At 42.5% G+C, this 68,389-nt stretch overlaps 2 protein-coding genes and 1 long non-coding RNA gene across 3 annotated transcripts; all 3 read right to left on the bottom strand.

Moving 5' to 3' along the window:
• Window positions 1-7,655: 7,655 nt before the first annotated feature.
• Window positions 7,656-43,105, bottom strand: LOC120058411 (zinc finger MYM-type protein 2-like). The gene is made up of 23 exons (XM_039007053.1): window positions 42,891-43,105; window positions 29,430-30,305; window positions 28,999-29,287; window positions 28,753-28,915; window positions 25,261-25,479; window positions 22,459-22,615; window positions 21,801-21,916; window positions 21,237-21,362; window positions 20,845-20,995; window positions 17,541-17,713; window positions 17,275-17,440; window positions 17,157-17,191; window positions 16,896-17,028; window positions 16,657-16,778; window positions 16,245-16,392; window positions 15,649-15,786; window positions 13,747-13,847; window positions 13,215-13,377; window positions 12,943-13,097; window positions 12,130-12,244; window positions 11,515-11,760; window positions 11,209-11,347; window positions 7,656-9,313 (listed from the first exon to the last, which is right to left on the bottom strand). The coding sequence occupies exons 2-23, from the start codon at window positions 30,277-30,279 to the stop codon at window positions 9,106-9,108; spliced, it is 4,113 nt and encodes a 1,370-aa protein (XP_038862981.1). The 5' UTR covers window positions 30,280-30,305; window positions 42,891-43,105; the 3' UTR covers window positions 7,656-9,105.
• A 10,136-nt stretch (window positions 43,106-53,241) lies between these two features.
• Window positions 53,242-53,620, bottom strand: LOC120058162. Its single transcript, XR_005477984.1, has 3 exons — window positions 53,599-53,620; window positions 53,388-53,471; window positions 53,242-53,253 (listed from the first exon to the last, which is right to left on the bottom strand). It is a non-coding gene; the product is annotated as an uncharacterized LOC120058162 (long non-coding RNA).
• Window positions 53,621-57,053: 3,433 nt separating this feature from the next.
• On the bottom strand, window positions 57,054-62,296 carry LOC120058410. The gene is made up of 2 exons (XM_039007052.1): window positions 60,234-62,296; window positions 57,054-59,994 (listed from the first exon to the last, which is right to left on the bottom strand). Exons 1-2 carry the CDS (start codon window positions 62,203-62,205, stop codon window positions 58,799-58,801), a joined length of 3,168 nt encoding a protein of 1,055 aa, XP_038862980.1. The 5' UTR covers window positions 62,206-62,296; the 3' UTR covers window positions 57,054-58,798.
• Between the last annotated feature and the right edge of the window lie 6,093 nt (window positions 62,297-68,389).

The following is a 68,389-nucleotide window of genomic DNA, read 5'->3' as shown; positions in this document are numbered from 1 at the left end:
AGAATTCAAGGCACACTAAAGCAGCATGTTTACCACAGCATTCTGAAGCGATACGCCATCCCATCTAGTTTGCGCTTAGTGGGACTATCATTTGTTTTTCAACAGGACAATGACCCCAAACACACCTCCAGGCTGTGTAAGGTCTAATTGACCAAGAACTAGAGTGATGGAGTGCTGCATCAGATAAGCTGACCTCCACAATGACCCGATCTCAACCCAATTGAGATGGTTTGGGATGAGTTGGACCGCAGAGTGAAGGAAAAGCAGCCAACAAGTGCTCAGCATATGTGAGAACTTCAAGACTGTTGGAAAAGCATTCCAGGTGACTACCTCATGAAGCTGGTTGAGAGAATGCCAAGAGTGTACAAAGCTGTCATCAAGGCAAAGGGTGGTTACTTTGAAAAATCTCAAATATAAAATATATTTTGGTTTGTTTAACACTTTTTTGGTTACTACATGATTTCATATGTGTTATTTCATAGTTTTGATGTCTTCACTATTATTCTACAATGTAGAAAATAGTAAAAATAAAGAAAAACTCTTGAATGAGTAGGTGTGTCCAAACTTTTGACTGGTACTGTGTGTGTATATATATATATACACACACACACACAATATCACTTTTTAATCATTGCATCTTCATGTTGAGGGTAACTCACTCTCATACATCACGTGATACTTTATTGGTTTTTTACGTAAAAGGGTTGTTCTTTTTTTTTAAACATAATTAAATCATAATGGAATCTAATTTCTTAACTGTAGTCAGTTTGTGACAACCAAAACAGTTATTTGGTACAAAACAGACAAAGGCAATGATGTTGCAAGTGTCATAATGCCAGGATGAAAAGTGAATTCCCATTAGATTTTTTTGTGTTTCAGTTAACATCTTGATAGAACCTCAACTATTTCTACTACACCTGTTGTAAGCAATGGCATGCACAGTCTTCCGTCTAGTTAGTATAAATGTAATATTTCACCCTGTAGATTACCTGAACCATCTTGAATAACTGAAAAACTATGCAAGTCAATGCACGACATGACCACTCACTTAAAATAGGCCTTTTCATAAAGGACTTAGGCTACATGTGAAACATGATTGGTATGGTACAACACCTGTACCAAAATATATGTATTTCTTATACCTTCAAATTACCATATGTTAATAGTTTATAGTTAGAGAAGGATCTGAAATAAACACAATAACAAACAATGCAAAGTAAAAACCATAATTACAACAGTGGTGAGACGACCAGAGGAGACTATGTAATGCTTTGCTTATAACAGTGTTACTCTTATTGGAACAATCCATTTTCCCCCAATGTATGTTACCTTTTCATTGAAAGTATTTCAATGTACCAAAACACAAAAAAATCTGTGTTATTGCATTTTGGTTCTTAAAGTTTACATTTTAGTAAAAAGATCAAAGATTTGCACATTAAGACAAAACATGCTGTTCTATGAATCATATATCTATGTATAGGAGAGAGAAGTAAAGACACCAGACTGCCAATGTTTATAATCCTTAAAGGAAAATGTCTTAACCGTTAAACACAGCGGCTCTTTGCGTTAAAGACATCGTTTCATAAAATGACATCAAATGTGAATATAGGATACATCTATAAGTTAACTCATGGTCTAAGATGATTGCAGAAAGTTTGGATTTTCAAATATAGAAAAAAGTGGGCTGTGAGTATTTTCTGTGTGCTCACTCAGTGCTTTCACTGTGTTTTCTTCTCACAACATTCATGTGGCTCTGTAGTTAGCTTGTAATACAATGTCACACTAATGTTGAGAGAATGTCAGCTGGGTAGCTGGTCCTTCCTCTCTTCTACACACAGCAATGTGTGTATTGTTTTGAGTTGCCCGCAAGCCCCTCATCCAATAGGTTAACATACAGTAGCTTTCTTCAAACTCTTGATGTGTGTCATGCAGAGCGTTATTTCTCTGGCCAGTCAGTGAGTAGGAACCATCTACTGTATGCTCAGAACAGCAGCCTGTTTCAATTCTGTCTTAAGAGAAGTGCCTTGTGTATGACATTTTGTAAGAACAAGTTGATGTAAATGTTAATTTACCTCAAATGTTTACAAAACTGTTATTAAATAAACTTTTTGTACCATATTTCTGGAGTATGTGGTGGTCAATAAAATTGAGCCAGTGTGTGGACCTTCTGTACTTGAGTATACATTTGCAACACACACACACACACACACACACACACACACACACACACACACACACACACACACACACACACACACACACACACACACACACACACACACACACACACACACACACACACACACACACACACACTTTGGTGCTATAACAGCCTCCACTGCGTGGACTTACTTCCATTCAGCCACAAGAGCATTAGTGAGGTTGGCCACTGATGTTGGGCGATTAGGCCTGGCTCGCAGTCGGCGTTCCAATTTATCACAAAGGTGTTCAGTGAAGTTCTTCCACACTGATCTTGACAAACCATTTCTGTATGGACCTCGCTTTGTGCACGGGGGCATTGTCATTCTGAAACAAGAACTTCCCAAAACTGTTGCCACAAAGTTGGAAGTACAAAATCATCTACAATGTCACTGTATGCTGTAGCCTAGCCCAAACCATGAAAAACAGCCCCAGACCGTTATTCCTCCTCCACCAAACTTTACAGTTGGCATTATGCATTCGGGCAGGTAGCGCCAAACCCAGATTCATCCGTCGGACTGCCAGATGGTGAAGCGTGATTCATCACTCCAGAGAACACATTCCAATGCTTCAGAGTCCAATGGCGGTGAGCTTTACACCACTCCAGCCAACACTTGGCATTGCGCATGGTGATCATAGGCATGTGTGCGGCTGCTCGGCCAAGGAAACCCATTTCATGAAACTCTCGACTAACTGTTCTTGTGCTGACGTTGCTTCCAGAGGCAGTTTGGAACTCGGTAGCGAGTGTTGCAACCGAGGACAGATGATTTTTACATGCTACACGCTTCAGCATTCTGCGGTCCCGTTCTAAGGCCTACCACTTCACGGCTGAGCCGATGTTGCCCCTAGACGTTTCCACTTCACAATAACAGCACTTACAGTTGACCGGGGAAGCTCTAGTCTAGCAGGACAGAAAAATGACTTTTGTATATATAGTGTATATCACGTCTTGGGGAAGCTGGGGTGGATTTTGTACAAGAAGAGCTCGCACTCATTGACCTACTCAACCCTTATACTTATCGCTCCCTCTCTTCACATTCCAAGAGGGGATGTGAGAATGTGATAGTGAGCTGGAAGGGAGGAGTGACACATCCCTCCCCACCGTGCTGACTACCCTGCGTACACACATCCACACGTATAACTAAAGTTAGACCAGCGTGTCAGTCTCACACGTTGGAGACAAACATTTATCACTAACCCATTTAGCACTGTCACACAGACCCAGCAACAATTTACAACACCCTGCTGTACAAGATGCCAGTGAGCCAACTTCCAAACATTAAACGTCCAGGAAAGTTAATATGAGTTTGGCACAGAGGTGGCATATAACAAGTAGGATAAAATCAGAGACAATCAACAGTATTATAGTAAACTGCAACCTAAGAAAACTGAGACACTTTCTCAGGGTCTACGTCAAGGTAGCCAGCTAGCTTATGAATAAGAATTGAAACATCCATGTGGGAACCCCATAAGTGTCAAAAATATCTATATTGGGCACTCACAGGAGTCAGTGTGTGATTTGTAATCTTCCTAAAAGAACAATGACCAGGTTGAGGGGTGTCTAGTGTACTAGAAGGGCTTAGAGTAGCACCTGGATCAGGAGCACCAGAGGCATGAGAATGAGGAAGGAATGACCCTTCAAGCTGTTCCTGGAACTCAGGGGTACAAATGACATGGACACCTGTTTTGTACTTGTGGACATGTTTGAGAGTCGAGAAGAACAGAGGCTAGCAGCAGATGTGACATTTAGGGAGATTGACAATGGAAAAATAAATGTGAGTAGGTCCCGTAGGAGGAGAGAGATGGGGAATATTGAGTGCATAGATCAGGGCCGACCAGACAGGCAGAGGGACAGGCAAGCACAGAGGGACAGGAGATATGTGCGGGGTTACAGGGCCCAGTGGCAAGGACTGTTGGTAGATTGCTGGTATGTTGGCAGGGGGATGCAGTGTGAAGGCTGCTCTGCAGAGCCAGGCAGGGCCGGATTACCGGATGGGGATGCAGGGCCCCCCTGGAGGTCGGGGGCCCCCCAGATAGCAGATGAAAATGTCATAAGCAGCGGCAAAATGTGTAGAATTCCAGGAAATTAGCTTAAAAACTGCAACATTTTCTCTCATCCTCATGGCAAAATGTGAAGAATAGCATGAGATGAGCTGTTTTTTGGGGGGGGACCTGGAGGTATTTGCCCCGGGGTCCCAACTGCAGTTGTCCGGCCCTGCAGCCAGGGCCCAGGGCCTAAAACAGACAGCAGTTATTTATAGCCTTTAATCACCTAACAAATTCACACTGGCCCCAGAGTCCAAATACCTCAGTAAGCCAGTCAGTCAGTACACCCGTTGTTTATTTCACTAGTGCCCTGAATGTTTTTATTGGACGTAGTATAGCCTTCATACAGACATCATCTTCTAATACAAGGCCTCAAAATTCAGTGACAGGGGGTGCGTGGGTATGCATGTGTGCATGTGTGAGAATGAGTGATATACAGTGATGTTAATTAAACCTATAGCAAAGACATTGAAACATTTGGAACAGTGTGGCGGCTGTGGCCAAATAGTACATTCCATTTTTGATTGTCAAATCAGCAAGCTAATTGAAATTTGATTAATGAATCGTATCCACATTGAAATAGAGTGAATTGAAAATGGAATTGACCCTAACCCTGGTATTGAGTACTTCATGTCCTGTGATTTTCCTACAGTGCGGCCAAACAGTGCATCCAACAGGGAGCCTGTGTTTTGACTGTCCATGAGAAGGAGGGGCTTGTCATGAGAAAGTGAGGTATTGGCCGCGTTCCCCTGCTCAGACGTTGCATGCATCAACCAATGTTTGCGTGCCACGTCATTGACTGTGACATCGACTGACAGATTGCTATAACATATGATGTGGTTAGTTTATATGTTAAATACTTATCTAGGCATTGTAAGATCTGCCAGGTGTCAGCAATGCCTGGGCAGAGGAACGCGCCCAAAGCTGACAGCACATCCCAGCAACAGGAATGTGGGGACACGGCGTTGAAAAGAGGGAGGCTAGTCTCAACAGAGACACCTATAGGCAAAGCCAGGGCCCAGTTTTTCAAAAATGATCTATCTGGATTTTGCATATCGGATAGGATTAAATGCATATAAATATAATGAATAGAACGGACAAATCAGTGACTTGAATGGGGACTTCCGTTCTCTTCCTTCGATTTCTATGGATTTAATCCTATCCAATAAGCGAAATCCGAATAGATAACTTTAGAAAAACTCCCTGTTAGAGCGAGAGAGCTGTGTGTGTGTTTGTCAGAGGGTTACACCCACTGCTTCCAGAAGTCCCCCAAATAAAGATAGGTCATCCTAAATGTAACTTAATCCACCCCCAACAACCCTTTGTTGAGAGTCAGCCTTTAATGCCAGCTTCTCAGGGTTACAGGGCTTTGTGATGAAGGTGGACACTGTCCTGTCCATCAAAGATAATGTAGGTATTTGCAGCACCTCTTTGGGCCAATGAGAAGGACAAACTAAACCCTCTATAATTTACACAGGGAGCAAAGAAGGCTGAGAAATCAGCTACTGTCAGATACACCATTATTGAGTATTGACAATGAGAACCAAAAGCTCAACAAGATGTCATGTGTTTAAATGTAATCCTTATCTTTCTCCCTGGGCTTTTTAAAATATTTCTTCACTGGGGTCTGAGCCATGTGTTGGGAGCACAAAACGTTAGAAATGCAGTTGTCATCCATTCCACCCCCCCATGGTCTGGTGCAGGTGTACGCTCTGCACCCCCCTCCCACTCAGTTGTTTTATAATTAAATGGCGACATTAGTTCATATCATGTGATTCGAAAAGAATTCATCACATTAGAGGCCCTAATCACCACCTATAGTCTGCCCGTCGCCTGGGGCGCAGGGTTCACCCACATGACCCTGCTGAGTGCAGCTCTTCCTTTATGCCCCCTGAAAGAACCGGGGATTGAGCCCAAACAAAAAAAAACACTAGGGTGAATTTTTTTTTTACACCCAATCCGCTCTCTCTCAGGGCTGGCTGTGTGCGCGCAGGGCCGTTTCAGCTTTAGATCAATGGGACAAGTTACTGGAGTCTGGCCAACTCTAACCGATAGAAAATAAAGAAAAAAGCTGACACTTCCCAACAAAAAAAAGACAAAACAAAGACAAAACAAAAAAAAGAAATGAGGGGTTTATCATACATTTTTCATAAATGCTCATGATGAAATTGTCTGTCTTTTTTAAACACCTTAAGTTTTATGCTTGACCTTTTAAAAGATATCTAGATACATTTTACACTGATAATGTTGAGGCCTACACTCTTTGAGGCCTACACGCTTTTAAAGTCACACACACAGGGGAAACACTGCAGCATCTTTCAGACACACTGTCGTGGGGCTCAGCATAGCAGCGCTCAGGTGTGGAATGATGGGTATTATTTTAACGCAGTTCTTTGCTGTGATGTTAATAAATCAACAGTTTATGCACCATACGGGCCTCTATGAATGGGTAATTGGCGCATGTGTGCGCTCATGGCAATAGCGCCCCCCATTGGTAACATATATTCAATACCATTGTTCAGAATACTTTTCAAAACAATATGAACACTGAACAGGAATAAGAATAACATGTTTCAGAAATCAATGGACAATTTTGAGTTGAATTTAAATTCACTTCCTGAGTCGACCCCAATCACTTTACATCCAACAATGGATAATTTACCAGAATGTCATCCTCATGATGATACTGTGTGGCAAGACATTAACATTTCTATCCAGTGAGAGAAAATAGGAATGGAATACCAAGCTTTTCATGGAAAGTCCTTACTGAACTTGAAACTTTTCATAACTTTACATCATCGTTTCCTGTCATGTGATGAGTCTCAATAGTCTAACATGGCTTCCACTAACTGGCTCTTCAGGTGTTGCTTTTAGACTATTGAGATGCACCCCCAGAGTTGTCGACATGCAACACCCCTTTATGACTTCTGTCTGCCACCTAACAGATATAGGCCTTCGTCAGTAGCCCGTGTTTGCCTGTCACCTTGGTACCCAGGAAACGGGTTGCCCCCACTACAGGCGAGGGCCCCTGTGTTACGCCACAGACAGAGCCAGTGAGGTCTCACTCACATGGACACATCACACAGCTTCACAACTGTGCACGTAAGAGATATATAAGCAATGTAAAACATCTAAGAAATTAAATTATTTATTTTTATCAATTTGGCAGATCAGCCCACACACTGAATTAACCTGGCAAGAAGTTACACACACTTTCAGTACACACAGGCACATTCACATTAGGCTTTGGAGCCAGCCGGCTAGTCAGAGAACCAATTGTGACTCCTTTCCTTGATAGGCTCCATCCAGACATCCTCCAGCCTTGAAGCGTAGTCCACAGACAGTACATGGAAGGCAAGGTAGGTGCCATTCAAAGAAAATCCTATTCAGAAGTCAACGTAAAAACGAGGTATTTGCATGTCATTTATTGATAGAAAATAATACAAATAAAATTTAAAAGGGTAACAATAAAAAAAAAAACATAAATAAGTTCAGGAGATGCAGAGCTTTCTAGTGTAATTTGGATGCCTGGAGATGGAGTGAATTTGGAAAACGTCACCAGGCATGTTTATAATGTGCTAATCCTGAAAGAGATCTGTCCACCCTAGTTACAACACAAACAGTTTCAGTTGCCATGTTAACAGAATATAACTCATCAGCTGGGAGTAATACAACACCCATTATCAAGTGCTACGTTTACAACTAAATAATCAACATCAAATAGCTTCAATGAGACAAAACAAAATACACAGGGATTAAAACAGACAAAATATGTAGTCTTTAGGCAGTATACCATCTCCTTCATACTTGTACCGGCAACTTGGCCATGTAGATGGGATACAGCTTTTGTCAAATTTGCTAACCCTAACCATTTTCATAACCTTAACCTAATTCTCCTAACCTGCTACGAAAAGTCAATTTTGATAAAAGCTGTCTCCCCTCTAGACAAAACCCTGCAGGTCTTCTGAAGCACCAGACAATACCCCTGCAGACACCCCTACCTCCACCCTCAGAACAAAGAAACGGGAAAGACAGAGACACAGGAGAGCTCCAGGCTGCAGCAGGTTTAATTAATCAACTAATTAATGCTCTTAACGGAGGAGAGAAAAATGGCACACGCATCACAATGGAACACGCATCCCATCCCGGCGTACAAAGAACAAACATACAATAGAACCAAGACCAATCAATCAATCAACCGCAATAAATAAATGTCTTATCTTTAAAAGGCTTCTGGGGGTCAAAGCTGAGGAGGATTCAGTGGGATGGATTCTGGTGGATGTCTGTCTCTTCCCATCCCCTACTTAACTTTCAGAAATATTTACACAGCATAGCAGCCCAATCTGGGCTTAGTAAGTAATGCTACATCACGTGAACGGACTTCCCCTACGGAAGGAAGAGCAGCAGTTCATGGGGAATTTGCTTTTCACACAACACACTCCCAATATCACCCCTAGCTACTTGCAGACTGAGTCCCCTTCCTTGGCCGTTCAGGGAAATGCTTTCCTCCGATCAGCTCTGGGCATGTGCAGCATAGAAATAGAATGATTAGAACAGGCTTGGAACCTCTAACCCTAACAATTTGACTGGTAAACACCACCAGCTCACCCATTAAGCCATTATTGACTTAAATGGGTATGCCCGTTCTATACATTCTATTTCTACGATGTGTAGTTCCTTCTCACCTGACATCCACTGTACGCTCACAGCTGGCCTGAGATCGGTGAGTAATGGTGGAGTAATGGTGTAAAAGATAGAGAATGCAGCAACCCAGTTGTAATGTTGTTGAGGATGGGACTGGATGGAAGAAAAGAGGACCCTAATCCTCCTCTTCTCTGAGATGGAGAGGAAGAGTGGACTCTATTCCACACCTCCCTCCTCCTCCTCTTCTAGATGGCACTCTCTGTAGATGTCTTTGACCAGGAGGAGAGGGGTGAGGATGCTCTCCAGGACACTGCGGTCCAGAGGAGTAGAGGAGAACCACAGGGAGCTGTCACTGTCACTGCTGCAGCCCGATGCCTCTGGCTGCACATAGAACACATCCATACGCTGCCTCAACAACCCCGGGCTGCAGAGAGAGGAATGACCACATTAACCACAAATGAAATTATAGCTTCGGAGCTACATTTGGGCCAATACATTTGTTGCAGGTTGACGTTGATTGGGATGAATCTTGTCCTGGAGGCAGAACTGAGCGATTTCCGCTAGATGGGCCAGCTGCAAAGTCAAAATTCATATAAACAAAAATGTGCTTTTTGGTCTTAATTTAAATCTAAGTTAATTTAACTTCTTATGGCTGCAGGGGCAGTATTGAGTAGCTTGGATGAAAGGTGCACAGAGGTGCCCATAGTAAACTGCCTGCTCCTCAGTCCCAGTTGCTAATATATGCATATTATTATTCGTATTGGATAGAAAACACTCTGAAGTTTCTAAAACTGTTTGAATTATGTCTGTGAGTATAACAGAACTCATATGGCAGGCAAAAACCTGAGAAGTTCCACTTCCTGTTTGAATTTTTTCTGAGGTGGCAGATTTTCAACCAAGCTCTCAATGAAATTACAGCGAGATATGGATGAGTTTTCACTTCCTACGGTTTCCACTAGATGTCAACAGTCAATAGAACTTTGCCTGATGACTCTAATGTGAAGGGGAGCCGAAGGAGACAGGAATGAGTAATCACTGCCACGAGCTGAGCATGCTTTCACCATGCGCCTTCACATGAGGAGGACCTCCGTTCCACCGCTCTTCTGAAGTCAATCTAATTCTCCGGTTGGAACGTTATTCAAGATGTATGTTAACAACATTCTAAAGATTGATTCAGTACATCGTTTGACATGTTTCTACTGACTGTTACGGAACTTTTGGACATTTCGTCACGTTATAGTGGAGACGCTTTGTGACTTTGGAATTGTTTACCAAAAGCGCTAACCAAAGTAGCTAATTGGACATAAATAACGGACATTATCGAACAAATCAAGCATTTATTGTGGACCTGGGATTCCTAGGACTGCATTCTGATGAAGTTCATCAAAGGTAAGGAAACATTTATCATGTATTTTCTGGTTTCTGTTGACCCCAACATGGCGGCTAATTTGGCTATTGTTCTGAGCTCCGTCTCAGATTATTGCATGGTTTGCTTTTTCCATAAAGTGTTTTTGAAATCTGACACAGCGGTTGCATTAAGGAGAGGTATATCTATAATTCCATGTGTTTAACTTGTATTATCATCTACATTTATGATGAGTATTTCTGTTGAAACGATGTGGCTATGCAAAATTACTTGATGTTTTGGAACTAGTGAATGTAACGCGCCAATGTAAACTCCGATTTTTTGTTATAAATATGAACTTTATCAAACAAAACATGCATGTATTGTGTAACATGAAGTCCTATGAGTGTCATCTGATGAAGATAATCAAAGGTTAGTGATTCATTTTATCTCTATTTCTGCTTTTTCTGACTGCTATCTTTCGCTGGAAAAATGGCTGTGCTTATTGTGGTTTTGTGGTGACCTAACATAATCGTTTGTAGTGTTTTCGCTGAAAAGCCTATTTGAAATCGGACACTTTGGTGGGATTAACAACAAGATGACCTTTAAAATGATATAAAACACATGTATGTTTGAGGAATTTTAATTATGAGATTTCTGTTGTTTGAATTTGGCACGTTCACTGGCTGTTGTCATATCGATCCCGGTAGCGGGATGCAGCCATAATAAGTTAAGGTTAGGATTAGCAGTGTGGTTAAGGTTAGGTTTAAATTCAGATTTTATGACTTTGTGGCTGTACCAGTTAGTGACCACTCTGCAGACCTGCCTCCAGAACAAGATTCATGACGAAAAACACTAACCTGCATATTTGCTGTGCAGTGGTCCCTGACAATCAACACATAAATGACCACAATGTAGTAAGGTAAATTGACCACTTGAGAAAGTCGAGGTCATAGAAGAGAAAAGGGACACACCACTTGGAACGGTAGAGCTCGTAGAGTCTACCCTCGTGCTTCTTGACTGGACAGTGGCTGGAGCTTCCTGAGCCGTCATCTGGCTCGTAGGCCGGGTCACTGTCCTCTTTACGTTTCCTCTTCCTGGACCCTGTTTGTACTACTCACAGACACAAACAGACAGGGAGGATTAACAACATGACAGGAGCCCTGGCACAAAAATAGGCACATCTAAAGAAATACTGATAAAAAGATGCACTTGACCACAACAGTGTGTGTGTGTTTTGTGTGGTGTGTGTGTAAGTGTGTCTTAGTGGTCAGACTCACAGGGGTGGTCCTGTGAGGAGATGGAGGGGACTCGGATGCAGACAGTGGTTTCCTGTGTGGCTGGGTCTGTGTGGTCTGGCCCGTAGACGTTACTAAAGGAGAGGCACAGGTGCTGCTCCACGGTGCGCAGGCCAAAGTACTTGGTGTTGAGATAGACCAGGGAGCGCAGCAATGCCGCAGGACTCTGCTCCCCCAGCAGCTTACAGCTCCACAGGCACTGCTCCTCCACACAGCCCCACCGAGCACCTGGGGGCACAGACAGACAGATAGCTGTTAACAACACTGATCATAATACAGTCCCTCTGGACATAACATTAACACAAACACTGATCCACACAAAAGCTGTTACAAATTAATGTGGTTTTAGACTGATCATGTCTACAGTGTCCTCATATCATAAATATAGTGCAATCAATATTGTTTCAGAATGTGAACAGCAAAAATAGTTCTAATCATTGGACACTGCGGGTAGGTCTTCTACGGAGTTGCAGTTAAAAACAAACACTTCCAGGTCTAAAACCTTACCGTAAAGAGCATAGATGGAGTGTGTGCTGAAGATAATTCAGTTGATAGATGTGAATTGAGCAGTGATAAAGTGTAAGTGTATTTATTTACCATCTGGCATCACGCTGGGCTGCCAGTCTTTGAGGACCTTGTTGAGCTCCTCTCCAAACGGCTCGAAACACGGGTCACTGAACAGTTCATCTTTCCTGCCTTTGGCCTGCAGATGCTACAGACAAACAGAGAATAACTGGACTAGGGGAAAATCTTGTGGAAAGCCAAACTTAGACCTGGTTATGAGATTGTGAAGAATATAGATGTTGTCCTCATATTATAAATAGTCAACACCATGTTTCAGGATGTGAACAGCAAAAGTTCTAATCTTTGGACACGTCTTAAAAAATATGAAAGGAGAGTGGTGAGAAATAGAGGGGTCTCTTCCAAATAAAGCAACGCTTGTCTAATGAGAATGAGAACCCGCATGCCACATCGCCATGGTTACACTGTAAATGTATAATTCAGAATCAAGGCCTCTTCCATCAATCATAACTGCAGCCCTATGAAACTATGACATCCTCAGCCAGTCTGACTGACTCCCAGTCCCAACCCTGCATCTCGTTACAAACACCTAGCGCTGCCTGTGGCTATAACAGCCCTCTTCTTTCATGACTGCAGAGAGAGAGAGATATAGGGGGGCCTGGAGCCATTCTGATCCCTTGCAACTATTCAGTCAATGTTCATAGATTTGTATAATAGTATAGTAGCCTTACAACAGAAGCTCCATCACCATATTGCTTTCACCTATACAAGTCTTGTCAGATCTGTGAACACTGTCTGATGGGGGAGGAGCAAAGGGATGAAAACTGAAATGGAACCAGGCTACAGAAGGTGACAGAGGAGGGGAAACTAAACAGGGAGGTGACTGACCTGCTGGATTCCCAGGCAGAGGTAGAGGATGCTGTCGGGGGCGTAGCTCTCTCCGTTGGGCCGCCGAACCTCACGGACGAATCGGGACAGGGCCAGGCTGAGCTCTGACGCTTTCAGAGAGAGCAGGTTACTCTTCGACCGGGCCAGTGGAGATTCTGAGGACAAATAATTATAATCTCTTACCAATTTAATTATATAGCACCTTTCATACAGAATGTCCAGTGGTTCCAAGTGCTGTACGATAATAGTTTCTGTGGGCGGCGCTTACTCACCCTGCTTGAGGCGGTCTTTCCCTTTAGCGTCACCTGATTGGTCAGCCGAGGACAGCGCCCACCGTTTCCAGGCGTTGACCCCGTAGTGAGACCTCAGGGGTAGCGAGCGCCTCTCTGTCATAGGGGGAGAGGGGTCTCCCTCTACAGCTCGCCTCTTATGTCCCTGAAACAAACACACAGCCCTATGAATGAGACTTGTAATGTCTCGGTTGAAGCCTTTTGTGTGGGAGATCTTATCCACTCCACCATTTTATATGTTTATCTTCATAAGAACATCATTCATGGTTTATTATTCCATGTTCTCATACGAAAAATAACAATCACAGAGTTTATTTTTACAGGGACAGTGGACATGAATCAACATTTCAGTAAAAGTGCCGGTTTTAGCCAGCCGGCTCATTTCCAACTGCAGTCCCTGGGCAGGTTGTGAACAGCACTAGAGTTCTAATCGTTGGACACACTTCTGCTTCCAACTGGAGCTAAATGAAAGGTTAGGTAGATGAAAGGGGTCAGGGTGGGTAGAGTAGTGTACCTGTCTCCTGGCTCTGGGTACCTCCTCCTTCTCCTCAGCCAGGAGAGGGGGCAGGGTGAACCCCATATCCACGTCCAGGCTCTCGAGCGTAGGAAAAGGGTCTGGGGTTAAAACAGGACAGACAGACAGGACAAACGGACACAGGTAAGGGATGAGCCAATTCAAAGCCCACCAGACTGGAGTTCGACAGAGGTAGGCAGAGCTAAAGTGAGCCGGGCTGAGCTGAACCAATCTGGACCGAACTGTGCTGTGCCAAAGCAAGCCAGACAGATGGAGAGGGAGGTGAATGAGTGAATTAGCAACTGCCTTTACAAGTAGGGGTTGGGGTGAATTGAATCATCAAACAGCTGTTGTTACATAACTACCTTCTCTCTAATGAACACGTAGTCCAGAGCTGCTGGTCACGGGCTCAGTTAGCCAGGTTCTTAGTTGTATTATTATTGTATTCCTATATTACGTATGCTTTTTATTGTATTATTCCTGTATTAGCTAAGTTCTTTATTGTATTATTATTGTATTCCTGTATTAGCTAGGTCTTTTATTGTATTATTGTATTAGCTAGGTTCTCTATTGTATTCCTGTATTAGCTAGCTTCTCTATTGTATTATTATTGTATTCCTGTATTAGCTAGCTTCTCTATTGTATTATTATTGTATTCCTGTATTAGCTAGGTGCTCTATTGTATTCCTGTATCAGCTAGGTTCTTTATTGTATTCCTGTTGTATTCCTGTATTAGCTAGGTACTTTATTGTATTCCTGTATTAGCTAGGTTCGTTATTTTATTCCTGTATTAGCTAGGTTCTTTAATGTATTATTATTGTACTCCTGTATTAGCTAATTATTTATTGTATTATTATTATTGTATTCCTGTATTAGCTAGGTTCTTTATTGTATTATTATTGTATTTCTGTATTAGCTAGGTACTTTATTGTATTATTATTGTATTCCTGTACTAGCTAGGTTCTTTATTGTATCCCTGTATTAGCTAGGTTCTTTATTGTATTCCTGTATTAGCTAGGTTCGTAATTGTATTCCTGTATTAGCTAGGTTCTTTAATGTATTATTATTGTACTCCTGTACTAGCTAGATTATTTATTGTATTATTATTGTATTCCTGTATTAGCTAGGTTCTCTATTGTATTATAATTGTACTCCTGTACTAGCTAGATTATTTATTGTATTATTATTGTATTCCTGTATTAGCTAGGTTCTCTATTGTATTATAATTGTTTTCCTGTGTTAGCTAGGTTCTTTATTGTATTCCTGTATTAGCTAGGTTCTCTATTGTATTATAATTGTATTCCTGTATTAGCTAGGTTCTTTATTGTATTATTGTATTCCTGTATTAGCTAGGTTCTTTAATGTATTATTATTGTACTCCTGTATTAGCTAGATTATTTATTGTATTATTATTGTACTCCTGTATTAGCTAGATTATTTAATGTATTATTATTGTATTCCTGTATTAGCTAGGTTCTTTATTGTATTATTCATGTATTAGCAAGGTTCTTTATTGTATTATTATTGTATTAGCGAGGTTCTTTATTGTATTATTGTATTCCTGTATTAGCTAGGTTCTTTATTGTATTATTGTATTCCTGTCTTAGCTAGGTTCTTTATTGTATTATTATTGTATTCCTGTATTATCTAGGTATTTTAATGTAATTCTACACCTGGCCTTCTGAATACCCTTCTGATTATAAATACACCTAAATAAATCCCTTTGTCCGATATGCCATAATATAAAAAAACACACCCATGTCACCTGGTGATATTGTTTAGCACCTTTCCACTGTACTGAGAGACAGAGAGCAGTCAAATAATATCCTTTTCCACAATAGACGACAGGACTAGAAGTGTCTCACAGTGTCAGGGTGGTCAAATGTTGCTCAGTAGTCGTACCTTGAGGAAAGTCGTTCTCCAGGTCCAGATCTGGTTCATACTTCTCCTCCTCAGCCTCCGATTCAGAGCTGCTGTTACTGGAACTGCTGCTGCTGGACCTGCCCCCCCCCTCTCCTCGCTCCCTCTTCACCTTCACATCTGAAACAGTCACACAACACAACAATCAACATTTCATCTGTGGCTGCTTGCAGTGATGAGGCAGAGAGTTACATCCCATTCAGCTAGACAAAGATGCATACCGGTAGCCATGGATAAAGAAGCGCCATGGTTTGTTTCATGTCCTCATATAACAAAATACCAATCACAGAGTTTCAGGATGTGAACAGCAATAGAGTTCTAATCATTGGACACGCTTAAAAGTATTTGAGTCACGCTTGATTTAGTTTTGAGTTTGCACTTTTGGAACTGTAGATGTGAAGTCCTTTGTAGCTCAGTTGGTAGAGCATGGTGCTTGTAACGCCAGGGTAGTTGATTCGATTCCTGGGACCACCCATAAGCAAAATGTGGTCACGCATGATTCTAAGTCGCAGAGTTTGCTAAATGGAATATATTAAGTCGGTACCCGGCTTTCTTTCTTTCTGTGTGTGTGTGTGTACCTGGCTTCTGGTCCTCTGCAATCATCTCAGCCATGGAGAGGTCCGCCTCATGGGGGTCAGTGGGGACTTTGGCATTCAGCTTGTTGATGGTCTGGACAATCTGCTCTGTGCCCTGCAGTGTGGTGGGTAGGAACACTGGCACTGGAACCTGGGGTAGGAGGGAGAGACAGGGACCACTGGCTGGTTAGGGACTGTTTATGTGTTAAATACTTGAAAGACTCATTCGAGAGTAAATATCCACTCCACCTTATCCATGGTTGTCCTCATATTTACAAAATACACAATCACAGAGTTTCAAGATGTGAACAGCAATAGAGTTCTAATCATCGGACACACTTCTGCATAAAATTATTCCGGATTTGTACTTTTGGGACTATTCCATTGGTTCCATGGAGCCCAGGGTGTTTCTTACCGGGACGGGTAGTGTGATGGGAATGGGTGTGATCTGGGCGTAGAGGTTCATGGGGACTGGGATGAACACAGGTACAGGGATGGGCACGGGAATGTACTCCCTCTTCACCCAGTCATCCTCATCTGGAGACAGACACACAGATCAAAAGGTCAAACCAAGGACATACTATTTCGTGAGAGACATAATGTGTCGCACAGTTTGACCTTCAATTTCCCAAACAGTAATATTGAGGTGTCTACCTGTCTGTAGGAGCTTGCTCTGCATGTGTGGTTTGCAGTAGGTGGCCTTGGTCATAGTGAGAGGCTTGCAGAGTACAGCTTTATTCTTCACATCCTTTAGGATCCCTCCACCGGTGTACGGCTGACTCAACATCTAGTAGATAACAGATGATACAAGGATAACAGATGATACTTGTTAAAGAAGGAGAATAATATTCTTTACTTTACAGTCAGCTGTGCTGTAACGATTATAGGGTTGTAACATTAAGTACTTTTTCTCACCGCAATGTTGGTTGCCTCAGTTTGTATTCCAAATCCTGTCAATAGAAAACATGGTTCAGTAAGTCAACCGCACAGATGCACTTGTTTTTAAAAAGTCTAAATGCACACAAATTAGTACCAAGTCTGGTGTTCTCTGGGCCCTTCTGCGTTGCCAGGTTGGGTTCGTTCTGCTGGCAGTAAAAGCGGAGGAGACACTGCTGGTCACAGAAGTGCTTCATCTCTGCTCTCCACTGCACCGACTCAGTCAGGTTCCCTTGCACCTTACAGCAGTCACAGCGCGCCGCCTGGTGGACATAACAGGAAACACACAAATCCCCTCCTGGACGCACAATTTTGAGAAATATGATTTTTCATTGTGAGACTGATTTAGGTACGCGCTCTGACCTTGTAGTACCACTCGTGGAACTTCTTGGCGCAGGTTTCACTGCAGAAGTCCCTGGACACCCCAGCCAACTGCCTGGTCACTCCTCTCTTACACAGCTGAGTGCAGTAGTTACAGGTGACACACTTCAGACCCAGCCGCTTGGCAAAGTCCTGCTTGAACAGCAGCTTACAACCTGAGGGGAAATAGGGAAAACAACGTTTAGAGGTTATACAATGTCAATGCTCAAGTGATAAACATACTGTAGCTCAACTCATGTGTTGTCTGGGTAAAGTAGGGCTGGGCAATACGGCCTGAAAATATATTCCCCCACCCCCCCGAACTTCTGGGCAATTCACGATATTATATATGTATACACACACATTTTTTTTTTTTTTTAAATGCTCTAAATAAGCTTTGTTGTACAATTAAAGGTCAAATCCACTGCATTAAAAACAGTCAGCAATAATCTAATGAATTCAGGTCTTGTGAAGTTATATCTAGGCTGAATATAAGTCTTCCACAACCATAAGACCCACTCATTTTTTATTGAACCTTTATTTAACTAGGCAAGTCAGTTAAGAACAAATTCTTCTTTTCAATGACGGTCTAGGAACAGTGGGTTAACTGCCTTGTTCAGGGGCAGAACGACAGATTTTTACTAATAATGTAATTATTTTATCAAAATAGATCAACCTGCTTTTTTGCAATAATCACTGATTTGGCTTTCAAGTCTGTCCATTAAAATGCAATTTTTATTACAAATTTAACCAGAACCATGCATAATGCACATTCACTTCTGGCAGGCATTAAACTATAGAAAATGAACCCAGATCTCAAACAATCTCTCAAGCACAAGCCCGCATGCTAGTGAGTAGCCATCTAATCTTTATATTTCAAGTTTAGCCAACTTGGATCTATTTGCTAGCTAACAGGGTAGTACAGTTGAATGGTTATGAACACACCCTTCTGTTCATCTTCAACTGTAAGCATGTCCACTTTGTTCAGATGTTGAAATCTAGTGGCCTGCCTTATTTCTCAGAATGAGAATGAGTGACAATTCTTTATATGATTGTGTTTTATGCTTATTGCACATTTGTAAAACACAGACTAGACAGCTAGTATAACAGTCTTCGGCTAAAATGCTGCTAGCAGTACTTGGTACCACAATGCCACGCGCGACAACCTTAGCATTCCTTTTCCAGAGTCAATGTTCATTGATACTCTCGTTTTAGTAGTGTCTGCTCTGCGCTCAATCTGAATCAATGTTCATTGATACTCTCGTTTTAGTAGTGTCTGCTCTGCGCTCAATCTGAATCAATGTTCATTGATACTCTCGTTTTAGTAGTGTCTGCTCTGCGCTCAATCTGAATCAATGTTCATTGATACTCTCGTTTTAGTAGTGTCTGCTCTGCGCTCAATCTGAATCAATGTTCATTGATACTCTCGTTTTAGTAGTGTCTGCTCTGCGCTCAATCTGAATCAATGTTCATTGATACTCTCGTTTTAGTAGTGTCTGCTCTGCGCTCAATCTGAATCATTATTCATTGATACTCTCGTTTTAGTAGTGTCTGCTCTGCGCTCAATCTGAATCAATGTTCATTGATACTCTCGTTTTAGTAGTGTCTGCTCTGCGCTCAATCTGAATCAATGTTCATTGATACTCTCGTTTTAGTAGTGTCTGCTCTGCGCTCAATCTGAATCAATGTTCATTGATACTCTCGTTTTAGTAGTGTCTGCTCTGCGCTCAATCTGAATCATTGTTCATTGATACTCTCGTTTTAGTAGTGTCTGCTCTGCGCTCAATCTGAATCAATGTTCATTGATACTCTCGTTTTAGTAGTGTCTGCTCTGCGCTCAATCTGAATCAATGTTCATTGATACTCTCGTTTTAGTAGTGTCTGCTCTGCGCTCAATCTGAATCAATGTTCATTGATACTCTCGTTTTAGTAGTGTCTGCTCTGCGCTCAATCTGAATCAATGTTCATTGATACTCTCGTTTTAGTAGTGTCTGCTCTGCGCTCAATCTGAATCAATGTTCATTGATACTCTCGTTTTAGTAGTGTCTGCTCTGCGCTCAATCTGAACCAATGTTCATTGATACTCTCGTTTTAGTAGTGTCTGCTCTGCGCTCAATCTGAATCAATGTTCATTGATACTCTCGTTTTAGTAGTGTCTGCTCTGCGCTCAATCTGAATCAATGTTCATTGATACTCTCGTTTTAGTAGTGTCTGCTCTGCGCTCAATCTGAATCATTAGAAAGGTTAACTTCTCCTCTATTACAGTAAAATAATGTCTCAATGTGTTTCAGTCTCCATATGACCCATTCTGTTGGACCAAAACCTCAAATACAAATAGCGAGTTGAAACCACTTGCCAGAGAGGAAGAAGTGATCTCTCATCTTTGTTGTTGTGAGAAGCAGGGGGAGGGGCTTGGTGTGTTTGTGTAAACTAAAGGAAGAGGCAAAGCGAGATGTTTCACTCTCGCTAAAATCTTTCTAAAATAAGCCCAATGAGTTTCTATGGTCTTATTTTGGACCTAATCTTGTCGCTTGCCTTCCCGCCTTTGGGACAACGACTGCCATTGTTAGGACAGAAGCATGAGCATCTCATCATTATATACAGATCTCTGGTGTAAATGGGAAGGTGCGTGCAGCACAGAAGGAGAGAAGGAGACAAGACCAGAGACACAAAATGAGAACAAGCGGACATAAAACGAAAAATACAACAAAACTTGATTCTTGTGATATAGGCATTTGGAACATCACGCAAAAAAAACATAAATGAGAATGAATCGAATTCCTTCGATATATCGCCCAGCACTAGGCTAAAGTGCCCAGGCTAGTGGCAGAACATGTCAGGGACATGTAGAAATATGGGATGAGGACAAGTATTATTGTCACGCCCTGACCTTAGTTCCTTTGTTATGGCTCTATTTTTGGTTTGGTCAGGAAGTGAGTTGGGGTGGGCATTCTATGTTTTGTTCTATGTTTTATATTTCTATGTGTTTGGCCGAGTGTGGTTCTCAATCAGAGGCAGCTGTCTATCGTTGTCTCTGATTGAGAACCATACTTAGGTAGCCTCATCCCACCTGTGTTTTGTGGGTTGTTGTTTCCTGTTGTGTGTCTACACCAGCCAGAACTGTTTCGGTCGTTATTCTTTGTTATTTCAGTGTTCATTTACTAAATATGGACACGTACCAGCCTGCACCTTGGTCCTCTCCTTCCAACAGCCGTTACAATTATTCACTCTGGGTTCTCTCACTCTCCCAATCAAAACAGACTAGCTGACAAGGACACAGATTAGGGGAGTGAGGGCATTGTCAGACCTTCGCTGCAGAAGGGCCTCTTGACCCCAGAAAACTTGACCGTCTCGTGGAGCGTCTTCTCCTCCTGGCAGTACTCGCAGAAGGTGACGATGCAGTGCAGCTTCTTGTAGTCCTCACAACATATCTTACTGCAGAACTGGTACACTTTATCCTGGGGGGAAATACATACCCACACAATGTTGAATGCTCCTGCATATTTAATTGAGGCTTGACCACTTGATATATATCCTGGACACAGAGGGAGAGGTTGAGCATGTACACTCACAGACTTCGACAGAAAAGGTGTACAATTAACTTTAATGATCAATTTTCTGAAGAAAAAAAACCTCAAACTAAAACTATAATATAATTGTGTTATATAAACCAAGTTCATGACCACAAAGTGAATGTACCTCCCACTCCAGGGTTTCAGGCTTCAGGCTGAATGCTCCACGACAGTAATTACATTTGAGCTGGATGTTGTGGTTCGTTGTAGACAGGGGAGCCTGTCCATTGGTTACTGTTTGAATGTTTGCATTCTGAAGAGAGAGAAAGAAACATTTCCTTGAGCTGCAGGAAACTAGATAAGGTAACCAGAAAGTGAGGGACTTTTTAATTGTTTAGTTGCACTGCACTAGACATGTTCTTTCTAATTTTAAAAACATTTTTACTTATTTTTCTCCCCAATTTTGTGGTATCCAATTGGTAGTCTTGTCTCATTGCTGCACTCCCGTACGGACTTGGGAGAGGCGAGGTTCGTGAGCCGTGCATCCCCTGAAACACGACCCCGCCAAGCTGTACTGCTTCTTGACACAATGCCTGCTTAACCCGGAAGCCATCCGCCACCCGGGAGGCTAGACATGTTCATTCTAACGTGAAACCTAACTGTCAGTAGGCTTTAATAATTCTTATTCAAATGTTTTGTCCTGGTTAACAAGGTGATATTTTTTTAAAGAAAGAAAGGAGTCAGTACACACCTGAAACTTGGTAACACACATTGAGCTGCAGAAGTTTAGGACATTCCCCTCAAGCAGCGTGGCCTGGTACTGAGGTAACGATGTCTTCTTACAGAAGTGGCATGTGGGCTCCGAGTCTGCAAAGGAACAAAAACACCCCTTGACACATAACCTTCCTACACACGGTATGATCAAATGTAGGTACTGTAAGTACCAGCACCTTTATAATTGTACTTGCTGTACTGCACCCACACACCAACGCATATGTACACAGAAGAAAATGATACAACTTCAACTACCACATATACCACATCCCACACATCAAAGAAACCACACCAACAGTCAGTGTGAATGACGTAAGATGTGGGCTCACTGGAGAGTGAGAGTGGCAGTGCACTAATATGTGGCAGGTAGCCTAGCGGTTAAGAGCGTTGGGCCAGCAACTGAAAAGTTGCTGGTTCAAATCCCTGAGCAGACTAGGTGAAAAATTAGTCAATGTTCCTTTGAGCACTTAACCCTAATTGCTCCTGTAAGTCACTCTGGATAAGTGCTTGCTAAATGACTAACATGTAAATGTGTGAGACAGGGTTCAATTCAGAAAGTTAAACTATATTCCAAGTAAAAAAGTGAAAATTGAGGACAGTGATGCACTGATGGTGAGGTATAAACAAATACTAACCGAGGACAGTGGTAGTGGGTCTGGCGATCTTGGTCTTGTTCATGCAGGCTGTGGAGCAGTATGGTTCCATGGTGCCGCTGGCCCCGATGCAGTGAGTGACTTCACTAGACCTGACCATGGCACTACAGCCAGTACACATTGTCATTTTAGAGTGGGGCTAGAGGAATGAGGGAATACAAACACATTGCCTTCAGAAAGTATTCATACCCCTTGAATTTTTCCACATTTTGTTGTGTTCCAGCCTGAATTTTAAATGGATTAAATTGAGATGTTGTGGTCACTGGCCTATATACAATACCCCATAATGTCAAATTAATAATTAACTTAACAAGCCACATAATAAATTGCATGGACTCACTCTGTGTGCAAATAATAGTGTTAAACATGATTTTTGACATACAATTATCTGTAAGGTCCCTCAGTCGAGCAGTGAATTTCAAACACAGATTCAACCACAAAGACCAGGGAGATTTTCCAATGTCTTGCAAAAAAGGGCACCTATTGGTAGATGGGCAAAAAAAAAAAGAGAAAAAAAAGATATTGAATATTCCTTTGAGCATGGTGAAGTTATTCATTACACTTTGGATGATTTATCAATACACCCAGTCACTACAAAGTGGCAGGTGTCCTTCCTAACTTAGTTGCTGGATAGGAGGGAAACCGCTCAGGGATTTCACCATGAGGCCAATTGTGACTTTAAAACAGTTACAGAGTTCAACGGCTGTGATAGGAGAAAACTGAGGATGGACCAACAACATCGTAGTTACGCCACGAAACTGATCTAATTGACAGAATGAATGAAGGAAGCCTGTACAGAATAAAAATATTCCAAAACATACATCCTGTTTGCAATAAGGCACTAAAGTAATACTGCAAAAAAAACATGACAAAGCAATTCACTTTTTGTCCTGAATACAAAGTGTTATGTTTGGGGCAAATCCAATACAACACATTACTGAGTACCACTCTCCATATTGTCAAGCATAGTGGTGACTGCATCATCTTATGGGTATGCTTGTCATCGTTTAGGACTGGGTAGATTTTCAGAATAAAAAATTAAAGGAATGGAGCTCAGCACAGGCAAAATCCTAGAGGAAAACCTGGTTCAGTCTGTTTTCCGCCAGACACTGGGAGATGAATTCACCTTTCAGCAGGACAATAACCTAAAACACAAGGACAAATCTACACTGGAGTTGCTTACCAAGAAGACAGTGAATGTTCCTGAGTGGCCAAGTTAGAGTTGACTCTTAAATCTACTTTGAAATATATGTCAAAACCTAAAAATGGTTGTTGAGCAATGATCAACAACCAATTTGACAGAGCTTGAAGAATTTTGAAAAGAATAATGGGCAAATGTTGCACATTCCAGGTTTTGAAAGGTCTTAAGAGACTTACCCAGAAAGACTCACAGCTGTAATCACCACCAAAGGTGCTTCTACAAAGTATTGACTCAGGGGTGTGAATACTTATGTAAATGAGATATTTCTGTATTTCATCTTCAATACATTTGCAAAAAAAAATATTAAGCATGTTTTCACTTTGTCATTATGGGGTATTGTGTGTAGATGGATAAAACATATATATACACTACTGTTCAAAAGTTTGGGGTCACTTAAAAATGTCCTTGTTTTTGAAAGAAAAGCAATTTTTTGGTCCATTAAAATAACAGCAAAATTGATCAGAAATACAGTGTAGACATTGTTAATGTTGTAAATGACTATTGTAACTGGAAACAGCAGATTTTTTATGGAATATCTACATAGGCGTACAGAGGCCCATTATCAGCAACCATCACTCCTGTGTTCCAATGGCACGTTGTGTTAGCTAATCCAAGTTGATCATTTTAAAAGGCTAATTGATCATTAGAAAACCCTTTTGCAATTATGTTAGCAGAGCTGAAAACTGTTGTCCTGATAAAAGAAGCAATAAAACTGGCCATCTTTAGGCTATTTGAGTATCTGGATCATCAGCATTTCTAAATTTCTGACTCTGTTATGTGCTTGTAGTCCCTGACATATTCTATCTATTACCTGCTTGTAATCCCTGATACAGTTCTGACTGGCTGTTACCTGCTTGTAATCCCTGAAACACTTCTGACCGTCTGTTATGTGCTTGTAATCCCTGATACATTTTAGCAGTTACCTGTTTGTAATCCCGCATACAGTTCTGACTGGTTGTTACCCGCTTGTAATCCCTGATACAGTTCTGACTGGCTGTTACCTGCTTGTAATCCCTGATACACTTCTGACTGGCTGTTACCTGCTTGTAATCCCGGATACATTCTAGCGGTTACCTGCTTGTAATCCCTGATACAGTTCTGACTGGCTGTTATGTGCTTGTAATCCCTGATACATTCTAGCGGTTACCTGCTTGTAATCCCTGATATACTTCTGACTGTCAGTTATGTAATCCCTGATACATTCTAGCGGTTACCTGCTTGTAATCCCTGATACACTTCTGACTGGCTGTTACCTGCTTGTAATCCCGGATACAGTTCTGACTGGCTGTTACCTGTTTGTAATCCCTGATACAGTTCTGACTGGCTGTTACCTGCTTGTAATCCCTGATACATTTCTGACTGGCTGTTACCTGTTTGTAATCCCGGATACAGTTCTGACTGGCTGTTACCTGCTTGTAATCCCTGATACAGTTCTGACTGGCTGTTATGTGCTTGTAATCCCTGATACATTCTAGCGGTTACCTGCTTGTAATCCCTGATACATTCTAGCGGTTACCTGCTTGTAATCCCTGATACATTCTAGCGGTTACCAGCTTGTAATCCCTGATACAGTTCTGACTCACTGTTATCTGCTTGTAATCCTGCATACAGTTCTGGCAGCAGAAGCGTTTCTGCTTGCCGTCGATGATGAGAAAGTGGTTGGCAGTGGCGCGGCTGGGCAGGTATTCACCACACTGCTCACAGCAGTTCACGATGAGCCCGTTGGCCATGCGGTAACGGTTGAAACAGGCATCGCTGCATATTTTATGGGTGACCGTCTTGAAGCTCACCTCATGGCGGATCTGATATGAGGAAAAGGAATAGAAAGAATGATTTATAATAACGTGTGAAAATTCAATCATATTGAATGAATACACAGGCAATGGGTGAGATCGGTGTGAGATTCTAGCTGGTGGGTGGCTGATGTTGTTGTGGTTGTTTATAAACTGTTCCATGGTCAGATGGGAACCACCCTCCATTTTGATGCCAACTGTTTTCCATGCAGTAACCATGGACACCAGGCTCAAGGCTTGGACAGACACAGTGGCTGAGAAACTGTGCCGTCGGCAGCCATGTTGGAGGGAGAGTGAGTGGAATATACTCTGTCCAAATCGACCCCTACCCACTTCTTTTGATCTAAGACATTGATGGGCCCCCTTTTTTAGGCCTGTGGATCAATTTCCACCCCTTCAAAAAATGTGTATTTTTTATTTTTAGTTACTCAGTCAGTGTCTCAACTTACTGTTGAGAGTTAGAATAGTAGAATACACAAGGTGCAATTTCAACATTTGGTTGTGCATCAGTAGTTTTTCTTAGGAGTGTGCCGAGTACACCGACAAAACGAGTATTATAACGGATATGGAAAATTTTCCAAATGACACAAGAATACATTAAAAAAAAAATCATTGATCACAAAAAAGTTATTTTCAGCTGCCAGCACACATCTTTCTTCCAGTCAAACAGTGTGAAGCGCTGTGTGCTGTAAACCACTAAAGATACGGTAGGGGTATCGGTTGAGAAACAACATTTCACTTAGGGGCAGGCCTGGAATTTCGTGATTTTAGGGGCAAGGCCATTTGGCCTTCAAGAGGTGCCCAATCTGCCAGCGCACCAAGGCCATCTGCTAGGGCACCATGGCCATCTGCTACGGCACCAAGGCCATCTGCTAGGGCACCAAGGCCATCTGCTAGGGCACCATGGCCATCTGCTAGGGTACCAAGGCCATTAACCAAAATAGCCAATTCAATTGATTTGAAAACCACAAGCTATTCTGTTTAGAAAAACATAAAAGTGGATGTAAATGTACATAAATAATTTGCCTACATGTCAAAGTCTAGGTGATAGCCTATGTGTATTGGCTACAGTTTGTAATGTCCAAACCGGTGCTGACAGGAGGGAGTTGCCAGAAAATGTAGCCAAACTTTAATGAGACTTTTAATTACATATACACTGAACAAAAATATAAACTCAACATGGACTACAGGAAAAGGAGGACCAAGCACGCCCCCATTTTCATCAACAGGGCTGTAGTGGAGCAGGTTGAGAGCTTTAAGTTCCTTGGTGTCCACATCACCAACAAACTATCATGGTCCAAACACACCAAGACAGTTGTGAAGAGGGCACGACAATGCCTATTCCCCCTCAGGAGACTGAAAAGATTTGGCATGGGTCCTCAGATCCTCAAAAAGTTCTACAGCTGAACCATCGAGAGCATCCTGACTGGTTGCATCACCGCCTGGTATGGCAACTGCTCGGCCTCGGACCGCAAGGCACTACAGGGGGTAGTGCATACGGCCCAGTACATCACTGGGGCCAAGTTTCCTGCCATCCAGGACCTCTATACCAGGCGGTGTCAGAGGAAGGCCCTAAAAATGGACAAAGACTCCAGCCACCCCAGTCATAGATTGTTCTCTCTGTTACCGCACGGTAAGCGGTACCGGAGTGCCAAGTCTAGGTCCAAAAGGTTTCTTAAAAGTTTCTACCCCCAAGCCATAAGACTCCTGAACAGCTAATCAAATGGCTACCTGGACTATTAGCATTATCCCCCCCATTTTTACGCTGCTGCTACTCTCTGTTTATTATCCATGCATAGTCACTTACCTCTACAACTTACCATAATTACCTCAACTAACCTGTGCACATTGACTCTGTACAGGCAACCCCTGTACATAGCCTCACTACTGTTATTTTATTGTTGCTCCTTAATTATTATTTATTTATCTTTTATTTTATTTATTTTTTTACTTCAGTTTATTTTAGTCAATACTTTCTTAGCACTTTTCTTTTTTTACTGCATTGTTGGTTTAGGGCTTGTAAGTAAGCATATAACTGTAAGGTTGTATTCGGCGCATGTGACAAATAAAATGTGTTTTGATTTGATGTGTTGGTCCCATGTTTCATGAGTTGAAATAAAAGATCCCAGAAATGTTCCATGTGCTTTAAAAGCTTATTTTTTCTAAAATGTGGTGTACAAATTTGTTTACATCCCTGTTAGTGAGCATTTCTCCTTTGCCAATATAATCCATCCAGCTGACAGGTGTGGCATATCAATAAGCTGATTAAACATAATGCTTATTACACAGGGGACAATAAAAGGCCACTCTAAAATGTGCAGTTTTGTCACACAACACAATGTCACAGATGTCTGACTGCAGTTCGGCATCGTAACCGACTCAGTGGGAAAATGCTCACCTCCGATGGCCACTGGCACACTGTGTCAAAAGGGCACTGCACATGCAATCCGTTAGAACATTTTAAAGAGGGGAGATCTAATATGCAACAACTAGCATTGATTGCTAATATGACTAGGATTGTGCCTTCAGCTACAGGACAATGAAAGAAAGTTGATATAAAATAATTTCCTCCTCGGATATGGTCTGATTTTGGCTATGCTACTTTGAAGCAAGGTAAGACATACCTTATAATATATATAATAACATTCAGATTTCAAACAATTAAGTATATGTTTTCTAAATGTTTTATTCTTCTCCCAGACAATTGGTTGGCGCCAAGTTAATTTATTGGATTTTCATACATTCTTTATTATTATATAAAAAAAAAAAATTTAAATCGGCCAAAAGCCAGCTATTACCGGCTAATGAAAACCCTGCTACCGCACGAAAACCCTAGTTGAGGTAATTATGGTAAGTTGTAGAGGTAAGTGACTATGCATGGATAATAAACAGAGAGTAGCAGCAGCGTAAAAATGGGGGGGACAATGCTAATAGTCCAGGTAGCCATTTGATTAGCTGTTCAGGAGTCTTATGGCTTGGGGGTAGAAACTTTTAAGAGCCACTGCGGCCCCTAATAATGAGTTCAGATTTTTTGTGGCCCCCGCCCCCATCAAATTTGCCCATCCCTAATCTAAGTAATCATGGTCAAATTCCCGGCCCGGGGACCCCATTCATTTTGTTAGTCAGTCTCACTCAGATATCATATTAACTCTAAAGAGAGGGGCCGCTAAAATGTTTTGCTCGCAATGTGGTGGGGGGGTACGCACATGTGGGTACGCAGATTTTTTGTGGCCCCCACTCCCATCAAAGTTGCCCATCCCTGGTGTAGTGTGTTGCACTGACCTCAGTGAGCTTTCCGCACACAGTGCACTTGGTTTTGAGAGAAGACTTGGGTGGGTTCTGTTTGTTCTCGTAGGCTCCCAGACAGCCTGTACTGCAGAACTCCTGGAACGACTCACTGGAGTCCACCTGTGCCACTATCGTGCCCTTCATTGTAGTGATGTCCCTGGAAGACACACGTTAACACACACTAGAAATAAAGTAGAAAATTAGATATATCAACACACACACAGTGACACTTCTTCTTACTTTTTGCACATGGTGCAGCTCTTCTTGGGGGTGGGCTTGTGTGAGAAGGCAGAAAGGCAGGTGGTGGAACAGAACAGGTGAGTGGATCCTTTCCGCTGGTAGGCCGTCTGGCCTTTCTTCAGAGGCTTCTTACAATTGGCGCAGGTCACCTTGACAGTGCGAGGGGGGTTCTGGGAGCCAGAGGGGGAGGGCCCGGGCGGTTTGGGCAGAGAGGCGGTTGGTGACGGAGAGTCCACCCCCGTCTGTTTCTGGTTCCGTGGGAACGAGGCCGACTGGGATATCCACGAATCTGTGGAGAATAAACACAAACAAACAAAGTTTAGCAGACCTGAAGAAACAACGTAACAGGTGCAATGTGAAAAGAAGCTGTAAGCCAGCATAGAATGGTTCAGCACAATAGTGTTAAAACCATATGAGTTTGTGTTTACTACCAGGCCTCTGGTGGGTTCCTGTGTCTCCGTTCTGTACAGGCTGGCTAGTGGTGGAGGTGTTGCTGACTCTGCCAGGGTTGAAAGTGGCCGGGGGCCTGGTAGTGCTGATGGAGCTCCGGGCCTCAGGGTTCAGACTGAAGGTGCTGCTAATCTGCAAGCCCTTCTCCACTACACCCGACCCACCGACCCCCACCCCGCCTTGCAGTGACGTCACACTGGTGATCATCAGGTTCATGTCCCTCTCAGGCTCTGCCACTGACTCGGCTGCTGTAGCTGCCGTGGCGACGGCAGAGGGCCCCAGCGTTGTGACGTTGCCAATCTTTATCTCAGAGTCCGGCTCCGTGCTGCTCAGGATACCTCCACTGTACGAAGAGGAGGGGCCTCCGGCTGTGGCCAGTAAAGAAGAGCCTCTGTGCCCGGGATCCTCCTCATCGTCAATGACGATGGGCTCTGTGGATGGTGCTGATGAGGTGGCAGGTGGACTGTTTTTTTTTAAGGGGGCTGCTGCTGCGGCGGTTGTCGTGTTTACCGTTGCTGTGGTTTCTGAGGGGCGTGGCTCAGTGTAGTCTGCGGGGGTGCCAGCATGGGAAGGAGGAGTAGCAGAGGGGGTGGGGGGCTGTTTCCCTGAGGGAGATGGGGCCTCTTCCACCAGCACCACATCATCATCATTGTTCTCCGGAACCCTGGAGGGTTCCTCTGTTACCGTGGTGACGGGAGCCCGGGATCCAGTGGGGGGTGTGGTTTTCTCTGAGGAGCGAGTGGTGTCTGTGTCCATGGGTTCCTCTTCTGGGGCTGGGGTTGTGCTCCCCTCCACTACCCCAGGCTTGGGCTCCAATTCCCCATCCATCATTTAGGCTGCTACCACCTGTCCTGCACCTACACAAACACAGCACATGTTATTAGGAGTAACCTACCATAAGCCTAGTCCATGATACACATGTTGAGTGCAGGTATCTCAGGTACAAGCTGTATGTATGTGAAGAAATAGGAACACTGCCAACCTCTGTTTAGGCTACCTAGTTGATTACAAAATAATCATTAACGAGCTCAGGTAAAACCCAGGTAATATTTGTGTGTATATTTGTGTTTTCGGTTATTGTCCTGCTGAAAGGTGAATTTGTCTCCCAGTGTCTGGTGGAAAGCAGACGGGACCAGGTTTTTCTCTAGGATTTTGCCTGTGCTTAGCTCTATCCTCCCTAGTTCTTGCCGATGACAAGCATAATCATTTCACGATGCAGCCACCACCATGCCTGAAAATATCAAGAGTGGTAGTGATGGGTTGTGTTGGATTTGCTCCAAACATAACGCTTTGTATTCAGGACATAAAGCACATTTCTCTCGGTTTTACTTTAGTGACTTTAAAAAGATAGATTTTTATTCTGTACAGGCTTCCTTCTTTTCACTCTGTCAATTAGGTTAGTATTGTGGAGTAACTACAATGTTGTTGATCCATCCTCAGTTTTCTCCTATCACAGCCATTAAACTCTGTAACTATTTAAAATCACCATTGGCCTCAATGTGAAATCCCTGAAAGGTTTTCTTCCTCTCCGGCAACTGAGTTAGGAAGGACGCCTGCATCTTTGTAGTGACTGGGTGTATTGATACACCATCAAAAGTGTAATTAATAACTTCACCATGCTCAAAGGTATATTCAATGTTTTTTTTTTACCCATCTACCAATAGATTCCCTTCTTTGCGAGGCATTGGAAAACCTCCCTGGTCTTTGTGGTTGAATCTGTGTTTGAAATTCACTGCTCGACCGAGGGACCTTACAGATAATTGTATATGTGGGATACAGAAATTAGGCAGTCATTAAAAAAATCTAGTTAGGGGGCCTCCCGAGTGGGGCAGCGGTCTAAGGCACTACATTGCAGTGCTAGAAGTGTCACTACAGACCCGGGTTCGATCCTGGGCTGTATCACAACTGGCTGTGATCGGGAGTCCCATAGGGTGGAGCACAATTGGCTGGCTTCCGGGTTAAGCAGGCAGGTGTTAAGAAGCGCGGTTCGGCGGGTCATGTTTCAGGGGGCGCATGACTCGACCTTCGCCTCCCAAACCCATTGGGGAGTTGCAGCGATGAGACGAGATCAAAATTGGGAAGAAGAAGAGGGTAAGACACAAAAAAGATATATAATTGTTAAACATTATTATTGCACACAGAGTGAATCCATGCAACTTATTATGTGACTTTAGCAAATTTTTACTCCTGAACTTATTTAGGCTTGCCAAAACAAAGGGGTTGAATATTTATTGACCCCCCACAAAGTAAAATATTGCACTGACATTTCAGCTTTTCATTTTTCATTAATTTGTAAAAATGTCAAAAAACATAATTCCACTGACATTATGGGGTATTGTATGTAGGCCAGTGAGAAAAAAAAAATCTAATTTTAAATTCAGGCTGTAACACAACAAAATGTGGAAAAACTCAAGGGGTGTGAATACTTTCTGAAGGCACAGAGTAAATCACTGCTTTACCAGTACTAACGCGACTACACCGTTTTCATGTTACAAAACACGAAGCTGTCTCTAAAACTGCAAGTTGTCTCCACAGTAATAAACATAGCTATCAAAGGGAATGTGTGCTTGCTGGCCAATGTGACACAAAATACTGCAAAGTAATATAAAAACTACAGTTCAGGTAAAGTTGTAAGGACAAATCATAATTATGTTTTAATTAGCAAGCTAGCTTGCTATCAAAGATGAGAGATTGGGTGTATATAGCTGGTGAAATTAGTTAATCCCGCAATGTTGCACTTCTGTGTTTAGCAGAATAACATTCCAACAGCAACCAAAATGTGAGAACTAATATTGTTGCTGCCTATGTGCCATTTTATCTTAGGCTACCCATCCCCAACCCCCCTCTGCTATGCATGGCCACAGAAGTGAAACCATGGGGCGGCAGGTAGCCTAGTAATTAGAGTGTTGGGCCAGTAACCGAAAGGTGGCTAAATCGAATCCCTGAGCTGACAAGGTAAAAGTCTGTTGTTCTGCCCCTGAACAAGGCAGTTAACCCACTGTTCTTAGGCTGTCATTGTAAATAAGAATTTGTTCTTAACTGACTTGCCTAGTTAAATAAAGGTAAAATGGCCAGACACCTTCCTCTCCACAGAGAATGCTTGAGTATGTCATTGTCAAGTTCATAGAACTTAGGCTATACATTGATCCATGACTGACAGACTATGTGACTATTCACTAACTCCACCTTTGTGTCTGTGTTTCAGGAGTCAACAGCCTCACTGAAGTTTGTCCAGAGTGCAGGCCTGCCACTGAAAATAACATCATAACTCAAGTAAAGTAGAATCAGGACAAGAACAAGACTGGACAATCATGGGTGGCTTGACCCAGGTGTTGATGTGCACAGTGGGTAATGTATGGACCAGACTATATGTGTTTCATGTGTCTTACAGGACTGAGTCCTCCCGGGCTGTGTGATGCAGACCTAGGACAGGGGCTGAGCAAGCAGCAATATTGTAATATTGACAAAGTGAGGATGTGGATGAAATTGTTTTTGAAAAATATCACAGAATGGTACCACGTTTTGTTCTGTTTATCATTCAATGCCTGTTCTAATAATGTTTACATAACCAACTAAAATCATGCAAGCTAACAGTCGGGCCACAAACATACAAAATAATGGCACAGTATAACAGTGGTGCACAGAATGGCATCACGGAACGCACAACTCTTCGATCCTTGTCACGGATGGGCTATTGCAGCAGACAACCATACCGGGTTCCACTCCTATCAGCTAAGCGGCTTCACCAACACTGGACAATAGACGAGTGGAAAAACATTGCCTGGGCCGACGAATCCCGGTTCCTGTTGCGTCATGCTGGCGGCAGAGTCAGGATTTGGCATAAGCAGCATGAGTCCATGGACCCATCCTGCCTGGTGTCAACGGTACAGGCTGGTGGTGGTGGTGTACTGGTGTGGGGAATGTTTTCCTGGCACATGTTAGGTCCCTTGATACCAATTAAGCAACGAATGAACGCCATAGCGTATCTGAACATTGTTGCTGACCAAACCCAATAGAGCATCTTTGGCATCTTTGGATGGAACGGGCTGTTCGCAGCATGATGCCATCGCAACTTCATGATACCATCGCATCAGCATGGACCAACATCCCTGTGGAACATTTCCAACACCTTACAGAATCCATGTCCAAAGAATTCAGGCTGTTCTGGGGGCAAAGGGGGTCCAACCAGGTACTAGATGGGTGTACCTAATAAACTATATATATTTTTCTAACGCCTTAATGCAAGGGGCGCTGCTGCTTTGTAACCAAATATCCACAGTTGCTAATAGTTATCAGTAGCTAGCTAGCTAGCTAGCTTTTTTGGTCCAGGGAGTAGCTAGGTTAGCTAACCTCTAGCTTTGCTGGTAAAACTCCAGTATTACTGCTAAACTCTGTATTCATCCTTGATCATTAAATTCCGTTGCAGACGAGGGAGGAGGAGAGTGGATGGTCATTCACCATGTCGTAGCTAACGTTACCATTAACAGTGCTGTGCTCCATAGCTAAGCTTCCCTGAGCCTGGCTGTTTGGTTTGTTTACAAATCACGGAGTGTGGGCTGTGTCAGAGACCGCATGGGCTGTGCACATGTTGGAAGGTGGAGATGTGCACGCCTGATTAATCAATATTTATAAGGAGCCATACGTCCGTGTTCCGAGGGTGGAACTAAATCCACCTTTACCAACTCTGTTGCCAAGAGACGCAACACCTTTGGTTACTGACCTGTAGTGATCAGGAGAATACCATGGAGGTTGGTTTTACTCTGTAGACATCAGGGTCACGTTCAGTACTAGGCACTAGGCGCCAAACCCGGAGGAGAAATGCAGCACTACCTGGCTACATTCATTCTCCAGTTTGGGTACATGTACAGAGTATACCAAATATTAGGAAAAACCTTCCTAATACTGAGTTGCATACGGCCCTTTTTCCCTCACAACAGCTTCAATTCGTTGGGGCATGGACTCCACAAGGTGTCGAAAACGTTCCATTGGGTTCCTGGCCCATGTTGACTCCAATGCTTCCCACAGTTGTTTCAAGTTGGCTGGATGTCCTTTGGGTGGTGGACCATTCCTGATACACATGGGAAATTGTTGAGTTGTAGTTCTTGACACAAACCGGTGTGCCTGGCCACCATTCCCCCTTCAAAGGCACTTACATTTTTTGTATCTGTGCCATTCAGAGGGTGAATGGGCAAGACATAATCCATCTCTCAATTGTCTCATGGCTTAAAAATCCTTCTTTAACCCGTCTCCTCCCCTTCATCTACACTGATTGACGTGGATTTAACAAGTGACATCAATAAGGGATCATAGCGTTCACCTGGATTCCTCTGGTCAGTCTATGTCATGGAAAAAGCAGGCGTTCTTAATGTTTTGTATACGCAGTGCATAATCCAGTCCACTATATCAAATATGATTGTAGACTGCAACTGATTGTAGTTGCCACGGCAGGGCTCGATATTAACGTTTGTCCGCTTGCCTGGGGCAAGTAAAAAAAAATGTTGGACACCAGATTTAAGTTGTCTGAATGAACAAGAAAATAATTCATGCAAAAACAAAATCACAATATCAAACAAATAGGCTACTCCGATCATAATTGGATCAGAATTGATGCAATGTTTTGCTCACTGTTCTCCCAATCTCTGCAGAGCACATCGGAGTATAATTATTATAGGCCTGCATTGGCAGGCACCAGCAGTCTTTCAATCATGCAGTCGCGAGATGTGTTTGAGATCAAAGTGAGCCACGTTGGCACATTTGTTGATAATAATTACTAGCGAGTTATTTGCCCAGTTTGAGCAAATTTTTGGTCAATGAAAATCTTAGAAAAGTCATGGTGTGTGCATCACCTGCGTGTGTGCCAGCGGGAGGTTACCAGAGGAGAGTATTTGTGGTCCAGTTGCCAGGACCATAAATACAAATTCCATCTAGACACCATTGCCCCAGAGCACACAAAAAACAAAACATACCTCAGCCTAAACATCAGCGCCACAGGTAACTTCCACAAAGCTGTGAACGAGCTGAGAGACAAGGCAAGAAGGGCCTTCTATGCCATCAAAAGGAACATAAAATTTGACATACCAATTAGGATCTGGCTAAAAATACTTGAATCAGTTATAGAACCCATTGCCCTTTATGGTTGTGAGGTCTGGGGTCCGCTCACCAACCAAGAATTCACAAAATGGGACAAACACCAAATTGAGACTGCATGCAGAATTCTGCAAAAATATCCTCAGTGTACAACATAAACACCAAATAATGCATGCAGAGCAGAATTAGGCCGATACCCGCTAATTATCAAAATCCAGAAAAGAGACGTTAAATTCTACAACCACCTAAAAGGAAGCGATTCCCAAATCTTCCATAACAAAGCCATCACCTGCAGAGAGATAAACATGGAGAAGAGTCCCCTAAGCAAGCTGGTCCTAGGGCTCTGTTCACAAACACAAACACACCCCACAGAGCCCCAGGACAACAGCACAATTAGACCCAACCAAATCATGAGAAAACAAAAAGATAATTACTTGACACATTGGAAAGAATTAACAAAAAAACAGAGCAAACTAGAATGCTATTTGGCCCTAAACAGAGAGTACACAGTGGCAGAATACCTGACCACTGTGACTGACCCAAACTTAAGGAAAACTTTGACTATGTACAGACTCAGTGAGCATAGCCTTGCTATTGAGAAAGGCCGCCGTAGGCACACTTGGCTCTCAAGAGAAGACAGGCTATGTGCACACCGCCCACAAAATTAGGTGGAAACTGAGCTGCATTTCCTAACCTCCTGCCAAATGTATGACCATATTAGAGACACATATTTCCCTCAGATTACACAATCCAAAGAATTTGAAAACAAACCCAATTTTGATAAACTCCCATATCTACTGGGTGAAATACCAGTGTGCCATCACAGCAGCAATATTTGTGACCTGTTGCCACAAGAAAACAGCAACCAGTGAAGAACAAACAACATTGTAAATACAACCCATATTTATTTCCCCCTTGAACATCGTTACAACACTGTATATAGACATAATATGACATTTGAAATGTCTTTATTCTTTTGGAACTTCTGTGAGTGTAATGTTTACTGTTAATTTTTACTGTTTATTTCACTTTTGTTTATTATCTACTTCACTTGCTTTGGCCATGTTAACATATGTTTCCCATGCCAATAAAGCCCTTGAATTGAATTGCGAGAGAGAGAGAGACATTGCGCAGCAGGTAAAACAAAGATATACAACCGACTAACTAGACAACAAATTCAAAACATAGTGTAGTTTGGCTGGTTATCTTTATAGTTAACTATTTAGCTATTAACATGCATTAAGGTCATTGTCATGTCTGATGTCCTAAAATATCTTTCTACCGCACTCCTGTATAACTGTAAATGGACAACACGCAGTTGATGAAACCAATAGTGGATACTAGTCCGGTTGTAAAACAGTCTCTCAAGTGCTCAAAATTGGCTAGGATTCTCCTCTCTTCAATACTGGCCATGTATTTCTGACCAAGTAAAAAAATATTATTTGAATAGCCTGATTGACAAGTAACTCCTATGCTGTCAAGATCTCCCCTGAACATTGAATATTTTCACTTTACAAATAGATAAACATCTTAATTAACTACCTTGCCCACCTTATTCATTTGATCCCTGATTCATTGAATGGGGGAATTATTTAATAAAAACATATTTGGTTGTAATTGTAATGTTGCAGGGTGGCCAACATTCCTGGAGAGTCCAGGCTTTTGCTCCAGCCCTGTTCGAACACACCACATTGTAAAAAAATAAAATAAAATCAGCTGCTCAACAGGACGAGCAGGATGGATCAAAAGCCTGCACACCCAGTAGCTCTCCAGATGGAGGGTTGACGGACCACATGTGTTTTGTACAGTAGCCTATCAGTGCAATATTTTACTTTGTGGGGGGTTAAGTACCTTGCTCAAGGCCATAACGGCAGGAGATATAATACATGGGATCAGAGACCAGTAGCCTTTCATTGTGTCAATAACAGTGATAATAATGAAGGTTATTTTCTGAAGTGGTTCCTTGCATCATACAACACAATTTTCAGTCAGATTTTTGGCCCATGGTGTAACGGACCATTTTTATTTTTGGACAAGTGACTTGAGCTTTCGGATAAGTAAAAACATCAGTCCTACTTACCCGAAGAACAAGTGGCTAAAAAAGTTTATGTCAAGCCATGTTATACAGCCTTTTATGATTGTGATTGACACCCCCAAAGACCAAAGCTGAACACAACTGAATGGCCATTCTGTTATGACAACATAAACTCTGCAAAAAAACAAATGTCCTCTCACTGTTAACAGCATTATTTTCAGCAAACTTAACATGTATAAATATTTGTATGAACATAACAAGATTCAACAACTGAGTCTGAGACATAAACTGAACAAGGTCCACAGACAAGTGACTAACAGAAATTTAATAATGTGTCCCTGAACAAAGGGGGGGTCAAAATAAAAAGTAACAGTCAGTATCTGGTGTGGCCACCCGCTGCATTAAGTACAGCAGAGCATTTCCTCTTCATGGACTGCACCAGATTTGCCAGTTCTTCCTGTGAGATGTTACCCCACTCTTCCACCAAGACACCTGCAAGTTCCCGGACATTTCTGGGGGGAATGGCCCTAGCCCTCAACCTCCGATCCAACAGGTCCCATACGCGCTCAATGGGATTGAGATCCGGGCTCTTCGCTGGCCATGGCAGAACACTGACATTCCTGTCTTGCAGGAAATCACGCACAGAACGAGCAGTATGGCTGGTGGCATTGTCATGCTGGAGGGTCATGTCAGGATGAGCCGGCAGGAAGGGTACCACATGAGGGAGGAGGATGTCTTCCCTGTAACTCACAGCGTTGAGATTGCCTGCAATGACAACAAGCTTAGTCCGATGATGCTGTGACACACCGCCCCCAGACCATGACGGACCCTCCACCTCCAAATAGATCCCGTTCCAGAGTACAGGCCTCGGTGTAACGCTCATTCCTTCGACAATAAACGCGAATCCCTGTCCCACCCCTGGTGAGACAAAACCGTGACTCGTCAGTGAAGAGCACTTTTTGCCAGTTTTGTCTGGTCCAGCGACGGTGGGTTTGTGCCCATAGGTGACGTTGTTGCCGGTGATGTCTGGTGAGGACCTGCCTTACAACAGGCCTACAAGCCCTCAGTCCAGCCTCTCTCAGCCTATTGCGAATAGTCTGAGTACTGACGGAGGGATTGTGCGTTCCTGGTGTAACTCGGGCAGTTGTTGTTGCCATCCTGTACCTGTCCCGCAGGTGTGATGCTCGGATGTACCGATCCTGTGCAGGTGTTTAAACCCTTGATAATGAAGATCTGTGAAGCTATTTGGATTTTTACGAATTATCTATTAAAGACGGGGTCCTGAAAAAGGGACGTTTCTTTTTTTGCTGAGTTTAGTAAACATCAGTGTTTTCGCTGCAGTCATTTAGCTGTGGCACTGCGCCACCCCAAAGAAAGTATAGAATATGGAAAAATATTTATACCGTTGCGCACTTTGAAGATGCTGGAACAGTCTACATTTACTTTTCCTCTGCAAACAAAATGAGTAATGAATCGAAAAATCATACAACCCCATAGTAGAATAGTTTATCTATTTGCCTAGCCGGCTTGTTGTGTGTTCTATGTGAGATACATATTCCTCTCGAGGTTAAGAGAATCAAATATAGGCTTCAAAAATAGGCTACATTTATTTAGTAGGCCACTCAAACTTTTACCAGCAGTAGCGGTTTACACTTTATATGGCCTGCGTTTGGTCTAATGAATGAAAGCCTGAATTAATGTAATAAACAACTGCTAATTAACTGAATTATCAAAAACTTTGTGCAGGCTGTGTATTTATCTACCCCGTTAATGTCCTTCCAAACGGGGGATTTTACTCACGCAGCATGTTTCAACGATGGTGTTGCAGACTATTCCCTTATCATAACCTTTCTTTTTATTTCTCTGGATAGGGAAAGTGAACTTGGCAATGTGTCGTATTCTCACGTGGGGAGAGGGAACATAAGCTCTGCGCGTGGACAAATTAGACACGTTTTAGCACCACACAAATAGGGGACAGTTCCTGGCTCCACATCTCAATGTGTGCATGGCTGGTAGCATGCTGACTAAACCGGACGAGCGTGTGCGCCATCACGCGCAAGTTGATTTTGTTCACCCACACCAGAAGCGATCAGGACACGCAGGTTGAAATATCAAAACAAACTCTGACCCAATTATATTAATTTGGGGACAGGTCAAAAAGCATTAAACATTTATGGCATTTTAGCTAGCTAGCTTGCTGTTGCTAGCTAATTTGTCCTGGGATATAAACATTGGGTTGTTATTTGACCTGAAATGCACAAGGTCCTCTACTCCGACAATAAATCCGCAGATGAGAAAGGAATTCGGTTTACCGTTTTGTCATCTCTCCTCCTTCCTCAGGCTTCTTTTTTACTTCTTTGGACTTTATATGGTGGTTGGCAACCAACTTTACGGTGCATTACTACAACGACTGGAGTGTGGATGTCAGTTCATCTTTCAATCACCTATGTGGGTATATGCTCTTAAAAACCAATGAGGCGATGGGAGAGGGCGGACTTGCAGCGCATTGAGGATCACAAATAGAACCGATTTCTATTGTAGCACCTGGCCACACAGACGATCGCTGAGGCGCGCAAGCAGTGTGGGTGCAATGATTGAATAACACGTATGTGTACATTTATTTGGCAACGCACGCACACGCGACACGACCGTTGTGGTCAGCATGTTTTGTCTGCCTTGCACAGAATAGAATTCGCATCACAATGCAAAACAACAACCTGCTGCATTTAAAACAAAGTGTATTATCTTGATTTAAAATGTAATTATTCTAAACTGCTAGCCAACCCAAGGGTTGAAAGAATGTTTTAATTCCACCCGCCAGGTGATTTTTTTGTGGCTCACCCATGGGTATCTGACCCAATGCAGGACTCTACTAATGATTAGCCCAACAGGGTAAATGCAGATAGGCAATCCCATGCTTCAGCCTATTTATTTATAGCCACTATGCTGATTCAGTTGGGTTACAGGTCATCATGCTTATTGCTAATAGCATATCTGATAATATGGACCACGTCCTTTTAAAAAGTTACCAATTGGGTGCTAAATCAAGTAGCCTAGTTGAATCTAATGTGACACGTTGACAAAAATCCCATTTAATTCCACTCAGGAAAAAAGTTGTTTCCTTTCCATTTGATAAATTAAATTCCAAGATTTGTTTGTTTGCATGCTTGATGAAATCAGAAGTTCTGACCAATCTCTCTGCTGTAATTCTTCTTCTCACACTTATGTGACAGAAAATGCAACAGGAAAATGAAGTGGGGTGGTGTTCAAGATCCCTAATCGGTTTATTCATGTTTTGAAAAAAGGCTTCTACAAGTGTCATATAGGACAGTGGGGGCTCTACTCCACATCCTTATAAAGCCAATCTGCCAGCTATGCTCAATACTTTTGCAATAGTGGTTGAAGGGGGGTGGACAGGTGTTAAATAGTATCCATATGGTTGTTGTGGGTTCTATACATTAAAAGTAACAACGTGCATATAGCAAAACAACCCATATGTTGATATGTGCTAGAACCAAGTCACTGATACTGATACAGCAAGGAGCAAATAGACTCCAGACTGCAGTGCAGCACTGTGAATGTGGTCTTCATTCACGTGTCTACTTCCTGCAAAGAGCTTGGACAGTCAACGTTCTGCCAACAAGACTTATCAGATGATGCCTCTACCCTCATAATAGAGGTGTGGTTAGAGACATTCGGGATTCGAACTGAACACTGAAGCACTGCATTAGACAGACTGTACACAGGCCACAGTGTCATACATTATCTGCAAACTGGCAGCACAGCATACAGCTAAAACGGCACAATTTCCATTAAATCATGGGGAGTGACTTAGGTATGATGTAATTACGACAAGCACATGCCCATGCCATCATCATACCCCGGGTGGTCCCTGGTACTCTTCTACGCTCAACATAATTACCATTTGGTCATATTATATAACGCTCAAGCCACTGTTTATGACTGATGCATGATGCACAGTGAAGCAGCTACCAGACACCTGAATATGCCATATTACAAACTATTCTATTCCTGCTGCTAGACTGCGAATGCAACTCAAATCATTTATATAATTTATTGCCACCAAGACCCATGTTTGGGGCTACTAATAGTTGATGCTCCCTAATGATGTGACTCAGTACATGAAAAGCCTACCACATTTGGCCCAAAGCTCTCCCTCTCTCCCCATCAGGCCATGCCCTTGACTACACAAGCCGGGTAAAACCTCAGCTCCTCCGGCTCCACTCAAGACAACCGGATAACGATGTCAACCCGCCATGCTATCATTTTTATTCATAAAACTTAGAGCAAATGTTCCAAAACTTTAGGTGGACAATAGACCGATGACAAATATAATTAATTGATACCCGATAAGCTGCCCTGACGAACAGAGGAGCGGGGGAGATGGGGTCTGTGAGCTAACTTGAGGACCACAAAACGTGGTTCAGTTCCGTTCCCACCCCTGCTGCCCCGGCCTTCCACAGAATGGATTAGCGGCGAACTTGGTGTCGAGCCAACGAGACTGCGCCATTGTTATTACAGAAAAAAATATCACAAGTTATTCGCGACCCATGTGATGTTTAGTCGCATAAGCAACGTATTATTCACGTTTCTACAGTACCACTCAACCCTGCTTCAAATGTCAATGTGATGATAGGCTAACGTTACATAGCTAGCTAGAAGGGGGGGGGGGGGGGGGGGGCTCAGACGCTAACACACATTATTATTTAGTGGACATTACTTGTTTTCACAACACAGTCTGAAAACCAAAACAAATGTATTGTTTTTGTGATACCTGTGTAACGTAAACGTTTAATTGGAAAGTTGCCCCAGAGACTATCCGGGGCAATCACAGAAAATACACGTTCAGTTGCCACCCGAAAGGGGGCGCTATACTGTTACATATCTAGAAACTGCCCTGTTTGTGTCAATAAAATAGTTGACAGACCTAAAAACATATGTACTCTCACTATGTCCTTTTTAGAACACTGATCCAAACCTGAGGGGGTAACTAAACATTTTCAACAAGGCAAGGGCAAAAATGTGCCCCCCTTCCGTCAGCAAGCAGCACTGCCTCACGTCCGCCATTAGAGAGCGAGCGAAACAATACGAGAGAGCCGAGGCAATATAACTAGTACCCTGCCACGGCAGAGAGGGGGAGGAAATCTCAAGCGGGGTAAAAATGTACTGCTAAATCGTCACAAATGCTGACTTTATAGCATAGCAGGGGACTCAATGGAGCCCGTGGACATATAGCTAGTTGCTGAAACTTTGACTAACTAACCGTAACATTTGAATAAAAAGTATCTGAAATTCTTACCAGAGTAGAGCTTGAAACGATATAGCGCCACTTTTGTGCCTTGACATAAATCGGGGAACGCATGCGCCTCAATGTAAAGACCAAAGATGGTGGATAAATGAAGATATCCCATAAAGGCCGTTTACAATTGAGAAAAATGGCCACAGTTCCGGTCTACTTAAGGGGTGGCTCTCCCATAGGCAACAATGCGATAGCAGCTGGGTCTGGTCTACTTAGGTAATTGACTGTATATGAACCAGAAAAAAGGAACCTATGAAATGTCTCGATTTCTCTTCCGTCTCTGGTAAAGACGTTCTAGTCCGCGCGTGGGAGGATACTGCCAACGGGATCCTTCTCGCTTCTCATCGTCGCGCAAGCGCACAATGTTCAATCAGAAGTGGTGCGGTTGACAATTCAATTGGTCTAGAATAATTAATCTACCTGAAACTCATATACAAATACCTGCACATTAACATAAACCACCCGCATAATGAATGTGGCAATGATTACGCATTTTACTTTGCCATCTGGCGTGTTTTCGTTTGGACAGCAATCGAGGTCGCATTGACCGCTCTAGTGAGATCCAATCAGCATTCAGTCCGGTCACGGTTGCGTTCAGGTCTAACACACGTCTACCTACCGGTGGTTCAATGCATTACATCATACTTTTCCAATAGGAGAATACGATGTGTAACATTTTTCATTTCTTTTTTCCATTATTTATTTAGGCAAGTCAGTTAAGAACAAATTCTCATTTACAATGACGGCCTATTAATAAAATACATGTTTAAACGGTCGAATATAACGTCAAACACCACCCTTGAAATGTTGTAGCATATGTGGAGATATGAAAAACCGAGTCATATGCTCTTGAACATCTGGTTGCTAAAAAAAATCCTATGAATTGGTTCAAACCACACTTTGGTCAGTGTGTCTGTGCTCACTGAGCTGTACGGTAGACAAAACAATGTTCTCTACAACAAATTCGGAACCGCCTTTTGGTAGGCCATCAATGTAAATAAGAATTTGGTCTTAACTGACTTGCCTAGTTGAATAAAGGTTCAATAAAATTAAAATAAAAACCGTCTTGCGACGCAGTGGGACCATCCTCACATGAGAGAGAGAGCACGGGCACCTTTCATAAAAAAGTACACAGGACTAGAGGGCGTCTAAAAATGTTGAATCAGGTGCGTTTACTTTAATTAAAATGTGGTCCTGAGTCAAGTATGGGCTAATAAAAAATACTAACTTACATCTGCAAACTTACCGCATTAAGACAACTCAAGGACATTACATTCATGTTGATGATGCTATAACGGTGATATCTGCTCATGTGTTGAATGATTCAGGTTCAGCTTGCTCTGACCTACCTCTAAAACTTATTAATAACACGAAGAAAAAAAAACTGTTCCTAGACTTGTACTGTGTGATATTTGAACCACATCCCTTTATTGGTCTAACTCCACCTATCGGTGAATTTAGGCTATTACAGTGATTGTGTGCGTGTGCACTGACATATTAGCTATACATTATTGTTGAAGACAGGACTGTTGATGCTTATAGTATGTGTGTGTGTGTGTGTGTGTGTGTGTGTGTGTGTGTGTGTGTGTGTGTGTGTGTGTGTGTGTGTGTGTGTGTGTGTGTGTGTGTTTGTGAATCACATGTGCATGGGTAACCTTCCTGTGATCTGACAACTTGTATAAGTATTGGTAATGCCTAGCCTTTAGCTCAGCAGGCAAACCCAACCTTTTAGCGCAGACCTGATTTCGACCCCAGTTGGTCACACAAGCGCATCCTTAATCAGTGCTTATTATACAATTATGACCCTTTATAGTCAATAGGCCATTAATATACATACATTATCAATAGAGATTTGATAGACCTATTAAAAAATACTCTCTATAGATGTACATGGGTGTATGGTGTATATCGAACCTAATTCCAAACCATTCACAAGCACGTGTACCTTATTTTGCAGTTCGTTGTTCTTACTAGATATGTTTATTTATATTTACTTAGTTTTAACTGTTAGTTTGTTTTGCCAATATCTCACTTGTTGTCAGGTTAAGGTTTCTTTTATTTTCAAAAATCAGTTTTAAGTAATTTTCTTGTTACTTACAACCTCATGCTAATCGCATTAGCCTACGCTAACCGTCCCAAATGGGTGACTTGAATGGTTGGTCAACATTGTGATGTAATCTGCCTTGTGTAGTTCATCAACAGGATTTGCATTCTAAAAACTTCCACTCAAGCAGGGACAAATGCCTTGTTTCAAAATACTGCATTCCAGTTCTTTACTCTTCTCTTTACTCTTCATGGATTTAAAAGCATTGGATTGGTATAAGAATGAGCCAGAGGGTGTTTCCACCATAATTCTTAGTCCATTTCTTTTTAATCCATGTGGGGGAGTGAACAAGTGCACAAGAAGGGGAGAGATTGGACCAGTGCACTCTTGAGTCTTGCAACTGTCACTCAATTCACTCCAGCCCTTTTGTTCTTCCCCAATTGACTCTCCGCACATGATGTTAACTTAAGGATCCGCCCCTTCTTATCAATTTTCGCCAAAAATGACATACCCAAATCTAACTACTGTAGCTCAGGGCCTGAAGCAAGGATATGCATATTCTTCGTACCATTTGAAAGGAAACGTTTTGAAGTTTGTGGAAATGTGAAAGGAATGTAGGAGAATATAACACAATAGATCTGGTAAAATATAATACAAAGAAAAAACCAACCGTTCTTTTGTATTTTTTGTACCATCATCTTTGAAATGCAAGAGAAAGACCATAATGTATTATTCCAGCCCAGGTGCAATTTAGATTTTGGCCACTAGATGGCAGTAGTGTATGTGCAACGTTTTTAGACTGATCCAATGAAACATTGCATTTCTGTTCAAAATTGTGTATCAAGACAGCCCAAATGTGCCTAATTTGTTTATTAATAACTTTTCATGTTCAAAATTGGGCACTCTCGAAAACAATAGCATGGTATTCTTTCACTGTAATAGCACCTGTAAATTGAGTAGTGCAATTAGATTAACAAGAATTGAATCTTTCTGCCAATATCAGATATGTCTATGTCCTGGGAAATGTTCTTGTTACTTACAACCTCATGCCAATCGCATTAGCCTATGCTAACCGTCCCATGAAAGGGACACCGATCCCGAAGAAGTGATGTTAAGATAAAGGATCGTCCAGGGGCCTGTACAGGACATTGAACCGGTACAAGACGTTCAGATAGAAATATATTGTGTAGGAAAGATGATTTCGTGTCATTAGAATAGGATATAGAATCCTGTGTCAACTCTATACATTACGTTTCTATCAGCAACAATCTGATTGAACGTGTCACCTTAGAGAATAGGACCCTGCTCAGCATTCAGATGACACTTGATTAGACAGGATGGGTTTAACATTATTAGGGGGTACATTGATAAACTAGTCACCAATATACAACAAGTGCATGGCTTTCTATGGCACTAGTCTTTTCTGCTTCCATGCCTACCATACAGTATGGCGTTGGGTGAGATTTCATCCAGATATACCAACTGTGTGAATAATGGTATAAGCTTTCCTTTGTGTGAGGGAAACAGAAACTAGTCTTCTCATGTTTAGGGACTTTCTATTGGTGACTTGACATTCAGGATATAAAGGAAAACATTCTTATCCTGTTTGTCTGACAGCTTTGTTATCTCTTCAAAACACCTTCAATCCCCATTGCATTTAGTCATTTAACAATAATTTAAAAAATGAAATTATTTTATATGGAAACATATGTACACTTTATTTATCATAGGCACAGACATAGCCTCAAGGTGTCAGGTGTATCAGACTGCAGCAGGGTCAGGAGAGGAACACACACACAGAGGAGTGAAAATAATTATCAACGAACCGGCAGATATAGACAGAAATAAAACCTGACTATTTTCTTGAACTAGGCCTACAGTGTTCAGTATTATGCATGGGTTACAGATGTCATATGCACATGCTTGTAAAAAGGCACTGTTTGAAATGAAACTTAACTGAATGTATCGACATTAGACAAAGACAATGTCTGGAAAATGTTGACAGGCCGTAATGTAATCAACTTACAAAAGGACATATCTTCAGAATAAACTACATGTCACGCCCTGACCATAGAGAGCCATTGTTTCTCTATGGTGAAGTGGGTCCGGGCGTGACTGGGGGTGATCTAGTTTATTTATTTCTATGTGGTGTTCTAGTTTATTTTCTATGTTGGTGATTTGTATGATTCCCAATTAGAGGCAGCTGGTAATCGTTGGCTCTAATTGGGGATCATATTTAAGTAGCTGTTTTTCCCACCTGTGTTTATGGGATATTGTTTTGAGTTAGTGCACGTAGCATCTCTGTAGTCACGGTTCGTTGTTAGTTTATTGTTTATTTATTTTGCTAAGTTTCACTTTATTATTCAATTATGTGGAACTCAACATCCACTGCGCCTTGGTCCGATATTTATTCCAGCGAACGTGACATAACAGACATGGGTAGGTATCCTTGGTGAATTTCACCCTGTTTCAATTCAATGCCACAATTTGAACAGCAGTTGACAAAAATGGGGTAAAGAATTCAATAATGTGGCTAAGGCAGAAGGAATCCTCACAAATTAATTCCCACATCTTATAAAACAAGGATGGCAATACCTTCATATTACAGTAGATTATCATTAATAAATGTTTGTCCCATATCTGTTGTGTCAACAATGGCATGTTGTTGCCGGGATGTGCTCTGCATTATCATCATCGCAACAAGTGATCTGGATTTCTATTTTGACCAGGTAGTTAAGTCATGCATTCTTGAAAGCTCTCATGTAGTTAAAGTAGGTTAGGTTATAGAATCCGGTGTGGCAAATGTGTCTAAAACAGCCATTATTCAAACTTACGACACCTCACATGTCTATGTACAGACCATAAAATATAGACAACTCCAGAAAGGCAAAAGGCAAAATGCATAAACTATAATTCACTATCACAATTCCAGTGGGTCAGAAGTTTACATACACTAAGTTGACTGCCTTTCAACAGCTTGGAAAATTCCAGAAAATTGTCATGGCTTTAGAAGCGTCTGATAGGCTAATTGACATCATTTGAGTCAATTGGAGGTGTACCTGTGCATGTATTTCAAGGCCTACCTTCAAACTCAGTGCCTCTTTGTTTGACATCATGGGAAAATCAAAAGAAATCAGCCAAGACCTCAGAAAAGAAAATTGTAGACCTCCACAAGTCTGGTTCATCCTTGGGAGCAATTTCCAAACTCCTCAAGGTACCACGTTCATCTGTACAAACAATAGTACGCAAGTATAAACACCATAGGACCACACAGCCGGCATACAGCCTGTCACATCTGCTCCTGCTACGCCCTCTGGTGTTCATCCGGTGTCTTCTTGACCTGCAGTTACTCCCCCTGTACACACTCTCTCTCTCTCTCTCTCTCCCTCTCTGTGTGATTGTGTAGTTGGAGACAGGTGTGCTGGAGTCAGAGCAGATCCCTACCAGCTGCAATTCGTTCCATAATCAAGACTTCTACAAATACTCAGTCCTGCCACTTCCACTCCGCCAGATCGTAATCTCTGCTCAGACAGTTTATGATTATAGCCATTTATGATTATTCAAGATCCTGTTACTCTGCTGTGCCTGTTTCCCTGCCTGACACCGTTTATCCTCTCATTGCAGTTACTGCGCTGTCTCTGGCTCCTGTCTCCTGTTCCACATCTCACCACCCAACTACCTTGCTCTGGATTTTACTCACCACCACTACCTTGGATTCCCCTCAGGACTTGTTTACCCTGTTCTACTCAGCTAACTCCAACACCAGTCTATTCCAGAACCCCCAGAACTGTCTTCTGTTCCTCCAGAATATCACTGTCTAGCTCCTGTATTCAGTAAGCTCCACACCCCATCTCTGCCGCCTCATTGGCCGTACGACTGTGTTATCGAGCTTCAGACTGGAGCTCCTCTCCCTAGTAGCAGGTTGTCTAAGCCCTGAGCAAGAATCCATGGAAGAATATGCCCAGGACTCCCTGGCTGTCAGACATATCAGGCCTTCTTCCCCTCTGGTGGGAGCCGGGTTTTTCTTTGTCAAGAAGGATGGGTCACTGAGGCCATGCATAGACTTCCGTGGGTTGATTAGTATCACTGTCAGGAACAAGCATCCCTTGCCACTTATCAGTGCTGCTTTTGCCCCCCTCCATGGTTCCACAGTGTTTACTAAACTCGACCTCCGGAATGCCTACCACCTTGTCCGCATCAGAGAAGGGGACGAGTGGAAAACGGCGTTCAACACACCACTGAGTGAGACCCTGCTGTTTTTCAGAGCCTGGTTAATGATGTCCTGAGGGATGTCATTGGGCGTTTTGTCTGTGGATGACATTCTTATTTTTTCGAAGGACCTTGAGGCTCACAAGAAACACGTCCACCAAGTTCTCCATTGACTATTGGAGAATAAGCTATTTGTTAAGGCTGAGAAATGTGAGTTTCATGTTTCCTCTGTGTCCTCCTTGGGTTACATTATTGCGCAAGGACCGCTACGGATGGACCCTGCCAAGGTTAGGGCAGTCAGAGGGGCCTGTGCCCACGTATCTGAAGCAGTTAGTGTTTCCTGGGGTTTTCCAGTTAAAAAAAAAAGATTCATCTGTGACTACAGTTTGGCAGCTCCTTTCACCTCCACTCCATTCCACTGGTCCCCTGAGGCAGAGGCAGCGTTCTGGGAACTCACGCACCGCTTCACTTCTGCTCCGCCAGACCCAGAACTCCAGTTTGTCCTCGAGGTGGATGCTTCAGACACCGGGGTAGGTGCAGTCCTGTCTCAACGTTCTCCCTTGGATCAGAAGCTCCATCCTTGTGCCTTGTCCCGCAAGCTCTCGCCTGCAGAGAGAAATTGACATAGGTAACTGGGACCTCCTGGCTGTTAAGCTGGCGCTTGAGGAGTTGCGTCACTGGTTACAGGATTCGATCCTTCCCTTCATTGTGTGGACAGATCACAAAAATCTAGCCTACATCCAGACCGCCAAACGTCTGAACTCTCGGCAGGCCAGGTGGGCATTGTTTTTTTGGAAGATTCAACTTCACACTCCCTTATCGCCCCGGATCTAAGAATACCAAGTCTGACGCCCTCTCCCGTCAGTTCACCGCAGACAACACAATTTCCGAGCTAGAAACCATTATGCCATCCTCCTGCATCGTTGCTGCTCTTTCCTGGGAAATTGAGTCCCGTGTTCGTCAGGCTCTTCTGAACCAGCCTGATCCTAGAAACGGTCCTTGTAAGGTTCTGTTTGTGCCAGATTCAGTTCATCTGATGTTCTTCAATGGAGCCATTCTACTCACCTCACCTGTCACCCTGGCATGAATCGGACTGTCGCCTTCCTGCGTCAGCGATTTTGTGGCCCACCATGTAGAAAGACGCTCGGGAATTCATCAGCCTGCTCGGTCTGTGCTCGGCGCAAAACCTACATCTGGTCTGCTTGTCCTCTTCCCATAACCAGTCACCCCTGGTCACACATAGCTTTGGACTTCGTCCCTGGGTTTCCCCCATCGAATGGTAACTCAGTCATCCTCACTATTATTGACCGATTTTCCAAAGCGGCTCACTTCATTCCCCTCCAAGCTTCCTTCCTCCCGGGAGACTGCAGACCTGCTGGAATCCCATGTTTTGCGGCTGCATGGCATCCCTAGTGACATTGTTTCTGACAGAGGACCCCAGTTTACATCCCAGGTATGGAGAGCCTTCTGCACAGCTCTGGGCATTAATGTCAGCCTTTCGTTTGGATATCACCCCCAGACCAACGGCCAGACCGAGCGGGCCAACCAGGAGTTGGAAACTGAAATACACTGACTTCGGCTAACCCTTCCTCCTGGAGTTCCCAGCTACCCTGGGTGGAATATGCCCACAACACCCTCATCAACGACTCATCAGGAATGTCTCCCTTTGCGTGTGCTCTGGGTTACCAACCTCCCTTGTTCCCTGCCCAAGAGGTCGATGTAGCGGTGCCCTCAGTCCAGGACCACATTCGCCGTTGTCGTCGCACCTGGAGGAGGGCCCGGGCTGCCCTTCTTCGTGCCTCCGTCGGTTGCTTCAGCCCCAGTCTACACTCCAGGCCAAAAGGTATGGCTTTCATCTAAGGACTTGCCCCTGAAAGTGGTTTCCACTTATCCTCTCATTGCAGTTACCGCTCTCTCTGGCTCCTGTCTCCTGTTCCACAACTCACCACCCAACTACCGTGCGCTGGATTTTACTCACCACCACTACCTTGGATTCCCCTCAGGACCCGTTTACCCTGTTCTACTCAGCTAACTCCAACCTCAGTCTCCACATCTGTTTTTTCTGCAACTCATCTGAGCTTCCCCGGATCTGCACTCCTTATCTCTGTGTAACAATAAATATTTGGTTCATTCATCCCTGTTTCCTCATCTGAGTCTGCTCTTGGGTTCCCATGTGTCGCTCCGCATAACACCGCTCAGGAAGGAGACTCGTTCGGTCTCCTAGAGATGAATGTACTTTGGTGCAAATCAATCCCAGAACAACAGCAAAGGACCTTGTGAAGATACTTTTGTACCTGTGTACTCCAGCATCTATAGCCACAGTAAAATGAGTCCTATATCGACATAATCTGAAAGGCAGCTCAGAAAGGAAGAAGCCACTGCTCCAAAACCACCATTAAAAAAAAGCCAGACTACAGTTTGCAACTGCACATGGGGACAAATATCGTACTTTTTGGAGAAATGTCCCCTGGTCTGACGAAACAAAAATAGAACTGTTTGGCCATAATGACCATTGTTATGTTTGGAGGAAAAAGGGGGAGGCTTGCAAGCCGAAGAACACCATCCCAATCGTGAGCACGGGGGTGGCAGCATCATGTTGTGGGGGTGCTTTGCTGCAGGAGAGACTGGTGCACTTTACAAAATAGATGGCATCATGAGGAGGGAAGTGATGTGGATATATTGACGCAACATCTCAAGACATCAGTCAGGAAGTTAAAGCTTGGTCACAAATGTTTCTTCCAAATGGATAATGACCCCAAGCATACTTCCAAAGTTGTGGCAAAATGGCTTAAGGACAACAAAGTCAAGGTATTGGAGTGGCCATCACAAAGCCCTGAACTCAATCCTATAGACAATTTGTGTGCAGAACTGAGAAAGCGTGTGCGAGCAAGGAGGCCTACAAACCTGACTCAGTTACACCAGCTCTGTCAGGAGGAATGGGCCAAAATTCACCCAACTTATTGTGGGAAGCTTGTGGTAGGGTCAAATGTTTTAGTTAGCCAAGTTAAACACTATAAAGGCAATGCTACCAAATACTAATTGAGTGTATGTCAACTTCTGACCCACTGGGAATGTAATAAAAGCTGAAATAAATCATTCTCTCTACTATTATTCTGACATTTCACATTCTTAAAATAAAGTGGTGATCCTAACTGACCTAAAACAGGGAATTTTTACTAGGATTAAATGTCAGAAATTGTGAAACTGAGTTAAAATTTATTTGGCTAAGGTGTATGTAAACTTCTGACTTCAACTGTAGGTGTTCCTTTTGTCCAAGTGGGAAAGGGCAGTGTGGAGTGCGATATAGACTGTCATCTGTGGATCTGTTGGTGCAGTATGTGAATCGGAGTGGGTCCTGGGTGTCTGGGATGATGGTGTTGATGTGAGCCGTGACCAGCCTTTCAAAGCTACAGATGTGAATGCTACGGGGCGATAGTAATTTAGAGTAGTTACCTTGGCGTTCTTGGGCACAGGGACTATGGTGATCTGCGTTTCTGTTCTTGTCCTTTAATCCTCTGCCACAGAAACAGTGTCTCAAACTCTGTGTGGATGCTGAATGTCCAACAACTTTATCTGAAGGTAGCCTGGAGTGTGGCTCAAACGGTTCTTCATGTTTTGTGATTGTGCATGTATCTACACAGTGCACAAAACATTAGGAACACCTTCCTAATATTGAGTTGCAACCCCTGTTGCCTTCAGAACAGCATCAATTCATCGGGGCATGGACTTTACAAGGTGTCGAAAGTGTTTCACAGGGATATTGGCCCATGGTGACTCCAATGCTTCCCACAGTTATGCACCAGGCTGCTAGTCATTTTAGATACACACAGGAAACTTGAGTGTGAACAACCCAACAGCGTTGCAGTTATTGACCCTGCTCAAAGCACTTAGATTTTTCTGCCTTGCCCATTCACCCTCTGAATGCCACACATACACAATCCATGTCTCGACGGATCATAGCTTTCACCTGGATTCACCTGGTCAGTTTACGTTATGTAAACTCAGTGTTTGTGTGTGTTTTATCTCCCATTCTATGCTTGGGGTCCACACAGCTTGTGAACTCTGAACTCACTGTAGCTGTACATGGTATGCACAGACGAGAAGCTTCACCTGGGGAGAGAGGAGTCCATCAATCAAATGTTATTTATATAGCCCTTTTAACAACTTGTCAGTCTTTTACAGTAACTTGGACTAGAGCCACTCTCACCATGGCTATGAGTTACGGTGTGTGTGTGTATGTGCACCTTGGCTGTAGGTGACTCTGCCAGGCGAATGAACAGTTTGTTGATGCCTGGCACTGGGCTGAATGAGTAGATGAAGTGACTATCCTGTGGGGTGTAATTGAAAGAGGAAAAGATCAGTGACATTAATCAATCAACTAACTATGAGGTAGAACAACAACAAAAAATCAACCGTTCTCCAGACCAGGAGTACTCCTGATCGAGTGAGACTCACCAGGAAGATGGGCAGCTGGAACATGTCTTTCAGCACAATGGCATGAACACTGTAGTGCCCGCATGTAACAGTATAACTTTAGTACGTCCCCTCGCCCCGACACGGGCGCGAACCAGGGACCCTCTGCACACATCAACAACAGTCACCCACGAAGCATCGTTACCCATCGCTCCACAAAAGCCGCGGCCCTTGCAGAGCAAGGTGCAACCCTACTTCTAGGTTTCAGAGCAAGTGACGTAACTGATTGAAACGCTACTAGCGCGTACCCGCTAACTAGCTAGCCATTTCACATCCGTTACACTCACCCCCCTTTCAACCTCCTCCTTTTCCGCAGCAACCAGTGATCCGGGTCAACAGCATCAATGTAACAGTATAACTTTACGTCGTCCCCTCGCCCCGACACGGGCGCGAACCAGGTCCCTCTGCACACATCAACAACGGTCGCCCACGAAGCATCGTTACCCATCGCTCCACAAAGGCCACGGCCCTTGCAGAGCAAGGTGCAACCCTACTTCTAGGTTTCAGAGCAAGTGACGTAACTGATTGAAACGCTACTAGCGCGTACCCGCTAACTAGCTAGCCATTTCACATCCGTTACACTCACCCCCCTTTCAACCTCCTCCTTTTCCGCAGCAACCAGTGATCCGGGTCACGGCACCAATGTAACAGTATAACTTTAGTACGTCCCCTCGCCCCGACACGGGCGCGAACCAGGGACCCTCTGCACACATCAACAACTGACACCCACGAAGCATCGTTACCCATCGCTCCACAAAGGCCACGGCCCTTGCAGAGCAAGGTGCAACCCTACTTCTAGGTTTCAGAGCAAGTGACGTAACTGATTGAAACGCTACTAGCGCGTACCCGCTAACTAGCTAGCCATTTCACATCCGTTACACGCACAGCCTGGCTGTGATCTCACTCAGGAAGTTAGAAAGGAAAAGTAAGAGCAAGATACCAGAGCCTGGAAGGAGAAAGGAAGGAGAGGAAGACTGAGATTATGATGAAAAGCTTTCCCCAAACAAGTGCAGCAATCCAAATGTACTGCATCTGTATAATTGTTTAAAGTATTAAAGGGACAGATCACTTTTGAAGGTTTAGCTTATTTTCAACTTACCTAGGGTGTTATGGAAGTCTGGAAGTCTATGGGTATCTGCTAGCATCCTGTTAGATACCCATAGACTTTCAGTCATAGTGCTAATGCTAGTTAGCGTTTGCTCACAAAACTACCTCTTAACTTCCTTCATACTGGACACAGATACATAAAAATTGTATCCACGAGTTCATCTGACTCTGGGGAAGTAGATAAAGGGCCTCATTGACAAAATCCTGAAGTATCCCTTTAAATCTCAAAACTGTTGTTTTCCATAATTGTTATTGGTACAATTCTAAATCCCTGTTGGAACATCAAGTAGGCTGTATGAATATTCTCAGAACTGAAATAACATTTGAAAGTTTACATCAAGTAACAATTTATTAACCAAGCAAATATAGTACCTTACATATACAGTACACAATGAGCACCAGGGGGCAACAAAAGGCAGCTTAATAAGAAATACATATTGAAGAAAAAACACTTAATAATGTCCATGTCTTTAGACAGTAAATAGTGGGGTGTGTAACAACAGACCCTATACAAGTCAGCCTTAATGTTGAACTTAAACAGCTGTTGTGAAATCAATATGGTTAAGACAGTAGTGAATAATATAAATATTAATATAAAAAGTGTAAATGTTAATATTAGACAAGCAATAAAACAATTACATGGAACGCTAGAGCCTTATCTACATCATATTTAGCAGGAAAGACTGGTACAATAGGAATAGGTTCTGTGTGATTCTCTGAAACCAATTCCACACGTAGAACAAATGAACCAATTCCAATTGGCAAAATCACATTTACAATAGTAACTTTTGGTCAAAGACGTGGATTGGAGAACCATAAACGGCCTGAAATTGGATGGGAAGTCAACCAACATTATAGTAAAAGTTACTAGTGACCAAAAATGATTGTGGGGCAATAGCCTTCACAATATAGTATGCATTGATTGAGGGTGTGTTCGTAAATTCATTTTGGTTATTTACGATTTCAGAGCACTCTCCCTTGAGTGTGCCAGAGCGCACAATAACCCACGATTTTTTCATTGTTACAACTGTTGAATAACTGATGAACTTACGAACGCGCAACACCCGTCGAATATGACAGTTGTCAGTAAAGGTGGGAGGAAAAAAAAAGCAACACAGTTACAGTCACTAACGCTCTAGATAACTAGCTCTGCTAGGGCGAGTTAAATGGTCAGAGTTAGTTCGCTCATTTGTGTCTGGAAGTAGCTAGCAAGCTAACCAACTTTAGCAAGCTAACCAACTTTAGCAAGCTAACCAACTGCTGTTGTGAGACAGCTCTCACGTGCTCATTTCTTTACAATAACTACCAGCAAACGATGTGCTACTGTTTTTGTAGCATTTCTACAAGTTCTAACACCAGATCGGTTGCTCGGCAACAACACAGCCGCTTGCACCAGGCTGCTAGTCATAAGAAATGTATGCAAACAAATCTAGGCTACTGTAGATAGCTAGCTATATAGTGGTATTCAAGCTGTTAATCAATACATGCAATGTCACTTGTTAAATCCACTTCAATCAGTGTAGAGGAAGGGGAGGAGACCAGTTAAAAGGATTTTTAAGCCTGGAGACATTTGGAGACATGGATTATGCATGTGTGCCATTCAGAGGGTGAATGGGCAAGACAAATGATTTGTCCCTTTGAACAGAGTATGGTAGTAGGTGCCAGGCGCACCGTTTTAAGTGTTTCAAGAACTGCAAGGCTGCTGGGTTTTTCACAAATTGTCCACCTCCCAAAGGACATCCAGCCAACTTGATACAACTGTGGGAAGCATTGGAGTCAACATGGGCTAGCATCCCTGTGAAACAATTGACACCTTGTATAGTCCATGCCCCGACGAATTGAGGCTGTTCTGAGGGCAAAAGGGGAAAGGTGTTCCTAATGTTTTTTACTCTCAGTGTAAGTGAGAAGTAGACATTGGTCTGAAGCCAAACCCATCAGCCATAACTCACGCTGCTTTGGGATTCTCCACACTTCTTTCAAAGAGTTTACTTGAATACTGCCAATGACTGGGACGAACTGCAAACGTCACTGAAGCTGGAGACTTATCTCCCTCACTAACTATAAGCATCAGCTGTCAGAGCAGCTTACCGATCACTGCACCTGTACACAGCCCATCTGTAAATAGCCCACCCAACTACCTCATCCCCATATTGTTATTTTTTTGCTCTTTTGCACCCCAGTATCTCGACTTGCACATCATCATCATCTGCACATCGATCACTCCAGTGTTAATGCTAAATTGTAATTATTTCACCACTATGGCCTATTTATTGCCTTGCCTCCCTAATCTTACTACATTTGCACACACTGTATATAGTTTTTCTATTGTGTTATTGACTGTACGTTTGTTTATCCCATGTGCAACTCTGTTGTTTTTGTCACACTGCCTTGCTTTATCTTATCTATAGCTCTATCTTTATCTCAACTGGCCTACCTGGTTAAATAAAGGTGAAATATATTTTTTTTTAAATACTCCCAGTCACTTTGGGAGAAGGGTATGATGCTATGATCTGAAAGTGTCACTGACTTTGCCCGGTGCAATAGGTAGACAGATTTTTCCCTTTCAGAACCTTTCAATGGTCCTAAAGCACACACTCTGCCCACTTGGCAAGCCTAATCAACAGCACCTTTTGACTAAAGCAACTCACCAGGACTGAGATGGCTCACTGGGTCATGGAGCTGTGGGAATCTGGCTTAGTAATGAAAATGAATGTCAGCTCTAGATGCAAATATCCACAAAAACTAGCATGATTGAAAGGAATGATAAAAACAGTGTTTTAAAAATATATATAAAAACAACTACTGATACACCAGTAGCTAGGAATACTAGCTATCTAGCTATCGTTAATAACATAAGTAAAATATCCATGATAATAAATCCAACCATGCTTCAAAATGCATGGATGTAGATAGTGTATGCATGTTGGCCATGCAGTGGAGGCTGCTGAGGGGAGGACGGCTCATAATAGTCGGAACGGAGTGAATGGAATGGCCAACACATGGAAACCATATGTTTGATGTATTTGATACCATTTCACTGATTCCGCTTCAGCCATTACGACGAGCCCGACCTCCCCAATTAAGGTGCCACCAACTACCTGTGATGCCATGTATTTATAATCCATTAAAAGTCACACATTTCAAATGGAATAACCTGCTAAATTCACAAGTTTGCTGGTCAGTTGTTAAACTCAAAACCTAACCTACACATATACATTAGCTACACATACAATGGTACAGGCAAGAATACATAAAACATTTTGTACATCTGGATCCAGATCCATTTGGTGAAGTATACCATTAGTGTGATCTAAAAGGTAAAGTTATCAGTTTAACGGTCTAGGTTTGCACAACTTTCATCTACAAAGTTCAAAAAACTATTCACTGTAATTGGTACATGTAATCTATTAATGTTGAACATATATTTAGTGCTCATGCATAATATTTCACTATGTAGCCTAGATGCTACAGATAGGCCTACTAGTGGATTTGTTTCTCTCAATACAATAGAGTAACGCAATATTATTTTCAATTATATTTTATCATTTCTATGACTCCAAGTATCGATTCTCATATTATTTTGCTAGGAAGTTAACGTTAGCTAGCGCTAGTTGGCTGTACCTGTGCCAAAAGGTCCAGTATTTATTCTCTACCTTGTTCTCAACTTCTTTTTAGATGGGGAGCCAACATGTTTTCAGCACTTACTTCCATGACTGAACAAAACTCGTTTTCTCATGTTTCTCTCCTGTCCCTCTGCAGCATACACGGTGAGCAATATGTTTGAAATATTAAATCGCAATAAAATCAAAGTATCGAATCGCAATATATATACACAAATATATATACACGAATCGCAATATATATACACGTGTATATATATAGTATTGGCACAAGTATTGTGATAAAATCGTATTGTTAGGTCCATAGCAATTCCCAGGCCTAACGGATACGTAGGTAGAATGAAGTAGGTCGTGACATTATAAAAATGCGACATAATTATTGCTTTACAATGTCAGATCAGAGTGAGCAAAGATCGTCAGATTAAATCAAAAGCGTTGAAACTAGTTCAAAGAAATCATAAGTACAGATAAACAGGAAGATCTTCTGGAAGTCCCAACGGTACCTTTGGTTTCTGTTGCAACCCTGGTTTCTGTGTCCCTGGACTTTGTTTTTCATGGTCCATGTTTTGTTTGCCTGAAATATGCCTCCTGCACATTGTCATTAATGTGTTATGCACATAGTTTTTTACATCTTTCCATGTCCTGCCTTGTAGAACTGGTTCAGCTGCAATACATGCGTCACATTCCGTTTTACCTGGAATCTTCATCAGTTTAGTGAAGTCTCCTAGCTGCCGCCTGACCGCAGCCTGAGCCTCATCACTCCATATCTTATGCTTCCTTTGTGTTGCCACAGCAACAGGACCTGCCTCTACTCTCTCCTCTTGACCCTGTGCAGGTACAGTCCTTGTTCCACCAACCTCTTCCTTAGCAATCTTTGCCGATTCTTTCTTTGTCCATTTTCTGGGGTCCACTCTTGTAAGACCCTTTTTCCTTTTAATAGATTTTACTGTGTTGTGCACATAGTTTTTGATGTCTCTCCAAGTCCTGTCTCGTACAGCTGGTTCATTGTGGAGGCATACTTCACAGTCCCGTTTACCTGGAACCTTCATCATTGAGAAAAAGTGTCCCAACTGACGCTTCACCGCAGCCTTAGCCGCATCACTCCACGGCCTCACAGGACTTGTCCTCGCAGGAACTGTCCTGACAGCAAGTTTCTGGATTGTAAGTGTCTGTGCATGAAGTGTTGGTGTAATAACTGTATGCGCTGGAAGTGTTTGTGCAGGAAGTGTCTGTGCAGGATATGTTCCTGCAGGATATGACCTTTCAGGATTAGTCCCCAAAGCATATGATGTTGCAGGAGATGAAAGGCCATAAGGACTTGCAGGATATGATCTTGCATGATGAGTCCCTGCAGTATATGTCCCTGCAACATATGAACCTGCTGGATAGGTCCCTGCAGGATGTGTCACGGTAGGATATGCTCTCGCAGAATCTGTCCCCGCAGAATATGACCTCGCAGAATGTGATTCTGAAGGATATGACTTCTCAGGATATGTCCCAGCATGATATGACCTTGAAGGCTGTGCCTCCACAGTATATGACTTAGCTGAATACGTCTCTGTAGGATATGATGACCCAGTAGGACATGTCTCGGTAGGATATGTCCTTCCATTATCTGTCCCCGCTGGATATGTCCCTGCAGAAGATGTACCTATGAAATGAATAAACAGAAGAAAAGGATTCATGAACATGTGCCATTATCATATATTGTGAAGAGGAACAGAGCAAACACTATAGAGTAATAAGTTGCCAGCTTCTCAAAAATGTAGGTCTAGTGAACATGTAAATGGCACAAAAACAACAGATTTTTTCCACTGAATTGATCATTTAATCCCTTAAAACACAATGGACATCTTTCTCCAAATACCCTGTAAAGCAACTAATACTCACCATATGTAGGAGAAACAACCCTTTCCTCAGATGGCCCTGGAATTACCACTGGAACCTGATCCATTGCAAGCAGCAATTTGCTGATTTGTGCTAGATGTGCTGCGTTTTCAGAGAGCCTGTAGTACTCTTTATGGACCTGGGTGTCATGTCCCAATAACTTTGCCACCTGATCCAATTCACTTTCATTCAAGTTTAGTATTTGGCAATGAATAGCAACCTCTTTCCTCACTGACGCATGGATCAGACTTTCAGGATTCTTTGCATCACACTCATGTGCACACTTCCTCAGACAGTCAAACCCTCTGATGTAGCTTGCTGCATCCAGGCTACGTGCAAAGACATAAGGGTTGTCCTTTGACACACCAACTTTGTCTCTGTTTGCAATAAGGATCTCAAGAGATGAGATCATCCTCTCCGTTAGTAGGACTGGCATTTTCCTACCATTTTTGCCTTCTATTTCCAACCTGGTTAATTTGTCGTCACCAAGCTCCTGCTCCAGCCTTGAGAGGTTATTGAAAATGTCTGCACTAGCTGGAGCTTTCTTCCTGTTTGTGTACGTTTCCAACAGCATTTTCGCAACTTCCCCTGTCCTTTTTCTGTTGAAGAGAGCTATTTCTGCAAGAAGAGTTTCATTGAGCTTTTTCCAGACAGTGTTGGTGGGGTTCTCCAGCAATTCTTTCTTCGCTGTGTCCTCTGCAACCTTGAGAAACTTCTGAAGTTTGATCAAATCCTCAGTTAGTGAAGACACATCAACTTCATCACACTGAGGGACAGCGCTGAGGGATAGACCGGAAAAACAGTTATTCCAATCGTTTTCAAGTAGTTCAATGAACCTTTTGGCTTGTTCCTCTGCCTCACGGTCCTCTGTCATACGACTCTCCCCAAAAGCTATTTCAGTAGCTCTTTTCAAGGAATAGCCAATCTTTAAAGCAAGAGATGGGGTCTTGTACCTGTCGGAGGCAGGGTCATGACCACTCATTTTCCTGGCAGCATGAACGGCCAACTTGAATTTGGATGGTACACATACTTCATGCAGATATTGAACACCACAGTCCATCTCATTTACAGCAAGTACAAATCTAGCCAATTCCCTCATTTTTGAACCAATGTAAGTAAACTGCGACTTGGCATGACCATGCTTTGCAGATAGTGCATTGCCATATTTACATATCAGGGGATCATTTTTGATGTGGCATGAGATGTCATCTTGATTCATATTGTGTATTATTTCTTCACATCCTCCAGTAGAATAGACAGGAAATGGAACAAGTTGAGAGGACGCAGCCTGGATCCTCACTCTTTTTCCTCCCCTCGTTTCATCTTGTCCTTTTCTAGCATTACATGAGCTCTCATGCTTCCATAAATCAATTTTGTTGAAAAAAGCTAAGCAGTGTTGGCAGGGCAGACAGTCACGCACAGAAACACCATCGTAAGATGGTCTACACTTTCTCACAATTTCCCCATCTCCACTTTGAAGAACTTCAAAGTTGTGTTGATAGTTGCCTTTGTTACGGAGTTGGTCAAACAAGAGAGACCTGATTTTGGAGAGTTCTGGGAAGCTGATAGCATGAGCAACAGCTGCTTCTTCTGCGTGCATCCTTTCTAAATGTCTTGCAATGTTGTGGTGTGGTTCATTGCAATACAGGCAGAAGTGCTTTTTGTCCAATTTTCTTTTACCATCTGTCGTATCACATGCACTGACTGTCAATTTTGTGCTGGAACGTAGGCTTGACCTTGTGCCTTTCCGTGGCGCAAACTTCTTGAGGCGAGGTTTTTTAGCTTGTGCGGCTTTTTGGGGGGACGGCTCAGATTCACTATCGCAGGGGATTTCTGCATTAGATGGAAGAGTATCTGAACCACTTGGGAGGTTTGAATCCAGTCTTTGTTCTTCTACCTCATCACCTGAACTGTTATCATCACTTGAACTGCTCTCTTCAGCACTATTTTTTATGTCACATAAAGCTCTCTCCATGTCATATAAAGTCTTCTCCACATCACTTGAAGTCTTCTCTTCATTGTGTAGAGGATTTCCTTTCTCGTGTAAAGGATTCTCTTCCTGGTGTTCCCCATCCATCGTTTAGGCTGCTACCATCTGCACCTACACAAAACACAGCATAGGTTAGGAGAAACCCATCATAAGCCTAGTACATGGTAAGAATGTTGAATGGAAGTATCCCAGGTACAAGCTGTGCGTATGTGAAGAAATAGGAATATAGCCAACCACTGTTTAGGCGAGCAGGTTGATTACAAAGTAATCATAAATGAGCTCTGCTCAGGGTTTCCGTTAGCCGGTAATTGCGGTCATTTATTTTTTTTTCCGGCCAAACTGACCAGGAGAAGAAAAAAAATCCCTTTGCAAAATAATGCTTTTTATTAATTGATGGACAAATCTGACAATCGTAAATACATTTGACAGTCATGCTTATTGGTCAATTTGCTAAATATTGTGGAATTAAATTGGGGCATGTGTATCTATTTTTTGCATAATACCACTTGTCAGACAGCGCTAGAGCTGCAGCTCACCAGCTCATTGTTGCTGGAGTGAAATATGTGCTTTTATAATAGCGCAACAATAGGATTGCATTTCAAAAACATTTTTGATGGCCACGATTAAAAAGAGTTACTATTTTTATTATTCCTATTTGCCATGCATAGACAACAGTAGGCTATCAGCATGTCACCAACCACTTTGCAATGTGAGCTGGAGGCAGTATGCATTTTGAAAACATATACTTAACTAATGAAACCTGAACGTTTTACTTATGAGGCATTTCTTACATTGCTTCAATGTAGCCTAGGCAAAATCTGACCATAGCAGCACGGAGGCAATGATTTCATAAAAACTTCCTCATATGCCATTGAAACCATGCATTTCTCTCCTGTTCTATTGGTTTTCATATCAACTTTCTTTCATTGTCCAGAAACCAAAAGGCACAATCCTAGTCATGTACTGAACAAAATATGTACACAACATGTAAAGTGTATGTCCCATGTTTCATGAGCTGAAATAAAAAAATCCCCAAAATTTTCCATATGCACAAAAATCTTATCTCTCAAATTTAGTGCACAAATTTGTTTACATCCCTGTTAGTGAGCATTTCTCCTTTGCCAAACTAATCCATCCACCAGACAGGTGTAGCAGATCAAGAAGCTGATTAAACAGCATGATCATTACACAGGTGCACCTTGTGTTGAGGACAATAAAAGGCGTTTTTAAAATGTGCAGTTTTATCATCACACAACACAATGCCACAGATGTCTCAAGTTTTGAGGGAGTGTGCAATTGGCATGTAGACTGCAGGAATGTCCATCCGAGCTGTTGCCAGAGAATTTAATGTTAATTTCTCTACAATAAGCTGCCTCCAACATCATTTTAGAGAATTTGGCAGTACACCCAACCGGCCTCACAACCGCAGATCACGTGTAACCACTCCAGCCCAGGACCTCCACATACGGCTTCTTCACCTGCGGGATCATCTGAGACCAGCCACACGGACAACTGATGAAACTGAGGAGTATTTATGTCTATAATAAGGCCCTTTTGTGGGGGAAAACTAATTCTGACTAGCTGGGCCTGGCTCCCAAGACCGCCCATGGCTGCGCCCCTGCCCAGTCATGTGAAATCCATAGATTATGGTCTAATTTATTTATTTCAATTGACTGATTGCCTTATATGAACTGTAACTCAGTAAAATCGTTGAAAATGTTGCATGTTGCGTTTATATTTTTGTACAGTATATTAGCAACCCATCCTAGTTGTTGCATCTTTAGATTCTTTCTAAGTTTCTAACTGAGATTTTAATCTCTGTCACATATGGAGCCACACTCATCAGGTGCACTGTTTAGAATGGTGTTTTCCTGCAAATGCTTCATTACAGGAGTTGCATGTTCTGTTAAGATGAATTATCATAACCATAATGTAATTTCTGTCATTCTGAGCACCGTGTGTAGATCCCCTAATGCAGGGCAAAAAATAAATAAAAAATAAATAAATCAGTGGATGGTCAGGGTGCCAGAACATAATTACAAATAATTTGTAGACTGCAAATTGACTGCAATAAGCCCAAACAGATATAATATTTGACTAAAACATAATCATTTTACACCTTGCTTACATTTGTATACGATCACATATACAGTGCATCGGAAAGTATTCAGACCCCTTGACTTTTTTCACATACTGTTACGTTACAGCCTTACTCTAAAACTGATTACATTGTTTTCTCCACTCATCAATCTATACACAATACCCCATAATGACAAAGCAAAAACAGGTTTTTGCAAATATATTAAAAATAAAAACTTAAATATTACATTTACATAAGTATTCAGACCCTTTACTCAGTACTTTGTTGAAGAACCTTTGGTAGCGATTACAGCCTCGTGTCTTCTAGGGTATGACGCTACAAGCTTGACACACCTGTATTTGGGGAGTTTCTCCCATTCTTCTCTGCAGATCCTCTCAAGCTCTGTCAGGTTGGATGGGGAGCGTCGCTGCACAGCTATTTTCAGGTCTCTCCAGAGATGTTCGATCGGGTTCAAGTCCGGGCTCTGGCTGTGCCACTTAAGGACATTCAGAGACTTGTCCCGAAGCCACTCCTGCGTTGTCTTGGCTGTGTGCTTAGGGTCGTTATCCTGTTGGAGGGTGAACCTTCGCCCCAGTGAGGTCCTGAGCGCTCTGGAGCAGGTTTTCATCAAAGATCTCTCTGTTCTTTGCTCCGTTCCAATTCCCCTCGATCCTGTCTAGTCTCCCAGTCCCTGCCGCTGAAAAACATCCCCACAGCATGATGCTGCCACCACCATGCTTCAATATAGGGATGGTCCCAGGTTTCATCCAAACATTCTGCTTGGTATTCAAGCAGAGTTAAATCTTGGTTTCATCAGACCAGAGAATCTTGTTTCTCATGGTCTGAGAGTCCTTTAGGTGCCTCCAAGTGGGCTGTCATGTGCTTTTTACTGAGGAGTGGCTTCCATCTGGCCACTCTACCATAAAGGCCTAATTGGTGGAGTGCTGCAGACATGGGTGTCCTTCTGGAAGAGGAACTCTGGAGCTCTGTCAGAGTGACCATCGGGTTCTTGGTCACCTCCCCGACCAAGGCCCTTCTCCCCCGATTGCTCTAGGAAGAGTCTTGGTGGTTCCAAACGTCTTCCATTTAAGAATGATGGAGGCCACTGTGTTCTTGGGGTACTTCAATGCTGCAGAAATGTTTTGGTACCCTTCCTCAGATCTGTGCCTCGACACAATCCTGTCTCGGTGCTCTACGGACAATTCCTTCGACCTCATGGCTTGGTTTCTGCTCTGACATTCACTGTCAACTGTTGGACCTTATATAGACAGGTGTGTGCCTTTTGCAAATCATTTCCAATTAATTGAATTTACCACAGGTGGACTCCAATCAAGTTGTATAAACATCTCAAGGATGATCAATGGAAACAGGATGGACCTGATCTAAATTTTGAGTCTCATAGCAAAGGGTCTGAGTACTTACAGTACAAGTCAAAAGTTTGGACACACCTACTCATTCAAGGGGTTTTTCTTTATTTTTACTATTTTCTACATTGTAGAATAATAGTGAAGACATCAAAACAGCAAAGCACCATCACACCTCCTCCTCCATACTTCACGGTGGGAACCACACATGCAGAGATCATCCGTTCACCTACTCTGTGTTTCACAAAGACACGGCAGATGGAACCAAAACTCTTGATGGTTTTTCAGACTTCACTCTCAGACACTTTCAAAGTTCTTGAAATTTCCCGATTGACTGACCATGTCGTTTCTCTTTGCTTTTTTGAGCTGTTCTTGCCATATGGACTTGGTCTTTTACCAAATAGGGCCATCTTCTGTATACCACCCCTACCTTGTCACAACACAACTGATTGTCTCAAATGCATTAAGAAGGAAAGAAATTCCACAAATTAACTTCTAATAAGGCACACCTTAAAATGCCTTCCAGGTGACTACCTCATGAAGCTGGTTGAGAGAATGCCAAGCGTGTGCAAAGCTGTCATCAAGGCAAAGTATTGAACAATCTCAAATATAAAATATATTTTGATTTGTTTAACACTTTTTTGGTTATTACATGATTCCATATGTGTTATTTCATAGTTATGATGTCATCACTGTTATTCTATAATGTAGAAAATAGTCAATAAAGAAAAACCCTGGAATGACTAGGTGTGTCCAAACTTTTGACTGGTTCTGTATGTAAATAAGGTATTTCTATTTTGTTTTTTAAGATATTTTCACAAATTTCGAAAAACCTGATTTCGCTTTGTCATTATCGGGTATTGTGTGTAGATTGATGAGGGAAAACATGTATTAAATCAATTTTAGAATAAGGCTGTAACGTAACAAAATGTGGAAAAAGTCAAGGGGTCTGAATACTTTCCGAATGCACTGTATGTGATGTCAACAGAGAGGTATATATTCTGGGTGATTTAAATATTGACTGGCTTTCATCAGGCTGCCCACTCAAGAGAAAGTTTCAAACTGTAACTAGTGCCTGCAACCTGGTTCAGGTTCAGTCAACCTACCAGGGTAGTTACAAACAGCACAGGAATGAAATCATCAACATGTATTGATCACATCTTTACAAATACTGCAGAAATATGCTTTAAAGCAGTATTCAAATCCATCAGATGTAGTGATCACAATATAGTAGCCATATCTAGGAAAACCAACGTTCCAAAGGCTGGGCCTAATATAGTATATAAGAGGTCATACAATAAGTTTTGTAGTGATTCCTATGTTGTTGATGTAAATAATATTTGTTGGTCTGTGGTGTAATGAGGAGCAACCAGATGCTGCACTTGAAACATTTATGAAATTGCTTATTCCACGTACTAATAAGCATGCACCCATTAGGACAATAACTGTAAAAACTGTTAAATCCCTGTGGATTGATGAGGAATTGAAAAATTGTATGGTTGAGAGGAATGAGGCAAAAGGAATGGCAAATAAGTCTGGCTGCACAACCGATTGGCAAACACACTGCAAATTGAGAAATCATGTGACTAAACTGAATAAAAAGAAGAAACTGCACTATGAAACAAAGATAAATGACAAAGAATGATTGTAAAAAGCTTTGGAGCACCTTAAATGAAATTTTGGGAAAAAAGGCAAACTTGGCTACATCATTCAATTGAATCAGATGGCTCATTCATCAAAATAAACGCACTGATATTGCCAATTACTTTAATGATTTTTTCACTGGCAAGATTAGCAAATTTAGGCATGACATGCCAGCAACAAACGCTGACACTACACATCCCAAGTATAACTGACCAAACAATGAAAGACAAGCATTGTAATTTTGAATTTCATAAAGTGAGTGTGAAATCATTTAAAAAAATGATTGTTGTCTATCAACAATGACAAGCCACGGGGTCTGACAACTTGGATGGAAAATCCTCCAACTTGGACGAAAATAGCAGATGATATTGCCACTCCTATTTGCCCTATGTTCCATCAAAGCCTACTAGAAAGTGTGTGCCCTCAGGCCTGTAGGGAAGCAAATGTAATTGCGTTACCCAAAAATAGTAAAGCCCACTTTACTGGCTCAAATAGCCGACCAATCAGCCTGTTCCCAACACTTAGTAAACTTTTGCAAAAAATGGTGTTTGACCAGATACAATGCTATTTTTGTAACGGCAGATTTCCTCCTCTTCGTCTGAAGAGGAGGTGTAGCAGGGATCGGACCAAAGCGCAGCGTGGTTAGTGTTCATCATGACTTTAATTATGACAAAATACGTGAACACTACAAAATACAAAAACAACAAATATGAAAAACCGAAACAGTCCTATCTGGTGCATAGACACAAAGACAGAAGACAACCACCCACAAACCCCAACACAAAACAGGCTACCTAAATATGGTTCCCAATCAGAGACAATGACTAACACCTGCCTCTGATTGAGAACCATATCAGGCCAAACATAGAAACGTGAAAACTAGACACACAACATAGAATGCCCACTCAGCTCACGTCCTGACCAACACTAAAACAAAGAAAACACAAAAGAACTATGGTCAGAACGTGACAATTTTACAGTAAACAAATTGACAACAGACTTTCTGCAAGCTTATAGAGTAGGAGAATCAACAAGCACTTACATAAATTACAGCTGATTGGCTGAGAGAAATTCATGATAA

Source organism: Salvelinus namaycush, chromosome 13 (assembly GCF_016432855.1).
Source record: "Salvelinus namaycush isolate Seneca chromosome 13, SaNama_1.0, whole genome shotgun sequence".
NCBI classification, from domain to species: Eukaryota; Metazoa; Chordata; class Actinopteri; order Salmoniformes; family Salmonidae; genus Salvelinus; species Salvelinus namaycush.
Note: the sequence above shows the minus strand (reverse complement) of the source record. Positions and strands in the feature narration are given on the sequence as shown.

Excerpts from the sequence above, each read along its gene's own strand:
- LOC120058411 (XM_039007053.1), bottom strand. The coding sequence starts at position 30,279 with ATGATGGATGGGGAATTGGAGCCCAAGCCTGGGGTAGTGGAGGGGAGC. Across the intron at positions 28,916-28,998 it reads AGCTGCACCATGTGCAAAAA|GGACATCACTACAATGAAGG; the intron begins GTAAGAAGAAGT and ends TGTGTCTTCCAG. Across the intron at positions 11,348-11,514 it reads CTCCTCACAGGACCACCCCT|TACAAACAGGGTCCAGGAAG; the intron begins GTGAGTCTGACC and ends GTCTGTGAGTAG.
- LOC120058410 (XM_039007052.1), bottom strand. The coding sequence starts at position 62,205 with ATGGAGAGAGCTTTATGTGACATAAAAAATAGTGCTGAAGAGAGCAGT. Across the intron at positions 59,995-60,233 it reads GGTTGTTTCTCCTACATATG|GTACATCTTCTGCAGGGACA; the intron begins GTGAGTATTAGT and ends TTCATTTCATAG.